This window comes from Helicoverpa zea, chromosome 3, assembly GCF_022581195.2.
Source record: "Helicoverpa zea isolate HzStark_Cry1AcR chromosome 3, ilHelZeax1.1, whole genome shotgun sequence".
NCBI classification, from domain to species: Eukaryota; Metazoa; Arthropoda; class Insecta; order Lepidoptera; family Noctuidae; genus Helicoverpa; species Helicoverpa zea.
This window is the reverse complement of record NC_061454.1, coordinates 9,557,867-9,609,216: the sequence shown is the minus strand read 5'-3', so window position 1 is coordinate 9,609,216 and position 51,350 is coordinate 9,557,867. Positions and strand designations below refer to the sequence as shown.

The 51,350-nt window shown below is 37.1% G+C and overlaps 7 protein-coding genes across 13 annotated transcripts; 3 read left to right on the top strand and 4 right to left on the bottom strand.

The window, feature by feature from the left end:
* Positions 1 to 505: 505 nt before the first annotated feature.
* LOC124646128 (tyrosine aminotransferase-like) lies at positions 506 to 9,849 on the bottom strand. The gene is made up of 5 exons (XM_047186208.1): positions 9,699 to 9,849; positions 2,187 to 2,515; positions 1,628 to 2,101; positions 1,228 to 1,410; positions 506 to 1,021 (listed from the first exon to the last, which is right to left on the bottom strand). Exons 1-5 carry the CDS (start codon positions 9,847 to 9,849, stop codon positions 827 to 829), a joined length of 1,332 nt encoding a protein of 443 aa, XP_047042164.1. The 3' UTR covers positions 506 to 826.
* A 2,997-nt stretch (positions 9,850 to 12,846) lies between these two features.
* Positions 12,847 to 14,648, top strand: LOC124646083 (NADH dehydrogenase (ubiquinone) complex I, assembly factor 6). Of its 3 annotated transcripts, none has more exons than XM_047186121.1 (5): positions 12,847 to 13,149; positions 13,274 to 13,511; positions 13,598 to 13,830; positions 13,908 to 14,070; positions 14,374 to 14,648. In XM_047186121.1, the coding sequence occupies exons 1-5, from the start codon at positions 13,022 to 13,024 to the stop codon at positions 14,551 to 14,553; spliced, it is 942 nt and encodes a 313-aa protein (XP_047042077.1). In that variant the 5' UTR covers positions 12,847 to 13,021; the 3' UTR covers positions 14,554 to 14,648. The 3 variants fall into 3 exon arrangements, with proteins under 3 accessions (XP_047042077.1, XP_047042080.1, XP_047042078.1); XM_047186124.1 differs by having other exon boundaries at positions 13,009 to 13,184; positions 13,270 to 13,511; XM_047186122.1 differs by having other exon boundaries at positions 13,010 to 13,149; positions 13,270 to 13,511.
* Positions 14,649 to 14,787: 139 nt separating this feature from the next.
* LOC124646084 (platelet-activating factor acetylhydrolase IB subunit beta homolog) lies at positions 14,788 to 17,151 on the bottom strand. The gene is made up of 4 exons (XM_047186125.1): positions 16,934 to 17,151; positions 16,346 to 16,552; positions 16,088 to 16,210; positions 14,788 to 16,007 (listed from the first exon to the last, which is right to left on the bottom strand). The coding sequence occupies exons 1-4, from the start codon at positions 16,997 to 16,999 to the stop codon at positions 15,726 to 15,728; spliced, it is 678 nt and encodes a 225-aa protein (XP_047042081.1). The 5' UTR covers positions 17,000 to 17,151; the 3' UTR covers positions 14,788 to 15,725.
* Positions 17,152 to 19,961: 2,810 nt separating this feature from the next.
* Positions 19,962 to 21,165, top strand: LOC124646246 (deubiquitinase OTUD6B). Its single transcript, XM_047186361.1, has one exon. It carries the CDS (start codon positions 20,146 to 20,148, stop codon positions 20,989 to 20,991), a length of 846 nt encoding a protein of 281 aa, XP_047042317.1. The 5' UTR covers positions 19,962 to 20,145; the 3' UTR covers positions 20,992 to 21,165.
* A 27-nt stretch (positions 21,166 to 21,192) lies between these two features.
* On the bottom strand, positions 21,193 to 24,180 carry LOC124646244 (lysine--tRNA ligase). Of its 2 annotated transcripts, none has more exons than XM_047186358.1 (8): positions 24,020 to 24,180; positions 23,461 to 23,836; positions 23,124 to 23,375; positions 22,633 to 23,025; positions 22,098 to 22,280; positions 21,806 to 21,966; positions 21,478 to 21,718; positions 21,193 to 21,399 (listed from the first exon to the last, which is right to left on the bottom strand). In XM_047186358.1, exons 1-8 carry the CDS (start codon positions 24,052 to 24,054, stop codon positions 21,298 to 21,300), a joined length of 1,743 nt encoding a protein of 580 aa, XP_047042314.1. In that variant the 5' UTR covers positions 24,055 to 24,180; the 3' UTR covers positions 21,193 to 21,297. The 2 variants fall into 2 exon arrangements, with proteins under 2 accessions (XP_047042314.1, XP_047042313.1); XM_047186357.1 differs by having other exon boundaries at positions 23,907 to 24,045.
* A 1,895-nt stretch (positions 24,181 to 26,075) lies between these two features.
* Positions 26,076 to 29,303, top strand: LOC124646245 (protein Mo25). 2 transcript variants are annotated; one of them, XM_047186359.1, is made up of 7 exons: positions 26,076 to 26,232; positions 26,455 to 26,640; positions 26,732 to 26,848; positions 26,932 to 27,074; positions 27,287 to 27,455; positions 27,883 to 28,152; positions 28,254 to 29,303. In XM_047186359.1, the coding sequence occupies exons 2-7, from the start codon at positions 26,512 to 26,514 to the stop codon at positions 28,431 to 28,433; spliced, it is 1,008 nt and encodes a 335-aa protein (XP_047042315.1). In that variant the 5' UTR covers positions 26,076 to 26,232; positions 26,455 to 26,511; the 3' UTR covers positions 28,434 to 29,303. The 2 variants fall into 2 exon arrangements, with proteins under 2 accessions (XP_047042315.1, XP_047042316.1); XM_047186360.1 differs by lacking the exon at positions 26,076 to 26,232 and adding an exon at positions 26,312 to 26,329.
* A 72-nt stretch (positions 29,304 to 29,375) lies between these two features.
* LOC124646243 (activating molecule in BECN1-regulated autophagy protein 1A-like) lies at positions 29,376 to 43,981 on the bottom strand. 3 transcript variants are annotated; one of them, XM_047186353.1, is made up of 14 exons: positions 43,795 to 43,981; positions 43,318 to 43,360; positions 42,676 to 42,879; positions 42,508 to 42,566; positions 41,906 to 42,092; positions 41,482 to 41,654; positions 40,923 to 41,250; positions 39,696 to 39,828; positions 39,209 to 39,329; positions 35,920 to 39,046; positions 35,464 to 35,635; positions 34,901 to 35,029; positions 34,009 to 34,200; positions 29,376 to 33,155 (listed from the first exon to the last, which is right to left on the bottom strand). In XM_047186353.1, exons 3-14 carry the CDS (start codon positions 42,868 to 42,870, stop codon positions 33,001 to 33,003), a joined length of 4,971 nt encoding a protein of 1,656 aa, XP_047042309.1. In that variant the 5' UTR covers positions 42,871 to 42,879; positions 43,318 to 43,360; positions 43,795 to 43,981; the 3' UTR covers positions 29,376 to 33,000. The 3 variants fall into 3 exon arrangements, with proteins under 3 accessions (XP_047042309.1, XP_047042311.1, XP_047042310.1); XM_047186355.1 differs by having other exon boundaries at positions 39,711 to 39,828; XM_047186354.1 differs by lacking the exon at positions 43,795 to 43,981 and adding an exon at positions 43,596 to 43,770.
* Between the last annotated feature and the right edge of the window lie 7,369 nt (positions 43,982 to 51,350).

Genomic DNA, 51,350 nt, shown 5'->3' with positions numbered 1-51,350 from the left:
CCACACTTACTACTTAGTTAACAGCAAAGCTTTAGGTCCCTACTTATATGACCAGATGGCGCCACCGGTAGGATCCTTTCATATAACAGAAACTCGAAATCATCAGTAGCTGGATCTGTCTATAAGTGGTATTTTCATTTTAACTGTTGAAGAATAATAGTTCTTTGTAGAAGGCTCCATTGAGGTATAGGTTCCTACATTTATCTTCGGGTGGATATAGCATAACTACTGTCAAAATATCGTGATCATGGTGTGCTTTCGCATAATATTTTCCTCTTTTATTTATTTTCCATCCACAAAGCACTATTAAGCTTTATCCAAGTATTGTGGATACACAAGCCACACTGTGGTACTCAGTCATCAATAATCTTTACTGAATCATAGGGTGTGCTACAGGGCAGAATGTTAGGTCCCAGAAAAAAAAAGAAATTTGGTGAACAATATTTGTTTATTATGGGTGATCCAATAACATAATACCTATGTATGTAAAATACGATGGTGAGGTTGCTGAGGCTATATAAGTAATACGAAAAATATAGAAACTACCTAGGTTGAAAAAGTACATCTAACTATCTATCAATCTAATATCTAACACTAAAGTTAATTACACTTTCTATAACTATTACATGTAACTTAATACTAAGTTAATAATTGATCTTGAACAGTAAGACTATTAATTCTAGGGTCGTTATATGGTTTTTGATTTAATAAAATTCCGACTTTTCATATGCAAAGTTGTTTCACAAGAAGTCATATTGACATTTGCGGCTACGATTTTGGTAGGAGCTAATATTTCTTATTTGGTAGACTTTACTTATATAACATATCAAGCAATATTTTTTTGGAAGTTTTTCTTGGATGCCGCTCGTGTTGGCTCGCCTTGAACAATAGACACAACGTCATTATCCAATTTCTTAAGCATGTGGTCTTCACAGAATTGAGTGATTCTGACACAGGCTTCCCGCAGTATCTCTTCAGGCACCGTGAGCACGATCCGCATGTAGTTGGGATAGTTGAAACACTGGAATGACGTAAAAACTTTTTTTTAATTGAGGCACCTTTTAAATGTGTTACTTAATAGTTAAAAATAAGAGAGAAGAAAAACTGGAAATAATAAAGGCTCTGTATCAACGAGAACCTTCAAAAAGTTCATTAATCTATTCGTTTTGACCACATTTTCTCGCATTCACACTTTGGAACACTTTTGAGCAGGCAATTAGTACATACCTTCCCAGGGATGCATAGGACAGACTGCTCATTGCACATTTTTGAAATAAATTGTAGCTCGTTGTCGAATTTGGGGAATAACGAAGTTTTGATTTCAATCATCATGTACATCGACCCTTGTGGCATGATCGGGCGCAGTCCGGGAGTTTTCTTTAACTCCTGGTACGCAAGCTTAGCTTGACTCTGAAACATTAAAATTTTGTGTTAACACTTAAATTCAGTCATCTTTCATAGATGAGCTATACGGATAAGGATTTTGAAATGTTTTTTACGTTTCTTGGTTGTTCCACTCTACCTAATCGATTTTCATGTCATGTTCGATTATGCTAGTTTAAGCTACCATGCTATATTCTGAACTTTTTAAGTATCTACATTCTACGTTACTGAGTTATAAACTTACCTCAATGAACCGAATCGTGTCATCATAAAAGCTTTGTGGAGTTTCTTTAAGAATTCTCGGCAGCGCCTTCTGCATTAATGTATTCGGACCCAAAATTCGAGTTGCCATGCTCATCAGTCCACTGCGGATCTCTTTATTGAAAATGTTTTGTCGGTCATGTATGATCACCCACCCCAGTCGCCATCCGGGAACCAAAAATCTTTTCGTAACTCCGCTGCACGTTAAAACCGGTACATCTTTAGAGACAGATGATATCGCAGTGAATTGGTGGTCGGAGAAAACGAAATGTTCGTAAATTTCGTCTGCAATTATCGGCACGCGATTTCTCGATGCCACATCAACGATGTCTTTGAGGTGCTCTCTGGTGTACACTGAGCCACACGGGTTTGAAGGATTGTTCACTACAATCGCGGCTGTATTCTCGTCTATTTGACTCTCGAGGCTCTCCAGATCTACCTGCCAGTTTTGGTCTGGCTGTAAGAAGAAAAAGAGATGTGATTAAATGATTTTTATCATTATCTTTTATTTATTCTTTGAGGGCAAATAACAAAAAACTCACCAATAAGTCGTAGTACTTTATAACGATTCCCAGTCCTTCTCCGAGAGTTTTGTGTATCAAGTACCCGGGTCGAGGTATCAGGACGTTTTGTCCAGCGTCGGCGATCACGCTGAGGGTGATGTCGATGGCATGTGAGCATCCGCTGCAGAGGATGACGTCATCAGCTGACACCATGCCCTGGTGCGCACTGTACTCCGCCACTGCTTGCCTCGCCTCCCGGTGACCAATCGTAGGTGCGTAGTTCCGACTGTCATTCTGTTTAGCAATGTCGCATATAGCGTCTATTATGTTTTCAGAAGGCTGTAAATTGCCGAACGCTGTGGGGTCGCCTGAAAGAAAATAAAAAAAATATTCAATAAATAACTACCAAGTTAGCTAGTTCACACTTTCAGGGTATTCAGACGTATCTCGAGGCAATTGACCCCATGAAAAAAGCAGTAATCTGATACTGGTTTCCGTAATTATTGTTCATGCAGTCATTAATACACTAATAAGTGGTTGAATTCAGCACGTTAACGGAATAGGTCTATCTAAAATAGATATTCCGTTAGTGTTACTATGTTGAGCACTATAAATAGCTGTTCAAAGTAAAAATAAAACTGCTAATGATGCTGATGTCCACTTGAAAATATTTTTTAAACATGCTGGCGACACCGTATTAAAAGAGAAAGCCTACATAAGTGATGGAAGATGATTATTTCTAGAATCGGAACCAAAACAACCTCTCTTAATAAGAATTCTATCAAACTAATAATTAATTTAAAAAGAAAATCGATCTAGGCCTTAACTTCTCTTTAGAATTCGAACGCGCGGATAAATCCAAGGCTGAAAAGTCGTACACGTGACGGGTAGGAAATCCTCTAAACTGTCGCAGTTGAATTCTTTAACGCCTCGTTTAATTTATAATGTCTATGAAGATGAGCAACTAATTTGTAAGTCTAAACGGCTGGACACCGTCATAATATTGTTTTCGTTGCTCGTTCTACGGTCACTTACCTACCCGTTCGCCTTATCATAGCAAGAATTCGTAGACATTGCTAGATTGCTATTAATCAGTGTTCATCGCTGTGCTGGGGCCCGATTCTCCTAAGTTAATAATGTTAAAATCGAATAGAAATTGAATCGCAATATGATCGCAATAGCAGTTTTAACCATATCGGGCATTCTGGTTCATTCTATACGGTAGTTTGCTGTACAATCATTTTGCAATCGTAAATCATTTGCAGACAAAATGATTCATTATTGAATGATAGAAAAGGATAAAAACGTTTATTTCAAAGAAAAAATAGCGGAATGCCACATACGCTTCAATCGTAATCGATTCGGGATTGGATCTCAGTCGAATCGAGTCGAACGTGAATCGTATGTCGCTTAAGTAAAATTAGGAGAATCGGGCCCCTGTTTAGAGGGTAAAACACTTCCTCACGCTGCACCCGCAGGGGGTCATTTGTTAATTTCCCACCTAAATAGGAGATTAAATATGTCAGTCTAAATAAGCCCCGAGTTCATTTAAAGTGTCGGTAAATGCGAGGCGTCTGAATAAGGCCTAAAATCAAAATCGCAAATAAAAATGGATAGGATACGTTAACGATGTGTTAACAAAAAGGATAATGAGACAGAAACCTGAAATTCTTGAATAAGAAAACGTCCAGTCATTGCTGAGAAAACCATCACGCCCCTTTTCATCCAGTCTTACGTACACCTAGACATTTAAAAGTCAACTTTTGCCTCAAATATGCTAGTGAAAAGGTCAACATATTATTATTAAAGCATGACGTCTCCGCTACACGTGACGAGGGTCAACCGCGAAAACACTGGAAAGCAATATTTAAATGTAGGATACCTAGGCAAAAACAAAGATGTGATAATACTATGTCACGAGGCCAAGTTTACCGATACAGGAAAAGCGGTCAAGGATCAATCAAGGATAATTTTAATGATAAAAATCATTTAATTCATTGTCAATTCCTACATTAAGTAATTGTGCTATTTTGCTCTGTAAAACCTTGTGACGTATTTCTTTAATAATATAATCTATTTTTAAGAAATAAATTATTCTGCTTACAGACCTACACCTAAGTGTACGTAATTAGTAGCTAAAATAAACTGAACTATAACTTGTAATTAGCAACATGTAGCTACATAGGATGGCATTAAGTACCTATCTTTCGCAAAATTTAATATGAGAGATAGCAACGCGCCCCAGCCCCCGTGTGTATAAAAATTTAAATAGTAATAGTAATTTAAATGTATTCAAGTATTTGATTGATAAAAACAAAAGAGATGCCTTTAATGAGTTGACATTCATATTCAACGTTCTTTATTACGTCTAGGTGGCGTGATTGCGGATAAAAAACGATTATGCATACAAACATCTACAAAACCTGATACGGTGCTGCCTAATAAATATAATTTGGTAATAAAAATAGTTCACTAGTCTCGTGCGACAGGAGTTTTGATAAACACCACGATGCTCTTTTTACGTAGAGTACCTACCTATACCTACTGTCTACCCCCTTCATACGTCGTTCTTTATACTATATCTCTTTTCTCATAAGAATCCTGAAAGCTTCAGAGGGACACTACAAGCAAAATTTTGAACCCCAGGGCTAGTGCTACTTTTTAAAGGGTTTTTGCAATTTCTTTGAGAATAATTTTCCGAATGTATGACAGATCTCGCTATCACTTCTGCGGTTCTCATTTTACAAGAAGAAATAAATAACCATCATTGCGAATTTTCTTGTCGCGTATTTTTGAAGTAACTAGGTTTTTGTTCAAAAATTCTCATTTTTCTAGCACTGCTTCATCATTTTAACAAGTCTATTTTACGCAATATTTATAATGACTCCTATTACGCTAGTAGGTGGGACTTGGGACACTAAACTTTAAGAACCCCCTTGCCCTTCCATTAAAAGGGTTTTTTTTTAACGACGTCAAAATGTATCAAATGGGTTCCCGGGTCCCGCTGTGGGTTAGCAGCGGTGAGGGAGTGTCAGACTCTTACTGACTAAAAACCGTCTTGTTCCGTCTTAGGCCTTTAATGTACCAGGGCCGCGGTAACTCTTTCGAACAATCCCGCAGCCCCGGCAGGACTTGACCCTGCTGGGCCCCGCTGGGGTTGCTGACATCTCTTTTGCAAAATACAGTCCCCTTGTCACTCTCGAAAATGCTGGTGACACTTTTTCAATGGAGGTTTTGAGTTATTTTAATGATGGAGACTACAGACAGACCATTGAGGAAATTCCAAAAAGGTAGATAAACAATCGGAAAATATAAAAACTTCTTACATAATTCAATAATCTTTTAGAACTTAATTAGTTTCTAGTATTCATTGCATTGAAGACAATTTTGAAATGGTCACGAATCGTAGCAGAATTTTATGAATGAAAAATACAAATGTATAAAAACTTTGCACTAGTAATTTATAGTGAAGGTTGCGAGGTACGTTAACCGTGTTTAAAGTTTAATCGGTTAGTAGACTTATCTATAAGTAATTCGCAACCTACTGAATAAATAACCAACGAAGGTAATATGGTGTTTCTTCAAATGAGCGCGAAACATAGGTCTTACTAATTTAAATTGTTACTTGCTTACTAAAAGTTCGAAATTTTCGGTTGTGTGCCAGGAGCGCAGAATCACAATAAAATTGTTTTTCAGTTATTTTATAATTGGCGATTACATACAAGCAGTTAATGTCAGACAAGTAGGTATCAATGCAACTTCTCTAAGATAGTACCTATGCACTTTCTAAGTAAGTATATCTTGGAAACCAATGGCTGTGTTTTTAGGGCACGATAAACTGGAGGTAAAATAGTTACGGGTGGTCAGCAGCCAGTAAGTCTGACAACCAGTTTAACCTAGGGGTAGGTATTGGGGAGGAGGCCAGATAGACAGGCAGTCGCTCCTTGTAAAACACTGGCACTGAGCTGCATTTGGTTAGACTGGAAACCGTTCCCAACATGGTTGGAAGAAAGGCAGATGAGATGATTAATTTATCGCATGTATCTAGTAGTACGTTCAATTTATGTTTATTTAGGTCCAGGGATCATTGACATTAGGTGCCTACACGTATGTAAGTATTCGTTTTAAAAACCAACAAAGTTAAAAAGACTATTAACTCTTGTTTTAAAAAGTCCGATAACAAAATAATTTAGACAATGCCTAGAATTAAGTAACATCCCTATTTAATTTAATGAAACACGTGCGAGAAGAGGCACGTTTTACTTAAAATATTTTTTCCGTCTTTAAGTAGGTATTTATTTGCGTAAACATTTATTAATAGGTACCGAAATACTAATTCGTATACATTTAGAAAAAGGAAAAAAAATAATGAAACCGTCTCGTCCGAATGAATATTGATTTGGTTATTTCGTTTAGCGGTTTTGTAATGGGAACACACCTTTTTAAACTGTAGGTATCTTAGGCCCATGTACACGACAATATAAGCATCTGTTTTCTTAAAACAACTGTCTATTATGAATTTTTACGTTCAATTTTCTAAGTACTGTTTTTTTTTTGTAAAAAGGGACGTTTATACCACCGATGAACTTAAATTGGACCTTGTTGTTAAACACTGTAGGTAACATATGGCCATCAAAGTTATTTTTTTTTACTAAGTATAAAGTTCCAAAAGTAAAGTATTTACTTACACGGAAATATCAAAATTATCCTATAAATCCAATATTAAACTTACTTAGCTTTACTTTACTTACTTATGCTATCAAACTTACTTATCTTCATTGAAACTACTAGCCGTAGGTAAGAAAAGTAGCCAATTTAAAGGAGGAAAATTCATGTTAAAAGGCGGGCGTCATTATTACAAATGTCTACTAAGATGCTGCTGCAATTTTCTAGTGTTCTCTATTAATTATATCAATCAATGATACCAAAGTAAATGCTGTAATTAGTTCATCAATTAAATATCTGTAAGTGTTGGGGCGACCCCGACCCGAAGTCCTAGGAATACTAAGTACCTAAGATGACGAATGAAAAACAAATTATTAATCCATTTAACAGACATTTTTTTGACTCTATCAATATCAATAGAAGACGTCATGCTACAAGTCTACTTACTTGAATCGATTTTCGACACGTAGTTTATCTACCTATTCTTGGCTATTTTGTTGAAAATCAAAATGTCAGAAACAAAATGCAAATATCCTTAATATCATGAATAAACATATCATCCAGTGTTGACCAACGGCACACATTGCGAATATCACAGGCGTTTGAATCCGTTTACCTCGACATCCAGACATAAATATTAGGAGACTGGCACTTATCACATTTTTCAGGATACCAAAGACAACGATAGGTAACCATTTAATTTATTTAAGAGACAAATTAACCCATTTCATAATATCAGGATAAAGTCGATCGGGTTTCTCGCAAGGGAGAATTTTAGGTATGATGTGGGTTGTTCTAAAAAGTTAATTTAGCATTTTTCAGAATGTCAAGAAAATTCTAGAAGAAAAAAATGAGAATATAGAATCCCAAAGTCTAAAAATAAATATAAATTCGGTATTTTTATAAAATTTGGCTTATTTATTTAATCAGTTAGGATATTTATTTCCCACTAGACTTTAAAATATACCTATAAATATTTATGAACTTTTATAAAGCAAAACAAGTATTTGTTTTAATATTTAAGTTTTTTTTTTAAAACCAACAGCTTTTTCACCACTCGCACTACAGACCTACTAAAAGTAGATGTACGGTTAGGGCTGCCATCTCGAATTTCGCCAAACCCGGAAAAACATTAAAAAAAGCCGGACATTTGGCGTACGAGTACGATTTTTTTTGTTTTTTTAAACAAAATAATACCTAATTTGTAATCCATTTAATATTAACATATACTTAAATTCAATGAGGTGCTTCCTTACATGAAAAGTGTCCGGGTTTTCCCCGGACACTTCTTGAAACCCCGCCCGGACGGCCCCCGGACGGCCTCCAAACGAGGACAAATCCGGGGAAACCCGGACGGATGGCAGCCCTATGTACGGTCAGTATCACAAGTTGCTGAACAAATCTAAAGTTTCAAAAATACCCAACAACGTAAAGGGTCATAATTTTTTAACAACACAAGCTCCAAAATTTACTTATCATATTAAACTTAAAAAAAATAACTGAATACTCTGGTAAACTAGCGACAACACAGTTTTTGGCAGTTTTTATTTTTTTTTGGTACCGGACTGTATCAACTTACACTACAAATGTACACAAGTGAATACAAATGTACTCAATTCGTAACTGGACTTAGTACGTTATTCGGTGAACCTATAGGTATCATTTGATGTATTCATGATGGATTCGATGTAAATATACATTGACGGATTATTATGAAGGGACAGCTACGTAAGGAGAAATAGTTTCGTCTTTTGCATTCGCAGTAAGTAAGCAGAAATGCTTCACGGGCGAAGATGCGCTTATATATTTTTAATTTATTCGTTTTTAGGGTTCCGTAGCCAAAATGGCAAAAACGGAACCCTTATAGTTTCGTCATGTCCGTCTGTCCGTCTGTCCGTCTGTCCGTCTGTCACAGCCGATTTACTCGGAAACTATAAGTACTACAGTGATGAAATTTGATGGGAATATGTGTTGTATGAACCGCTACAAAAATATGACACTAAATAGTAAAAAAAAGAATTGGGGGTGGGGCCCCCCATACATGTAACTGAGGGATGAAACTTTTTTTTTCGATGTACATACCCGTGTGGGGTATCAATGGAAAGGTCTTTTAAAATGATATAAAGTTTTCTAAAAAACATTTTTCTTAAAGTGAACGGTTTTTGAGATATCAGCTCTCAAAGTCGTAAAAAGTATGTCCCCCCCCCTCTATTTTTATAACTACGGGGTATAAAATTCTAAAAAAAATAGAGGTGATGCATGCTAATTAACTCTTTCAACGATTTTTGGTTTGATCAAAGTATCTCTTATAGTTTTTGAGATAGGTTGATTTAACTGTAATTTTGGTTAAGTTATTTTGCTTACCTTTGCTCGATATCGATTACGACAACAGGTAGATGCAGTTTTATAAAAATTTTACGGAACCCTTCGTGCGCGAGTCTGACTCGCACTTGGCCGGTTTTTTTTTATGATGGTTTACGTAAGTTTCATTTTTACAGGTATTTCATTTTGAAACATTTTGTACAGACGACTTACAGTTTGCTCTATGCTATTACCATAACTAAACTTGTGTTATTCCTAGTTATTTTAGGTGTAAGTCTTCCATGTTACATAAATAAATAAATAAAAAAATAGATAAAAATTGTTGAGGGCAGATTTTTCAATCCTTACTTAATTTTTATGACAAGAATAATATAGGTGCTTATACTAAAATTACAGAAATTTTATTAATTGGTCAAACAACTATTATTTTTTTTAGTCAGTACAAATCAGAAAAAATAAAAAAATACTATTTTATAAACGACAATTTTCTTTTTTCCTGGGGATAGGTAGATTTTTACTCGTGCTGTAACTGAAACATGTGTGTAACAAAAAAAGGGTACTTACCCACTGAAAGCGGGATGTATGATTTTTTTGGATTCGGTTTTATTTGAAGAGTTTCTATGACATCTCTGATAGGATTATACGTATTGCGGGCTAAAGTGGAAGCCCGCACGTTCCACTCCTTGTGACCCCGTAACCGACACGACATCTTCATGAAAGAGCGAAACTATAATGGCGATAATTTTTCTGTAAACCTCACTTAAGTAGGTACGGCTTTGAGAAGCGAAACTAGAAATGCAAATGAGCAGATATTATATTGATGGACCAATTTTCAATAATGAACTTGGATGCTACCTATTTAGGAAAACTTATCAAAAGTAAATATTCTTTTTGGATTTTCTCTTCAACAGTCCACAACTCCGTCCATTAGCAACCGATTTTAACAATATTAATTTGTCACCAAATCTAGTACCTACCTAATTATCTGATGAAAAGAACTCGAGTGCAACTTTTGAAAATTGTAGGCATGAATAAGTAAAACTAATATGTCTGATAGATACCCATGTTTAGAGCTGACATGATATGGACATAATACACTTCTGGACACATCTATTGGCCCACCTTAGAGTTTAGGTTTCAATGGCCCCTACCGAAATATGATTGCTAGATTGAACAAAAACTGTTGATGCAGTTTTAAATCTGATACATTTTACCTTCTTTTTCGATCGTATTGTTTTAAATTTGAATTCAGAATACCATACGACATGGAGCTACGCCTAACAAGTCGGATATGCGCCTTGTTAAAGGCAATCAATTTTTGAATAAAAAACATGTTTTATCAAATAAAGGTTTAATTTAATAACGCGTGTTGCCTCCATGGGCATCTACCACAGCTCTCATACGATTAGGCATAGAGTTTATCAACCGCTCTATGAAATTTTGAGGGATCATCTCCCATTCCTCTTCTATGGCAGTTTTCAACTCCTGCATCGTCTGGGCAACTGGCTGACGAGCCCTAACACGTCTTTTTAGCTCGTCCCACATGTGCTCAATGGGGTTCATGTCTGGGCTTCTGGCTGGCCAGTCCATAACTGTGATGTTCACATCCCGAAGATATTCCCTGACGATGCCGGCCGCATGGGCTCTTGCATTATCATGCATAAAAAGGAAATTTGGGCCCACATAGTCCACGTATGGTATCACGTGGGATTCTAAGCACTCACGAATGTACCTTTCAGCATTTAATGTTGGCAGCCGTGGTCCTGTAACAACCTCAAGTTGAGTTTTGCCGCTCGCGGATATACCGCCCCAGACAGTCCATGAGCCACCGCCATAAGCAACCCTCTCTTCAAAGCAGCATTGTGCGAAACGCTCTCCCTTACGTCGGTAGACCTTCTTCCTTCCATCATTGCCATGTAACACAATTTTAGACTCATCAGAAAAGAGTACACGGCTCCAATCTTGCTGTGTCCAATTTAAATGACTGCGTGCGAAATGCAGACGAGCTGTTCGGTGGGCTCGCGTTAGTTTGGGCCCATTAGCTCTTGTGTGGTACCATATCGCGTTATTTTAACCTTCTCCGAACAGTTCGAGCACTCACAGATACTCCGTGGAAGTCGCGAAGTTGGTTTTGTATCTCAATAGAGGTAAGGTGACGATTTCTCAAGCTGGTCGTCACGATGAATCGATCCTGTCTTTCAGTTGTGGCGAACGAACGAAACTTTTTTTTTCCCGATCGTCCACAGTGTGCACGAAAGGGTGTTACCGAGCGGGAATAACCCGTCCGCCACTGCTTTGGACTTGCATTAATTCTTCGGTTTGTCTTGAATGAGGGTTTTCGATACTTTTTCTGCCGCCAGGCGGCGCTTCGTATGCGTCAGGTCCAAACAGCTGTCAAATAGTATGGAATTGTAGGGTCGGAACTTATTGTTTATTGAAATTCTGTTATATTGGAAGTGTTATTGATTTTATTATGGACTACGGTCAGAATAAGGTTTCCGAACTAAAAATTGAGCTAAGAGAGAGGGTGCAAAAGTCACTGGTACTAAGGAAAAGCTTGTTGAAAAATTTGTTATAGATAGTTCAACTCAGATTTGCGCGCGGCCCTATGTGTGCGTCGGCTTGTAAATATACAACTTTTATTCGTGTGACAGTGACGTCGTCCGAGCATGACGTGTTCTTATCGCTTTTTGTTATGGGTACAGTCGTTTACGAAAATGTCTAGTTCTTCACGGAGAAAATGTTTAAGGAGTCAGGTAGCGTTTCAAAAAATGAAACAACATTCAAAGCTTTTTATTATTACATTTTACAGTTTTTCATTATTTTCTCATAAGTTTTTTCAAATTGACGTTGACAGTATCTAAGAAATAAATGAGGTGAAATATCTAAGATGAATTAAATACTCCTTACATATTTTCTAGATCTCGGGGTACGCGGACAATAAATAAAAGTGTGGACTAAGAATGTAAAAAGACGTATAATCTAGTATAATAATGTAAACAAAATGTGTGGGGAATTTTAAAAAATAATATTGCTTCGCATAATGTCGACCAAAATAAGACGGAAATAATGAAACTCATAAATGAACGTTTAAGTCATATTGATGAAGGGATGTTGGGTAATACTTGTCGACATGTACAAAAGAAAAAAGAAAAATACTATAGACATTTTGACATGGAGTCAAAATTTATAATTTACCTCGGTGAGAGTAGCGAATCCGAAAATTCATCATTTGATTTTTCAAGTAGCGATTCAGAATCATTATAAATAAATAAACATTAAATTACGTAATAGCTGTTTTTCTTTAAACAGCCGTAACCCCTAAATAACTGTATTTGTACCCGACTGTACCTCTTGTCACGCACACAAAGTCACTGTGTATGTACAAGGGTTACCCACACATAAGGCCGCGCGCAAGACTGAGTTGAACTTACTATAACACAATATGATTTAGTTTTTTTTATTTACTCAACCTCAATAGTAAAACAATAATGCAGGGCTTTAATTATAAAATAAAAAAAAACACTAAAATCGTTCACTATTCATAGTAAAGATAAGCACTTTGACAGTTACCTGGACCTGACGACTCGGTGCTGCCCATTGACATATAAGTGCTGCCACCTCGTGGACGCCATTTTAGAAAAAGTTTGATACGAATGGATTACATAAAATCTTTATTCAATCACGACAATCTAAGACACAGATAGGAGCCAATATGTTCTATCCATAGACAAAAAGGAATAGACTTCGTATTTTATCGAAATGTCAACCAAAACCCAAAACTGACAAGTGACAGTGCGATCAAAAATTGAAAAAGAAAAATTTCTTGTGAAATCTAAGCTCAGCTGTAGAAGTGCGGGGGTTTAACCTCAACAATATAGATTATAATGAATACACACAAGCTTTTCGTTCGAGTTCTTGATTTTTCTCACTCCATGAAAATGCAGTCTAGAACTGTTATGAAAGAAGCTACATATAGCAAAACATCGCTTAACTATTGTGCAGATATCGTAAAGTAATTATTACTGAAGCATAGATCATTAAGTTATAGTAATTATATTGTAAACATTACCATCTTAGAAAGGACATCACCCACAAATATATCGCATGTTCTGGTACTTTATATATTTTACAGATAGACAGCATGACTACGAAAATTTTCTGGCTACTCTTCTCATGACGCAGACTATCCGGTCCCCTGCACTTGTGCTGAGAGCATTTAACGTAGAAATAGCTCGCATTCAGGACATAACATCCGACTCACAAACTGCTGCATTCAGATTACAATTCTGGCAAGATGCTCTTAGAGGCATCTATAACAAAGAGCAAACACTTCAAAACGTGCCTGCCAATCCTGTAGCACAAGAATTATTTAAGGTATAATAGAAGTATTAATTTATAATATAAATATTATGAGTAATTCATAATTTAGACAGTAATCAGCTGACTTTAAAAACTTTTAGATTTGTTGCTGCTATGGACTTCAGAGGAGGCATTTGGAGAAACTAATAACATCCAGAAGTAATCTGCTAAAGTCTAAATACTTTAGAAGTTTAGAAGATGTAGAGAGATATGCTGAAGAATCTGTGTCTTCAATTTATTATTTAATATTAAAAGTAGCTGGTATAAAAGATATGCATGCTGACCATGCTGCATCTCACTTAGGGAAAGCTCAAGGAATTGCCAATATTTTAAGGTTTGTAATCCTTGAACAGTACCAAATAACATTTACTTATAAGAACATCAGCTACATTATTTACATATCTTACACAGGTCTGTACGTGTATCCAGTCAACACAAAATTGTATCCTTACCGATGGATATACTTATGAAGTATAAAATAAGTCAAGAGAATGTCCTAAGATGTATTGACAATGAAGAAATGAGGAATGCATCATTTGAAATTGCATCGAGGGCAAATAGTCACTTAGAAAAGGTATTTTTTTATTTGTTTACTAAGGCCAAAATCCACCTACAACATAAACATCAGTTTTTTTAACCGGCTTCCCAAAAAGGAGGAGGTTCTCAATTAGGCTGGTGTGTTATTTTAAAAGACATCCATTAATAATTGTTATTGGTGAACCTAATTTAAGGGAAAAGTTTCTGAGAAGACAAAAAGTACAGTAGGTATATTGTAAAACAATAGATCTCCAAAGGAAAGCTTGTTATTATAAACATGTGAATTATCATGTAGTTGGATAAATATTTTCTATTTAATGATATTGTCTTAATTTTGCAGGCCAGAAAAATAAATGTTCCTCAGCTTTCAAAGCAGATATTCCTACCAGCCGTTGCTATCCATAAGTATTTAGCAAAACTTGAAAAGAAGAACTTCAACATATTTGACAAGACACTTATGTATGCTAGTCCAACATTACCAATAGCTTTATATTACAACAGAATGCGTAATAAATATTAATTTATATAGGAAGCTTATTTAACTAAAGTGATATTTATTTAAAATGCGTTAGTAAGCTCATGTAAAAATTAGTAAAAATAAATTAGTGAACCAGATCTTCAGCTTTTATTTACTTTGTATAGTATCCCAGCGGTGAGCTTTTTTTTCATGTGTAGGTACTTGTTTAGGTAACCAGGTAATCAAACCATATTTGAAAATGCAGCTTGAAATAAGCAAGGTGTCAATAAAACAATGTTTAATTATATAGAAATAATTGCACTGTTTACTTTCAAGCTTCTTCATGCAAATAAATATTTCATAACAATTCGAGATTCAAGCAAACTTGTTTGGCAACATGAGTACCTTATCAGTTAATAGTCACTAAATACGCCTACTGTGATACTAGAGAATAATTATTACTGTGAATAATGCACATTTTGTGCAACACTAGCTATACATTTGCAACAAATGAGAAGAAATAAGTCTAAACAATTGTTTTACCTACTTACATTGATCTTAAAATTTAATTTTAAAATGTAGGTTGTTATCAAAAATAGAGTTGCATAGTATAATCATCAAATGCAATCCAACATACTGTAATAACTTTGGTTAGGTAATCTTGAAAGATCTTTGGTTGAAGATAATTCCATTACTGTGATGTGCAAATATTTATATAAACAGATAATATAAGACTAATGTACTTGCTTGTGTGAGTACTTAAAAGGATAATAATTTAAGCATCTAAAATTAAACTAACAAGACTGCTTTGCTAAATATCTCCAAAAAAGAGTTTCTAAAAGATAACAATAGTAACATAATACTTTCTCTATTGCTTTTAATGTTACATTAAATCATTTCTTGGATTTGACAAAAATAAATACTAGAAGGTAAGTACTAACCCTGTTGTGCACAAATAAAACTGCACACATCAAATGCATAACCTTAAAGCTAAACTAAGCTTGTAAACATAAGCAACCATAAATTAAAAATATTTCAAATGAAGTGATAAATAAACACAGCCGATTACAATATCATAATGCTAATTTGGAATGTAAAGGTTTATAAGTAAACAATAGTTTAAGATGTTTGACACTTAAGCTTAATATAAAAAAGCTAATGATAAGTACTACTGATTCCATCACAATAAACTTGCTGCAAAAAAAGCTGCCATATAGTACCCATTGAATAATCCGTTATTCAGATGGTGTTAAGTCTTTTTCAGGCTCCCCTTCAAACAAAATTTGTTGAAGAAGATCATAAATAGGTTCAAAGGCTTTCCTACAAGCTGCATTGGTTGGGGTGAGGTAGTCATGCATATCATGGTGACTGATGGTGCCATCGGTTTGTACAAAACCCTTGTCAATGGCAACCATCTCCACTTTATTCATGATGGTAACCTTTTCACGTAACAGTTGGTTGATCTTTGCATTTTTCTCTCTTAAAGTATTTGGATGTTGACCACGGGGAAGTAGACTCTAGAATAAGACATGTAAACAGACATGTTAATATTTTATAATATAATGAAAACACACATTAAAGAAAGTCATATACTTACAGGCAATACTATGTAAGCACTTGGGTGTTTCTCCCTGATTGTTCTAATTATTTCTAGGATACCTTCACACACTTGCTCCGGAGTATTTTCAACATTATTTGTTCCAACATGCACAACTATTACCTACAACATTACAGAACATATATTAAGAAAAGTGCTTAAGTGTGTAATAAAAATCTACTAAAACTGTAAGATATAACTTTATACTACTAATTTGTAATTTGTAAAAATACATTTCTGAGCTTAATACACACTCACTTTAGGATCAACATGATCAAGTTCTCCATTCTTGATACGCCACAAGACATTTTGAGTCTGATCCTTGTGGATACTGAAGTTCAGACAATGTAGGGGTGCAAACCATTGATTCCACACTTCAGTGTGCTCTAATGCTTGCAGGATGGAGTCACCTATGAAAATCACATCAGCATCCTTCCCTTTAGCATCAGACAAAAATCTGTTATGCTGTAATAAAAATAGTTCACAATGAAGCATCTGTTTAAGCTACCACAGAGCACTCAAATGTGGTAAAGATTAAACAATGGATTATTCTAACAAAGTGAATTTAAATGCACCTAGTTACTGTGCGGGAAAATAATAACTCTAGCACATGTACATAGAGGTAATCCTAACGGCGTACGAAAATTACTTAGCAAAATTATATCGATTTGTGCTTGATTAAGTACTCTAATCTTCAATAGTCAATTAATAGAAAATTAGGTCAACATTTGCAATTAGAATCAATTTTTCACTACGTCTATGAGTCATAAAGTGATTTCTGAATCCAACCGACTATATTAGCAAATCCTAACTGCTCACGAATTCATTTTATAATTGAAATCTTACAATGCTATTCCACCTTCCATCCCCTTCAGTGTCTAGTTGTGGAGCGGCGACTGAACAAGGATTCATTCTTCCACGGCAATATTTCAATAAGATTTATCACATCAAATAAGAATCGTAATATTTAGACTTATAAATTACCACATCAACTAAAACCACGAAGATGAAAATAACTTGGCGGTTTCTAGGTTGTGTTGGTTGCCGTCACTGTCAAATACAACGAAATGTCATTTGGCTGGGGCTGCTATGCTATGCATAAAGAGCAACTGAGACGTTCAATCACTGAATCAGCGTTAGCGCTGCACAGTGGATCCAAATTGAAAAATAGTGGACATAGGCAACAAAGTTCCAGTATCGATTCCATATTTTTTTATGTGATTCTTCATGATATTCCAGACAACTTTTACTCTTGTGAAATTTCTTCTAAAGTTGATCGTTTGTCTGAGAAAAAATAAATTAGATTTTTTTGTATGGAGCAAATCACGTTTATTTTTTTTTCATCAATTGTACGAATATGTTAGGTCTGTGGCGTGAGTATATGATACCTAGGGTCATTCTCTATCCAAGAAAAAATATATCAGCGCCGGCCATCTGCAGCCGCGCGAGTAATCATTCGGTAAAAAAATAATATTTTCTATGACATTTTTTGCCTTTTAAGATCAATTCAAAGTATATTTTCTGTCTCACTTGGCTGTTTTCACCTTATTTTTGGTTAAATATATAGTTTTAATGGCACATAGGTACTCACAACTAGTAATTCTAGCAGAGGTTTTGTTATTATTGCATGTTATCGGTGGCACCTGGATTGTGATTGATGACTCATTTGTTTGTGCGCTCGTCTAAGCGCACAACTAATTAGTCATCGAAAAATGCTCGTCTCTGATTGGCTGTAATTTTTTTTACTACCTGCTACCTGTAAAATAAATATTATTTGTCAAATATAGGTGAAATAGTTTGATTTTTTATGGGCAAGACGTTGATAATCATTATCTACACAATCAAGCGTATGTAAAGTATAGTATAAGTTATCGTACGTATGATCGAAAGAACATTGTGAAATTATTAAAGCCCTGAAAGGGGCTGTTTATCATACCAGCCCTGATGGGCTTTTGTGGGAACAGTCCAGAGCCGGATCACTTTATTTCTTATTCCAGAAGTGGGTCCGGCAAATTTTCGGACTCTGCTATGAGGCATTCTTCTTCCTCCATAATCTCGCTATCACAGGGAGGCTCGGTAGTCTGTAACAACTGATTTGCTTCTGTTTCGTTATTTTAGACCTTATGTAGGATATGTGGGGATCAGAGCTTATTACAAGTCCATGGGAGGATGTCTTCGTTTGTTGCTCTTCTGTCCGTTTTCCGAGTTTGTCTCTCTCTGACGTTTCTGAAGTCTTAAGTACTTCCATCTAGAGAGCGCAAGTGAGGTATAAAGAGCTAAGCACTTATCTTCAGAGACGGTACTTAGGCTCTGCTTTTTGAATAGTCGCTCGTGTACTTGGGATAGCGTTTCCGGATTACTGGAAAGGTATTCGACTACTTTTGCCAGATTCGTTTTACCGTTGTCTTTCAATTTTGTTAAGTACCAGTCCTACAACTCTTCCTCTGAATTTTTTTCTACTATGGAAGTAGAACGTCTTTTTTTTTTGCTTATTACATAAGTCTTCGAACGGTTTTCTGTAGAGTGTAGATGTTACCGCTTCCGTAGTACATACTGCAAGATTAGGAACATGGGAATTCACATCCACTGGCTCAGATAAGTCTACGTCCGAAAAGCCCAACTCACTTCTCAGGTCAACACTGTCAAAAACAGGCCAGTTGATATTTTTTTCCAACCAATTGCGATTATTTATACGATTCATAAAAGTTTTTTGACTTCTACTTGACTCTGTCCACTTTTTATTTAGACTTACACAAAAAAGCCGACAGAACTCCTTGATTAGGTTTTTGTCTTCTTCAGAAACTGTGGTATTCAAAACAGAAATTATACTTTCATATAGAAACATATAATTTTTCAGATCACCACCACTTCTTAATTTCACAAAAAGATCTAGGTTGGTACAAAATCCAGCCATAGTTCTAACGTAAATATTAAAATAAAAGTATTTCACCGTGTTCACAAATAAGCGACAAGAGCGAAACTAGAGGGACATAATAAATGTCTTTGTATTTATAGTCAGTGTTAATTACTCAAGTAGTGAACATATTAACATGACTAGCAGGTAGTAAAAAAATTACAGCCAATCAGAGACGAGCATTTTTCGATGACTAATTAGTTGTGCGCTTAGACGAGCGCACAAACAAATGAGTCATCAATCACAATCCAGGTGCCACCGATAACATGCAATAATAACAAAACCTCTGCTAGAATTACTAGTTGTGAGTACCTATGTGCCATTAAAACTATATATTTAACCAAAAATAAGGTGAAAACAGCCAAGTGAGACAGAAAATATACTTTGAATTGATCTTAAAAGGCAAAAAATGTCATAGAAAATATTATTTTTTTACCGAATGATTACTCGCGCGGCTGCAGATGGCCGGCGCTGATATATTTTTTCTTGGATAGAGAATGACCCTAGGTATCATATACTCACGCCACAGACCTAACATATTCGTACAATTGAAGAAAAAAAAATAAACGTGATTCGCTCCATACAAAAAAATCTAATTTATTTTTTTTCAGACAAACGATCGACTTTAGAAGAAATTTCACAAGAGTAAAAGTTGTCTGGAATATCATGTAGAATCACATAAAAAAATATCGAATCGATATTGGAACTTTGTTGCCTATGTCCACTAATTTTCAATTTGGATCCACTGTGCGCTGGTAGCTTTCTGAATTCTGAATACATTGAATACACGATGTGTTGCAATCATTAATGCATTAGAGTTTTAAAAATAATTTTACGAGTAAGCTTTTGTGAGTTATGATGGTGGAATATTATATTATTCATAGTATTTTGAATAGACTGTACGAAATAGTTGAAGGGACCCCACCTAGTCTTGCCATAGAGTAGCGTCCGCAGGCCGTCAGTAGTGTCAGTGAGTGTCACTGTCACATTTTCAACTTCGACTCCCGTGGCCTGTCCTCATCCTCAGCCGAGTTAGAAATTAGAATTTACTTATAATTCCATTGAACAAATTGTATTCTAAGAAGAAAACAATCAAGACATCAGTTAATAATTTTAATCAATCCCACTCATCAGCTTTGTAACGATGGATAGCGAAAATGACGAACTTGCAATTCTCGAAAGTAAACATCGAAAAGAAAAGAAAGAGCTCCAAGCACAAATTCAAGCACTGAAAAAAGCTGCTAAAAATGATAAAACAAAAAAAAAAGAGCTTACAGCAGAAATAGCCAGGTTAGAGGCTGAAATGGATGCTAAACATCAGCAAGAATTAGATTCTGCTAACATAGCTGTAGATGAGGTTCCCGCCGATTCAATCCCAACTATTGAAAATGAAATAGCAAAAGTAAAAATTTCAAAGGCCCAAAAACGTAGGGACAAGAAATCGCAACAGGAAAAGGAAAGGGAAGAACAAATAAAACAGCAAGAACAAGAAAATCTCCATGGCCCTCGAAATACTGAACTTCAAGGAATAAACACCAAGTTAAAAGAAAGGAAACTAAAGATTTTCTCTATTCCCTCTGATGGTGATTGCTTGTACAAAGCCATTGCTCATCAGATGGTTGTAATTAAGCAGAAAGACATATCTGTAGATGAATTAAGGGAAAGTGTAGCAAAATATATAAGACAAAATAAAGATGATTTCATTCCCTTCATGAGCAACCCGGACACATGTGAAATGTTAACTAGTGAAGAATTTGAGGAATATTGTAACAAAATAGAGAATACTAAGGTATGGGGTGGTCAGTTGGAAATTAGAGCTTTGTCAAATATTCTGAAATGTCCTGTGACTGTGATACAAGCAACGGGACCGGGCTCTATTGATCAAGGAGCAGAACATGATGGGCCACCACTAATAATAACATATCATAGACACATGTACAGACTAGGTGAACATTACAATTCAACTGTTCCTTATGAAGGTGACAACTAGTTTGAATCAACTGAATATGAATATTATATTAAGTATTAAAATAGTATCTAACAATTCCCATGACTTACCAGCCTACATTTTATTGCATTTATAAAATAAATGAAAATTGTAAATAGTCTGTGTATGTACTCACATTTCTGGTAAATTATTTTTAATAAATAATATTGTTTACAATCATTAGTGTTTATTAAAAAAACCTCATGGAAGTATATAATTTATTTATGAAAAGCAAAATCGTTGTTAGCACAATAATGTATAAGTTTAACATTTCACACAATAAAATGCTTAATTGCACTGAGTAACAGTTTAAGCCCCATTTTGAACTGGGGTCTCACTGGGGGCGTTTTCACCTTCAGCATTATGTTTGTTGGGGTCATCTGGTTTCATTGCAGGGAATAATAAGACCTCCTGTAAAATTAAAAATAATTAAATATAGACTGCAATCCTATAACTGACATTGTATTGCATTAATTAACTGAAATGTACCTTGATGTTATTGGAATTGGTGAGGAACATAGTAAGCCTATCAACTCCTAAGCCCCAACCAGCTGTAGGTGGCAATCCATATTCGAGAGCTGTGCAGAAGGCCTCATCAGTAGGAGGTGTCTCATCATCACCAGCCGCACGGTCTTTGGCTTGCTGTTCAAACCTCTCCCTTTGAGTTGCTGGATCATTCAATTCAGTGTAAGCATTGCAGATTTCTTTCTTCATTACAAACAGTTCAAACCTGGAACAAAACATTTATGAGTTTTGTTTAAATTAGGTCAGTTTAAAAGAGTAGATCATTGGTCTAATAATAGAAACTTCTTGTTACCTCTCTGTCAAACCAGGTATGTCTCTATGGTACTTGGATAGAGGGCTCATAATTTGAGGGTGATCCAAAATGAATGTAGGGTTAATACATTTTTCTTCAAGGAACTCTCCCACTAGTTTGTCTAGGAGCCTGGCTGTAGTCCTGGGCGGTGGGCATTCAACCTGAAACATTTAATCAATAAAATATGGAACAGAATCCAAGTGGGTACTGGCTAATGTGACCCATTATCATGGCAATTTAATTGATACTTTGAGATAAAGATCTCTATGAAGATTTTTTTAAATTATCTTACTTCATGTTTTTCACATAACTGACTCAGCAGCTGGTTGGCTTCTTGTGAATCTAACTGATCAGCAGGTGGCAGTTTGACATTCAATGCTTTTTCTAAGCTTGCAATCATGGGTACCCTTGCAAATGGAGGAGTAAAATCAATTTCCACCTCTTCACCATCAGGACCATCTGGTTGATATTTAACCTGAAAATAGAAAATTAATTAAAAATACAATTAAGCATGACACATTGACAAATACAAAGTTTAATAAATAGATCATTAATACATCACATGTTACTATTTCTTTGTTATCATAATATTAGAAATTAGATTACAAAATGAATTCATTCATATCTCATTAAGCTAATTATGCATTTACTATATCTATCACACATGTTGATGTTTTGTCATTGTAGTGAGAGTACATCTGATGACCCACTGACTTATAAAATCGAAACAAAGCGATTTCAATGAATCAATTGGCATGCATAATGTTTACAAACTGATAACATAAATTTCAACATTATTACATCATAATAAAACCATTGTGACTTACTTTGTATGAACCGTGGATACTCTTTACCATGCCTGAGAGCATAGCTTCCGTTATACTGATAAGATCATTGTAATCTGCATAAGCCATGTAGAACTCACAGGTAGTGAACTCCGGATTGTGAGTTAGATCAATGCCTTCATTCCTGAACTGTCTACCAATTTCATAGACCCTGTCCAAACCTCCCACTACTAGCATCTTGTGGTACAACTCAGGAGCTATCCTCATGTACAAGTCCATGTTGAGATCATTGTGATGAGTGATGAAAGGCTTTGCAGTGGCCCCACCAGGGATCATGTTCATCATTGGAGTTTCAATTTCAAGGAAACCCATGTTGTCCAAGAATTTCCTTACATAAGCAATGATTCTTGCTCTTGTGTAGAAGGTTTGTCTTACCTGTTGAAATTCCAAACATTATTTAAAATGGAAATAAGAAGGTTAGAATGATGTCACTGATTTCTAAGGTCTATCAAGGAGGCTCAATATCAACTTACTCTATCATTCAAAATTAGATCTAAGTATCTCTTCCTAAACCTGGTTTCTTTATCCTTAAGCCCAAAGTGTAAGTGAGGCAGCATATGCAGACACGGAGACAGCAGCTTAATACTTTTGGGTACAATAGACAGTTCTCCTTTCTTGGTCTTTCCAGGGTGTCCAACACAGCCAATAATATCACCTCTCCTCAACTTGTCAGTGTCTGTTATGAACTTCTCCTCAGATTCATACAGTTTTGCATTAGCCATCACCTGCAATATTGATTACATGGTAAAAACAATATAGACAAAAATCTACATTTGCATGTATGATGTATGTGAATAATATTTCATTTACCTGTATTTTAACACCTTCACCTCTCAAGTCATAGAATATCAGCTTAGCTCCAGACTCCCTAATGGAGTGCACCCTGCCAGCCACAGACAGTGTGACATCTTCAAGGACCTCACCACTGTTTACATGGTTGTATTTTTCAATGAATTCTTCCAAAGATATTGTGACATGGAACTTGTGAGGATATGGGTGGTCTGCCTTGGCGCCTTCCTTGAGCGCCGCCACAGCAGCAGTTCGCAACTTATAATACTCATTAGGACTGATTTCCTCTTCAGCCTTTTTATCTGCTTTCTTGTCAGCTGTTGCCGGGGGTTGTTGAGCAACCTTCTCCGCCTTTTCCTTTAACTTTTGTTCAGCTTTCAGTCGCCTTTTCAATTCACTAAAATAAAATTTAAGAATAACATGTCAGTACTACTAATAATATTAAATATAGATGAAGTTTCACTAACCGTTTGCTAACAGCAGATGAGAAATTTCCAAATCGATTGATGAAATGGTTAGTTCTAAGAGGCAGGACACACAGGTTCCTGAGGGCATTCATTTTGGTTCACACGATACTTACTTCTTAGACAACTTTTCGTTACCAGTTTCAGCCATGACGTTATATATAAATAGCAGATACCTTGCTATGCTGATATTCTGGAGACACTTTTTAAGTTTCTAACCTAAAAATTGGCTATTTGACACGTTATCTCCTGTCATAAAGTAAACCATAAACACAACCATAAATAAAGATGATTATCCTTTTTTTTTCAATAGAGAATACGAGAATGTTTTTCCTTTTATGAAATTATGGAATCCATGCTTCACATACTACAGGTAATTTTCTATGTCTAAGTTTAACTGATGGTTTTTTCGTTTCTCTAAATATTATTATTTTTCGCATAAAAATAGTGTTAAAATGAAAATAGTGTCATGTAGATTATGACCTAAACATTATGATTAATAATTATGATTATGAGATGGGACCCTGGGAGGCAACAGAGATACCGTACTTAATGATTTCATTTTCCTAAGAGACAAACTCCATAACATTGGCCTTGACCTAAACATTTCCAAATGCGAACTATTTATATCTGACACAACCGACAGACAGACGACACTCCAAAATTTTAACGCAGTAGCCGATGGCATAAAAATAATAGACAAAAGTTCTCTTTGCCTCCTGGGGTCACCAGTACTAGAAGAGTCATTTTCGGATTTTATTGAGAACAAAATTCAAAATTTCAATGATATTTCGGAAAGGTTATTCAAAATTAATATACATTCAGCCATCACCATCCTACGATACTGCTGCTTTGGCCCCAAATTAACCTACATCTTGCGTGCTTCTCATTTATGGAAGCACATCAACCTTTTGGATCAAATTGATAAAATAATTCGACACACACTTTCATCAATTTTAAATGTGGCCTTGGACGACAAAGCTTGGTCTCAAGCTACACTTCCCATCCGTATGGGAGGGCTTGGCGTCCGCAAAATTTCCAGTATTAGTTTACCGGCATTTATTTCCTCCGTCCATGGCACTGACAAATTGATCAGGAAAATCCTACCTATTACACTGATCAATTTTGAGGTGCCATGCCTGGCGGAGGCTATTAATGCCTGGAAAGTCACATGCCCGAATACCGATCTACCCGCCAACCCATCCTCCCAGAGACAGTGGGATGAGCCGCTCTGCAGAGTAATACGGAAAAATCTCATTGATACGTCAATTACTTCTGCGGAGCGAGCACGCCTACTGGCTGTGGGTGAATGGGAGTCAGGTCTTTGGCTTCACGCATTTCCGTCGGCAAACATAGGCACCATGTTTGACGACACCACTTTCAGACTCGCTGTCTGCCTGCGTCTGGGTGCTTCATGCTGCACTCCTCACCGCTGCCACTGCGGGGAAGCTGTCAACAGCCTCGGTCACCACGGCCTGTCGTGCAGCCGGAGTGCGGGCCGCATACCACGACATGCGAATATCAACGACGTGATCCGTCGGGCTCTTGTTGCCGTCGGCGTGCCAGCCGTACTTGAACCAAATGGTTTGGCACGCGACGATGGCAAGAGACCAGACGGCATGTCGCTATTTCCGTGGAAGATGGGTAGGACTTTAGTGTGGGACGCGACCTGCGTCGACACTCTTGCGCCATCCCATCTTCCTAGAACTGCGTGTTGTGTCGGCTCCGCCGCTTCACAAGCAGAAGACCTCAAACGGCGCAAATATAGTAGCCTTATCGGGAATTACATGTTTGAGCCGTTTGGGGTTGAAACTCTCGGGCCGTGGGGTCCGAGTGCTCACGCGCTTGCAAAGGAAATTTCTAAGCGCCTTGTTGACACTTCTCGTGACCCAAGGGCTGGCTTTTATTTCGCACAGAGGTTGAGCATTGCCATCCAACGTGGCAATGCTGCCAGCCTTCTGGGTACATTACCCGGTGACAGCGATGAGGAGCAATTTTTTGATGCTATGTATTAGTTTTAAGTTGTATATATAAGTTTATTTTTAATTTTTAAAATTAATGTAAATATTATGTAAATAAATGTAGATTATAAAAAGATATCAAAAAATATTTTCATCATTCTCCTGCCTTATGGCCCTTCCACACGTAGTACAAGTATATTGGGCGTATTGTACATATACAAATAGCATCGTTAGTGCGACTGAGAATACAAGGTTTAAGTGAATAATATTTTTTTACACTGGCTATTTATCATATTTCTATTGACATCACAGCTGTTCGTTTCGTGTGGTCTGTCTTGCTAGGGAAAATTGTAATAATTATTCTGAAAGTGAGTTATATTTAATACTATTTATGGATTTATTACCCATCTTAGTAAAATTTTATTTCATCTAACATTGTTCTAAAGTTCAGTGCCTTCTCGTCAGGTCGGAAAACTCTTTATAAAATTGACAAATTTCGTTTCTTCTGCATTCTCGTGAAATATCAAGAACAATCGCATTAAACATTTGATTTTGTGTTGGAATAATACGCATTGGTTCGTTGATTCCAGGTACAATCTTATGTAGACAGTATTGCTTAGATCATCTGTCTAATTTATCGCAATACTATGCCTCTTTTTGGTAAGTCTCAAAAGAGCCCAGCGGAGCTTGTGAGATCATTGAAAGATGCAGTTACTGCTTTAGAAAGGGGTGATAAGAAAGCTGAAAAAGCTCAAGAAGATGTAAGCAAAAATTTGGTAAGTAGTTTGTTGACAAGACAATCTTTGGAGGTCAATGATTTATTGGTGGCTAAGTGGACAATTTAAAGTGTTGATTTTGTGTCAATAGGTTTTGATAAAGAACATGCTATATGGCACATCCGAAGCAGAACCACAAACGGATATCATAGTAGCTCAGTTAGCTCAGGAACTGTACAACACTAACTTGCTTCTACTTCTCATCCAGGTATCTATACATAACATCATAATATCAATAAAATTTCTATTGTTGTACTATCGTGTTTGATGAGTCATAACACCTGCTTATAGAATCTAAACCGCATCGACTTTGAAGGCAAGAAGGATGTTGCCCAAGTATTCAACAATGTGCTTAGACGTCAGATTGGCACCAGATCCCCAACAGTCGAGTACATCTGTACCAAGCCTGAGATACTGTTCACTTTGATGTCTGGGTGGGTAAAATGATTTACTATTACATTAGTGTTTTATGATAGAGTAAATATTTGCAATTTAAAACATTAACTTAAACGCTGGATTTTAGACCACTTATGAATTTGTATTATTGAATGAATCTTACAAACTTCTGTCTATTTGTTTCTTGATTAGTTATCATGTCAATATGATATGAAGAACAGTTAATGTATTGAATACTAAATATTTGCAGATATGAACATCAGGAGATAGCATCCAACTGTGGAACCATGCTGCGGGAGTGTGCCCGGTACGAGGCACTGGCTAAGATAATGTTGTATTCAGATGATTTTTACAATTTCTTCCGTTATGTAGAAGTTTCCACTTTTGATATTGCCTCAGATGCCTTTTCTACTTTTAAGGTAAGTTTTATTTGAATTTATTAGCATTATGATTCATACTTGTTTTATTGTAAACAGTTTATGAAACTGTTTTTGTTAGATTATTTGCAGTACATTAATTTTTTTGCCAATCAATCTCTGAATGTTATTCACTATCATTTGGAGCAATAAAACAAGGAAATTTTTATACCTAGAACATGTTGCTTTCTACAAGAAAGGACAAAAAAGTCACTTAAAATTTCTTGCTGTTTTGCCTCTAGTCCTAGATTACAAAAATTCCTATATGCATATTAAACTTTATTCAAATTGAGTAATACATCCATAGCCGGGAATTGATGTGGATGATGTTAGTTGATGAATGTTTCATGAGGTGGACATAAGAATACATATGAAATGCCAAGTGCACCTGTTCTCATAAGGTATTAATTATATTCACTTATTTTTCCAGGAATTGCTAACGCGACATAAAATGTTGTGTGCTGAGTTTCTAGAAACAAACTATGATAAAGTGTTCAGTCATTACCAGCGACTGCTCAACTCGGAGAATTATGTGACTCGACGGCAGAGCCTGAAGCTATTGGGAGAATTGTTACTGGACCGTCACAACTTCTCCATAATGACACGTTACATCACAAACCCTGATAATCTTAAGCTTATGATGAATATGCTTAAAGAGAAGTCACGTAACATTCAGTTTGAGGCTTTCCATGTTTTTAAGGTACTTATTGGCATCTGCTGAAATATTTACTACAGTATATATAACACTATATGCTTTATAAAACATTATATGGAGAATTACTTTACTTTGTCTTGTTTCAGGTATTTGTAGCCAACCCTAATAAACCTAAACCAATATTGGATATCTTGCTAAGGAATCAAGATAAATTGGTTGACTTCCTCACCAAATTCCACACAGATCGTTCTGAGGATGAGCAGTTCAATGATGAAAAGGCTTACCTTATAAAGCAAATTAAAGAACTCAAGCCTTCGGAACACTAACACTTATTGCATTTCATTAAATCGCCACTTCCTCCTCAGAAAGAAGTTAGTTATAGATGCTATTATATTTAAATGCTTCTAAGTCACCAGAGGGTGTTGTGCGGCGCCGCTAAGACACAAGGTTCAGTAATAAACATTGGAAATCTAAATAGATTTTACATTTGGTCTGTGATGAGTCAGGGAAAGTATATTTGTGCTACGAGCAAATTAACATTTTTAATAAACAATTGTAGGAATTAGTGTTACTTATGGTTTGACTTATATCTTTTGTAAGTTGTTAAAACCATTTTTAGTTTTTATGACGTGTTTAGTGACAGCTTCGGAGTCACAATCGAAATATTTATCATTATATTTTGTCACATAGTCTGCAAGTTCCCTAAGTTTTATATTTAATTTCTTTGGATATGACTAAATAAATAAAAACAGGTACCATAATCTTTGAAAGAGATTTGTATATATGACATTTTAAATTGGAGTGTTTTGTAATGTTTATTTTTTTGTATTTAAATCAATATCAGAAGTATAAATTGTTGAACATGAAGGAAAATATATTTTATATTGTATATGTATATCATTCTTATCAGTATTGGTTTTAATTACATCAAGAAATATCATTATTTACTTTGAACACAAACAGTACTTTAATGTTAACTCATTTTGTTGCATGCTTAGTATTAATTCGGTTGATTTAACACGTATTTGCAAAATTTACACAGGTAATTTTTATTAAATTAAATTTATAGGTAGATAACTATAAGTTTTCAAAATTGCTGTATCATATTTTTAATGTATAATGATTATTTTGTCAGCATCATTAATGCAATTACATTCTATAGAAACGGAATAAATACAATATTTATATCATTTTAATTTATTTTTTCTATAAACTAATCAATCCTTATTCATTAGTGTGTGTGTGTGTGTGTTGATGAAATGAAACACTTTTCCCATCTATTAGGATTTATTAGACACAAGAAGGGATCTGTACACAGAATCTTATTTATAAAACTGTACAGTTATTTTTAATCTATTCTTACAATTATCACAAAATATTTGAAGAACAAATTATTTACAGAAAACAGGTTAGATAGTTTATCCGCCGAATAGCATTACATACTCTGTTCAGAGATGAAAAATTTCAATGTTGATAGTGGCGACCGATGCATAAACCAGAGGATTTGAGATATGGGATCTTGAACTAGTCCTTAGTAAGAGCGAATATTTATGACTCCTAACATCATGTCACTGAATGGCGGAGAAAGGTAACAGAACAATAACTGTTATTTCTTCGTAACAATGCTCAACGGTAGCCTATTTGTGGACCATTGTTTTTAGCAAAAAAGGGATGAGCTGACCACTTCTGCGGAAGTTTTCCTCATTACCTATCTCTTATTTAAAAACAATAGTAGAAATACTGACAGTTCTCAGGAGACCCTTTGTATAGTTAGTAGGCATACCATAGCCATATCGTAATTTCAGTTCACTTCATAAAATCCTCGATAGTTGAATGAATTGGTCGAATTTACTGATGCCTGCAATTTAGTTTAATCAGATCATTATACCGTTAATGTTCCACGATTTTGTCATCCACATTTGTCTGGACCGATTTAATGAAAATCCATAATATGAAGTCGACGGAGCCCAGCTAAGCGGGGCTCTTTTTTCTGGGTGGTTTAATTACTATTTTCTTTTTTTTTAATTGCCATCTTTTTAGGTACGAGTAACCATGATCGATAGTGGTTAGTTTTTATTTTAACGTTTGTATTTATTTGTAAGGTAATCATTGGCAGGTGTAAACATAAGCAACACGCGGCTCATGAAAGACTAGTTTCAAGATCATAAGTGTTATATTCTGCGGATAACAATCTTTAACTGAAAATTGAAATAAAATGAAATCTTAGTTTCTATATAAAAATTATGAAAGATACAGTAACAAAGTACGCAAAGATTTCACTTTTTTGAAGTAGCATTAATAGTAATGTGTTTACCAGACATAAACCCTTAATTTTAAAGTGAATTTTAGTACAACAATGAACTCCAGTTTTTATTCTCTTACAATTATGGATTACAGCAAGATAAATCATTACGTGTATTTTTATAGAACAATTTTTTCAGTGATATGCATCATCTATTATCTCGCATATCAAATACTTGATATGCGTATGTTTTCTACGAACAGTATGTTGTGGGTCCAACGCGCGAGTTTCTGGCCATTGAAGTAATCCCAGCAAACAATAGAATATGCAAAGTAATGGCTAGGTCAGGATATTGCGAGCAAGAAGAATAGTCAATTCTATCAAACCAACGGGTTTTCAATATAAAGCTATATCACCGAGAAGGAAAAGTATGTTTTTATAGACCCTCTGTCGTTACTCTTGCTTTATAATTGTTATGCTGTCATACAATAATTCTACGAGCCAGTGTGAAATCGACTGTGGTCTGGCCACAATGGAAAGAATCCTAAGAAGCAATCCTTGAGTGGAGACCATAGCTAGGCTAGCTAGGTAGGGCGACATGTACTTAGTTACTACCATACATTGGAAAGGCACACCGCTAAAGAATAGCTTTCCTTTGTTTTTGTAATGTCTATACATATAATAAAATGATAGGAAAGTCTAAAACTGTACATTGAATATTTTTTTTTAAGAATGCTTGGTGGGTGATTTATAATCGATTCTGAACCCAAATATGCAGTTTTTAGAATTGTTGTCTGTTTGTCTGTAGGTATGTCCGGAGTAAACTCAAAAAAGGACTGCACGGATTTACTTCAAATTTTGCATGATTATTGCTAGGAGGTCGGGTCAGGACATAGGCTACATATCATCACGCTATCACCTACGGGGGTGAGAAATGAACCATTATTTCCGCTAACGTTTCTGTAAAAGCGTGTGCAATAATAACACATATTTTGAATGTTGTACTTCTATTAATTGGGCTACAATAATCAATCTTTACACAGAAAATCATGAGTTGCACATTTATTATGCTGTCATGTGAAATAATACATACACCTACGGGATGATTAGTACTTTAGCAATTCTATATTGCCCACGCAGACGAAGTCGCGCGCAACAGCTAGTTCTTTATAATAATGGAGTCATTCAAATAAAAGAGATCATATTATCAAAAGTCTGAAGTACTGATATTTAATTCGTAGGGTTTTCGCAGTAAACACATTAAACATTAATGCAATCGAATTTAAAATTTTATGATAAATCATTTTGTTATATATTATCCCTCTTCAAGTTTACCATTACTCGTCGAATACCTATCCACCTTACCCTGGTTGAATCGATCATCAGTCTATAAACGCGGAAAGTATCAGTCTTAGGCTGGGTCACACGAAATAATAGCCGACCCCGGGATTTACTCTTGCAAAAAAATACCACCGCAGTGGAACAATAAGTCTGCAATAACTAGAAATACGTTGTCTTACCCACGTATTAGGGGGCTAGTTAAATTATAACTTGCCATAAACTTATTGCCTCAAGTTTTTGGTAAGTAGTCAATATTGGCAACTTTAGCTGAACTATGTTGTCGCCAAGCGGAATAAACCAAGTAATTTAATGACCCAGCCTAAAATGAGAGATGGTCTCAAGAAATTATTTAAATAAAAATAAATACAAGAGAAAATAGCAAGAAGTAATGGTGGATTATATTGTTAGTATCAAAAAGGTTTTAGTTAACTTAAAGAATGGCGCCACGCCATTAATTTTATAAATAATAGTATGGAAGAACCGATATCTCACTACCTTCGTAAAAATATGAAATAATATCAGACAAATAAAACTTAAAATAATTTTAAACATTATCTGTGCATTAAACGAAACATGATTGCGTAAATATAATGAGACTGAAGTTTTATGATACAACAAAACAAATGATCTTAGTTCTAACTTACGAAGGCAGTGTATAACAATAACACAAACAATATATACCTTTATAAAAGAGAAAAAATAAAACAACTTAAAAAATATATAATTGATAGGTACTATGAATTTTCAGAATTTCAGATTATCACTAAGAATAAATATCTAAAGATTTGATAAATCTATACTTTTAAGCATGTATTAAATAACCCATTTGACATTTTAGTATGTGTTGAAAATTGATTAATGCAATGAGTAACAAATACAAGCATAAAAGTTTCAACTCCGTTTGGAACAATTTACCATTACATTTTTCAGTAATTACACCACAGACATTTCAAAATCAGTTCCAATCCAATTATTCACGAGATCAATTACATTTTAAAAAAACATTGGCATTGAACATTACAAACTATGTATGTAGGTATATTAAAATCGGATTGACTTGCAAGCAAACAGTCTGTGATTAGTACACCCTAATATAATATTGTATTATGATATTTTGAAAATACAATTTGACATTTTATTTTATCAAATATAAAGAGCAAATCAAGCTTCCAATAGTTTTATACATGAAGAAGTTGCCACAAATGCGTAAATATATTTTTACTGAATGACACAAAACGGCAGTCAGCGTGGCAGTGACATACAGCATCCTGGGCATTGTGTGTTGAGTCAGCTTTGTCATGATATTCCACTTAGCTCATAATAATGAGTTGGCCAGTGTTGTTTGCATACACAAGTCCTTGCCCGGGCTGGGGCGCCCAGCGGAGGCAGTTGAGGCTAGTGAAGCCATGCTCCCAATTCTGTTCCAATTCTTTTATGGGAGACAGACCAGTGCGACTGGAACTCTCTGGAAAATAAAATAATTTTTCAAATAAGACGACGCCTAACTAAAAACTTATCGATATATTTCGGCGACCTTTGGATTGTAAGTATCGATAAAAATAAGACACGTTGTTAATCTTACTACAATAACGTATGTGACCTGGAACAACTATTAAGATTGACGAGTTCACTGTTAAAAATATATTAATATTATCTTGTGTCATTCATCGAATGTGCATTCTAGACCTTTATTTATTTATAGTTTCGTTACGACCCTGAAGGAATTTGCAAGAATATCTAATTATGCTTCGCAAGTTTTAAAGTTCGTTACTGTGTGCTGAGAAAATTATTTAAAACAGAAAAGATCCTATATCAATGAAACGTCTTTAATGCCCCTATATCCTTAAATGGAGTGTCGATAAATAATAACAGTGGCGTACTAGCCGATACGGCAGCTGTTCTTACATAAGCATTAGAGTGAACAACCATTTGAGCAGACAAAGGTGCACTTCCTATTCCTTCACTCTCATACACCGAATCCGACACAAACGGAGAGACTTTGGACACAGGAGCGACACATGCTTTCCGATGCATAGGTGTTTCAATCACCAACTTCCAGGCTCCAGACTACTTTGTGAATTGTTATAATAAAGCGATAAATATTAGAAGGGGTGGGGCCCCTTGTAATATGAAGTATAATTATAGTTTGCCCAATTTCAAAGTTATATGTTTTTACTTGAACTTTCTCAGTCAGTTTCAATCAAAAATAATGTTGAGCCTATCTTTAATTTAAGAGCATGCACTGTTGTTTCTCATGTTTTTAAGATTGTCTGTATGCATCTTAGTTGGTAAGCCTTAATAAATAAATAAAAATTCACCTAGCGGGTCAAGGCGGTACAGCAGCGCGATGACGTTGTTCCTGGCATGCGGCGCGGTGGTGAAGCGTCGCGAGCCCAGCCCCACGGCCAGGTGCCGCGCGGTCGGCGACAGCGCCACCGACACGGCGCTCTGTTCCAGCACCGCGGTGTGCAGGCACTGGCCTAGTCGCGCCCACTCCAGTGAGTACACGCCTGGGGATAAAACAAATTCATTCAAATTTTTACCTATTCAAAAAAGGAGGTCCCCAGTTTGACCTGTTTGTATGTTTGTGCGCGGTTACCTCGCGTTTGGCGTATCATACGGTTTTCACCATCGTATTTGTGAGGCTTAGATTTATCTTATACTAGCTTTCCGCCCGCGGCTTCGCCCGCGGCTTCGCCCGCGTGGAATTCGGTTATATTGGACACACAGCGCCATCTACAATCCATCCATCAAGCAAACAATATTTTTGTTTTCCCTCGGGAATATCTATTTTTTTCGGGATAAAAAGTACCCTATTATTTAATCCGGACTTCTAACTTTACGTCTGCAAAATTTCAAAGCAATCGGTTCAGTAGTTACGGCGTGAAAGCGGAACAAACAAACAAACAAACAAACAAACTCACTTTCCCATTTATAATATTAGTAAGGATTATTGATGTCGGTTTTATTTCTTTGTAAGAAGTTTATTTACTTGGAGAAGCTCGGAAAGGGTTATTGATCTTCTATTGCAATTCTTTTGAAATCCCAGCCTTTTGGAAGACTCTATATATTTCTCGTGTCGTGTAATCGTTCTACATAAACAAGCACTAATTGACAAACATAATTACATAAAACAGCAAATTGCAGAAGACTTCCAAACATTCAATTATTATTAAATATATATATATTAAGCATTATGTGTTAACTTACCTAACCAATGATTCGTGTTTCGTAACCTGGGTACAGGGAGTAGTGCTACTAGAAGCCTGCCGTCCTTCGATATGTCGATACTGGCGTCATTGTGAATCCGACATCGTTGTACTACCACATTCTTAGTACCTAGTAATATACAAAAAGAAGTTAGCTTAGTAAAAATAAGTATATTGATCAAGAAAATAGAACACAAAAGGTTTCAAGTATGAATGAAATAAATATAGATGAGTTTTCGATAACTTTGAGGTTCATATTCAACCAAAAATGGATGCGTGAATATACACGGCTACTTGTTTATCATTTTAATCTCCAAGACCTCGCAATAGGTATCACAAGTAAAGCCCCTTTAGCAAGTTAAATCAACAAAATAAGTGAAAAAAATCTGCTATTTCATGCATTATTGCCCATATCAAAAAATCAGCTGTGGCATACAAAAATAGTTATTCTTCGCTTATTTAGTTGATTTATTAAATGAGCTTTATTCATAATACCTATTATGACGTTTTCTGGATTCAAACGATAAAAAAGTAACAGAGTGTTTATTTTTTAAATCATCATACTGTCAGAGATGTCAGGTGTATCGCCCGTGGTGAAGTCCCAGGCCTGCACGCGGTGCGAGGGCGCGGGCAGCGCCTCGGAGATGATGCCGGCGTCCAGCAGCCCCGCCATGCCGGCCACGCGCCGCCCGCCGCCCTCGCCCGCCGCGCCGTCCTCCTCTACCACCATCGCGTTCTGGATAAAAGCTAGACTTATAGTGAATGAGATAACTTTGTTTTTCGGATGTTAGCTATTTGACGCCTAGCACATACATTTTGATTATCTTGGAGTTAAAATCTAATATATGTATGTATGCAAAAAAGTTTTGTAAATCATTGCATTTTTTACTAAAAAGCGATTATAGCAAAGATATCAAAGATGCTATCGTCACTACTAAAGAACGACGTGAATGTTGGGTGCCTTGGAAGGAAACGAGACCCATAGTAATCGAATGAGTTATAGCATCATATAGTATTTACCTGAGCCAAGATGATGGGTTGCAGGTACTCGTGTATCCTGGGCAGGCGATGCGAGTGTCCGGGCTCGTTGTTGGCGGGCAGGTCGGACATCTGCATGAGCGGCATGGCTACGTTGTTGAGCACGGTGTGGAACTGGTGCGTGAGGTCCTCGCGCGCGGGCGGCTCGGCGCGCGCCGACAGGATGTGCGGCCGGAACATCGCCAGCGGGTGCCGCGCCTCCGCGCCCGCGCCTCGCGCCTCCGCGCCCGCGCCGCGCGCCTCCGCGCCCTCCGCGCCCGCGCCCGACAGCGAGAACATCTCCCGCACCGACGACGGCGTGTACAGCCGGATCGTCTGCAGCCGCCTGAACCTATTCCGCGCCGCATTCCGAAGCCTCACTGCTTGCATGTGAGCTATTCGTATAAAATTAACTCTGTGCTCGAATTCATTCATTAGCTCACTTCCAGGAGATTCCTGAAGATTGGGATTTTCACCAGGAGGAGCATGCGACGGTCCAGCGACCGGTTCATTATTTTGAGGATCTACTCTTGGACTTCTAAACCGCGTCGTACCGGGTCTCACAGGTAAGGAGCGCAGTGCTGGTATTCTATAGTTGGATACCGGCGGTAAGGCCCTCTTTTTGATGAGCGGATGTGCAGTAGGATTTGTTCTATGTAAAGCTTTTAACCTCCTACTTTCCATATACAGATCCCTCCTGTTTCTTGCTGTTGCTGAATAATTTCTGTTGGCTGCGGCTATTTGGACGGCGAGACGATTGCTCCATCTTTGTGAAACTCTATTGTGTGAAGTTGAAGGTTTTTCTTCTTGTGATCTCTTATTACTATTTTCAGTGGTTTCAGCCTGCGACGTTGACGGCTTTTCAACGTTTTCCTTTTTGTTATCATCATCGTTACTATTTTGCTGCGTTCGGTTTGCATCTGCACTAGCCGCACGCTGGGGATTGTTCGCAGGCGCCGCCTGTTCGTCAGGTCCGTCAACATTCACATCGACATTATGCTCAACGTTTTGTATACGTACAACATCTAGAGATTCTACACGCTGTGGTGTAGGGGCTTGGGTCGTTGCCGTTCGCCCATTATTCCTATTTGACATCACAATTAGGCAAGTTAAAGCTAAAGCCCTCTTAAGCGTCCGCAACATATTAATGATGAGTTGACTGAGGCCGCGTTCTTCGAGACACATCATCATCATATTAAACATAACTGACAAAACTTGCATGGCTCTCATGCGTATCTCATGTCGGGTGGCACTAATTTCTATAGCACGCATAAAATCTCTCCGAGATCGGTTCGTATAGCGCGGAGCTAAACGATTAGCTGTAGGATTACGAGATCGCCTCCTAAGCTCATCTTCTGGACGCCAGCGATAGTTGGACTGAAGCCGCCTTCTCAAAGACGGAGAAGATCGGACGTTAGGTGACGATCTAGTGTGAGAAGTCCTTGCTCCTTGCGTTTGTCTACTCGTGCTCGCGGCCTCATTGGACGTACTTGCTTCACCTTGATTTAAATTACTATTTGCATTGTTGGCGTTGTCAGTCCCATTACGATTTGCAGCCGAACGTCTTTCATTATCTTCATTTCTTGCATTGTTTCTTAAATTCCTAGCTGTGCGCGTGAGGTTATCCGTCATGTCCGTTAGCATCATGCAACGATCCAGTAACGGTCTAGTATAATAACTGGGAACGTCTTGTCTACCAGTTTCCCTATGTAACATAAGTATACGTCTACGTAAATTTTCCCACATCCCACGCAACTCTCTCATAGTAGTGCGATTCCCTCGGAGCCACAGATTCGTCAACTGCACAGTGTGCTTTTGTAATGCGTTTACACCGCTCCTTACTTTTCTGTAGGCTTCTTCGGGAGGCACAATGCCGCCTCTATTCCAAAAGTCGTCCCGGCTTGTTGACGGTCTATCGGGATTGAAGTCGGGTGTACTTTGTGTACGTTGGCCTGATGTTTCGGGTTCATTAGCTGGCCGCGATCCTTCAGCCACTGCAGGGCCGTCACCGGCAGAAGGAGTAGCCACGCCCGCAGCTTGTGAGGGTGATTCCTCAGTAGCAGAGGGTGTAGCGGTAGCACCGGCAGCCGAAGACATAGAACCCACGTCAGTGCTCATAGAATCACTTTGTGTTCGAACACGAAATCTATTATTTGATAACGACACGTTAATTCTTCCGGGTTCTCGCGAAGGTCCAGGCTCCCTGGAAGGGCTACCATTGCGGGACACCTCATTCAGTTCAAACACTAATCTATCAGTAAGGTGCGACAGTCTCTCGGTAGACGAAGCGGACGTCGTGGGTCGGTCGGTCAGTCTTGACTCGTCTTCTCGGAAAGTAGTATTTCTTGTTCTGAAAATATTAACTTCGGAGGACTGGTCGCTGTCGGAGTCGGAGCTGGAGGAGAGGAAGTCGCGGCGCCAGGTGGAGCTGAAGAGGCGGACGCGGGGTCGGGCGCCGCGCGGACGGGCGCCCTCGCTGTCGTCGGAGTGCGCGCGCGAGGCCGCGCGGCGCGGCATGCCGCGCTCTACGCTCGCCAGCGTCGACAGCGACATGTTCGTGATCAGGTTCAGCAGCCGCGTGCCCGAGTCCCGCAGGATGTCTCGAATCAAATCCAGACTTTCGTTAATAGTTTGTGCATCGACCGGTGCCGTCACGGGGCTCATCTGTGTAGACGAGTTCGTCATCGCCGGTCTGTGCGATGACGTGCCTGAAGTCGACGGCTGACTTTCAGTCGACGTGCTCCGTGCGTCGCTGAATGACCGGCGTGTGAAAGTCAATGGAGCAGTATTTGTTGCTGGCGAACCAGGATCGTTACGTGGAGTATCGTTGTTGTTTTGTAACGGAGAGAAGTTTCGACGACGAAGTGAGAAATCTCGACCTAAAGATGAACCTCTAGACGAGGTAAAAATGCTGGTCCGCGACGTATTGGTCGAGCTAGAGGGAGTAATTTCTGTGTAAGTAATCCTGGCTGGTCTAGGTGTTCCGATAGCGGACGAAAACGGATTGGGCAACAGCCTGGTACTCTCATACTCTATAGTTCTATATGATCTATCAGTGCCATTTAATGGCTGGAAAGCGGACGATCGGGATCCAAACGCCATTGAACGCTCCTGATTCGATGTTGGATTTCTGCAAAAAGCAAGTAAGGTGTTAGGGACTTACTTATACTCTTAACTTTGGCGGCACTTCCCAATTTTCTTTTTCTTTACTACTTCACACAATACTATACAATATCCCAAGCATTAAAAAAAAAACTATAAACTGCTACATAATTAATTAATGAATTCATACCTGGAAGTATTGCCATCAATAGACAGCACATCCAAGTTGAGTAGTCGACTGCTGCTCTCTCCGTCGCCGTTGTCTACCGGGTCTTGAGTACGAGATGTACTGGGCGTCGGATTTTCTGTTGCTGTTGTAAATATAAGAATCCATTAGAATGAATTTGTAAATATATCATTATTAAAAAACCAGTGTTCTCTAAAAGCATGTTGTTGATGTTTTTATTTGTACTGTCCATGTTACAAAGTCATTAAAATTTATTATTTAAAAATGATCAGAGATATTTTTTTTTTGTTTGCAAGAAGAGAAAGGGATGTAAATAAATGAGTTATATAATTAAATACTTTAAATATTTTATTTCGCACTTTAAACAAATGTTAACTATGATTTTTCAAGTACAACATTCACGGTAACCTTATTTTAATAAGATAACCGGAAATTTATGTTGTCAGTGAACTTGAAAATTGTACTGATTTGAATATTTGTTTAAACCTACTTGTTCTTATATTACCGTCATCTGGGGTAGCAGACGTGGAAGCAGTGGCACGGGGGGTCTCTCGGAGTCTCGTAAACCCCGGAGGGAATGACGTTAATATGTCAGTCTCCATTGGATCTGTGCCGCGGTCAGTCTGGAAATATTATGAACAATATGCATTTTCACTATTATTTTGTACTATAAACGAATTATACAGGAGTGAATTTTAAGCAGTGCAAAAAAATACTGGTGGTCCAGAATCAATAACAGAAAATATCTGCATCATCAGTAAAAAAAAAAAAAAAAAACATTTTTTTATCCGCCTAAAATCAGCAAAATATAGATACTATAGTTCGGCCATTCAGAGAATGCGTTCCTGACACGTCGCGATTGAACTGACGACGTAACTTTGCAATGGCGTTGCAGTTACGATAAAAATATTTTTGCTGGTTGTTTACCGTTTTAACAATTGAGGAGCATTAAAACAACATTATTATATCAATAATCAATGAATGTTATTACGTCGTCAGTTCAATCGCGACGTGTCAGGAACGCATTCTCTGAATGGCCGAACTATAACTATTCTTACGCGCTCAGAGCAGCGCTCGCGTCAGTAAACCGGTTTCGCGTTACTGCCGTGCCTACTATGACGACTGTGACAGTACAATCGGTTACAAAATAAACATCTTTCGCTATCAATAACTATTCTTTTTTGTACTAAAGCACAACAAAATAAAAATATACGTATCTATAAAACTTATTTTACTATAAGTTGACAAAGTTTCCGCACTGAATAAAATTCATTCCTGTATAAAACTAGCTGCTACGACGAAGCTAGGGTCTCCTCATTTAGTAGTACAGAGTATAAACTAGTATAAGGAGGGATTGTTTTTAACACGCTTATATTAGCTTCACTGTAACTATGTATGTAAGAAGATCTATGGAATCTTAATTTGACCCATTTTCGAAAAGTGCTGATTTATCAGCTTAATTTGAATAAAAGTTTTTGTCACTCTGAGTTTCAATGAACATGACTACATAAGAAACTTCATTACAAATCCAATTTATCAAAAAATTTTAGTGCATGATAAAAGCGTGTTTTTTTTAAACTATCAATTTTTTTATTAAATATAATTAAAACGTAAAAGTCATGAATTCTGTTTACATTTGATGTGCGTCATCTAAAAAATCAATTTTGAAGATAAATAATTTTATTTACTTTTAAATATAAGAATACTTTTATATTACCGTATTCGGCGGCGGCGGAGTGTTCGTCAGCCGGTGTCGTACCATGAAGAGTCTTTGATAATTCCTCACTAAACTGTCGTATCTTTGTACCAGATTTTGGTACGAATTTACAATCATGTCTTGGGCGGAGCCGGGACTCTCTTGAGGTCGGCTACCACCCGGACTGTCGTCAGGATCATCTCTCCTTGGGTTATTATTATTCGGGTTGTTAGGAGGTCCTGCAGGGGGATTCTGCTGCTGCGAAGAATTGTTCGCAGGGCCGCCCGAACACGCCCACAGTGATATCCCTGTGATAAGCTTGTAGCCAAGAGCATCGAAAGCCACATATCTGAAAGACACAAGCTAAGAAGAGTGCACAATATTTAATATTGGATTTTAAAACTAACTAACTTTACGATTGTTATTCAAGATGAAGTTTAGTTACACTTTTCTACCAAGACCCAATTATGATTATCACACTAGAGACCATATCCATATAATATCAAAACACTCAAGTCCATCTATTTTTTTTTCAATGTATGTACTACATCAACTTTACTGTAATTCCTCAGTTCCATACCTGACTTTCTCGTTAACATTATTGGTTGAGACTCTGGTAAACGGCGCAGGTTGGCTCCAGTCCCAGAAGTACAGTTCATTGTACGTAGCTATGACAAGCAGTTGTTCGCGCGGGTGGAACGCGATCGAAGCTATCACGGTCTCGTTGCGAACATTCCAGACTTCGCTTCCTCCCTGTTTCAAAACATTTATGCTTTAAATCATGTGTTGTAAATGAGCTGTTAATTAATATGGCATAACGAAAATCCAAGTGTTACAAAGACACCTGTGTGATAATTTAATAAAAAGTATGTATATCATGTGTCTCAAAATGTTTTCAGCGTAGAAAAGAAGGAACACCTAAACATTCTTTAGAGTGTGAAGATATTTATGAAGAAATAAATAAATGAGAATATATTGTAGAAATAACTAAGTATAAAACTCACACTAGCAATATCCCAGACCCTGACTTGTCCACCCAGGCAGCCGGAACCAATCAGCAGTGGGTGAGACGGATGGAAGGCAATGCACCATGGAGTGCGAGGATGACCTCTCAGTATCCGCACATGTCTGCCACTGGCCAGCTCAGATACATACACATTGTGGTTCCCATGTGTTGATGCTACTTTTGTTCTAAAATTAAACATTACATTTTCTTACTACAGTTTAATATTTGTACAACTTGTTGAGTCAATAGATGAGATAAAAACAATTGCAATGGTTGCATTTATAAAGTTTTAGTAAAATAGTACAGTATAAAATTGTGTAGTTTTAAAACCATATTTGGAGATAAATAACACTTTATATTGTTTGGTATTTGGCCCAATTCACTGCCAAAGTTTTTATTTTTACTAGTGAATTGAAGAACAATAGATGTAAACACTAGCTACAGCAAAAAGTTAAAGATTCAAATGTTTCATTGTGTCTATTGATTGAAATTAATTTCCCTGTTGTATAAGAGGAAGGGTGTGGCACTGTATTGATTAATGACATCAATGGACATTAATTTGCCTCTGTATAGGAAGTAAAGGAATTAAGGTAAACTTACCCATCAGGACTAAAAACCATTAAGAATGTAGACCTTGGATACCCAGGTAAGTCACAACTCTGTAAAATAAAAATTTCTTGCTTAGTTCCTGCTAAAGCTGCGTAGAATGGTCAATTCAAATCAAATTCTTTTCTATATTATTCTATAGGGACATAAAGATGGTCTTACCCTTATTTGTAGTGGTTTCTGAACAAGTATATCTTCAGCCATGTTTTCAAGCACAGTTTTGTTATTAGGGTAGTTGGGTGGGTTGATCCCCCGTTCCCTCCACTGCCAGCTTCGAGAAATGTTGCCGACATTCTGCATTTCGTCAACCGGTTCATTCTTACACCCAAGCCATTCACTGTCTATTACTGGGTCCATTGCCCTGAGCTATAATTAAATACATGAAATAATAAGAAAAAGAAACACACATATTTAAGTAATTTACTATCTGTTTTGAGTGTGAAAACAATAAATTGAAATCGTATTCTATTGACTACATGATTGTAGTGAGTCATTTTATATGAATTTGTTTTTATTAGATTTACTATTACAATATTTTGATTTTTAATTAATTTGTTGTATTATCTGAAAAATCTTAGTCCTGGATATTATTGATTTTGTCATCAACCTTTGTTGTAGAGGTAAAGAGTTACTCAAATTGCACCTTACTAAGCGTTTTACTGAAGTTCAAGTTCTGTGAGATAAGTACATCAATCAATATTGAGCCACTTGTTTATCACAAACAGTAGGTATGTAGTTTTGTTTGTAAGTCACAGATTTTTTTATAAATACTGGTGTATGGGGTAGGTTATTTTTAAAGCTCACCTTTTTTCTACGTGATCATCGAACAAAATTGAATGAAGTACGTCTGAAAATAAAACAAACAATATTCGGATGAATGTTGCTTTGTAATGTAACAACACACATGTAAACACGTATTTGGTTGGCACTTACGCCTTTTCGCCTAACAATAAAAATGTCTTATGTAATGACTCGGACTCAGAAAACACCAAAATATAGTTTGTTATTAAATTGTATCTAAACTTGATTAGTGTCGTGTGTCACGTACATATCGTATCGCGATTTTACATAAAAGTACCTACCATACAAAATGACCGGAGTGAGCCATGTTGAAAATTGACATGCTATTTCAGCAAACTATTTCCTCAAGATACGATCCCTAAGTTATTTAGAAGCCTAGACACCTTTATATTTGTTTCATATTTCGTTTGGATTGTATAAATTGTTGTATACAATACGCATTTTCTGCGCATAGATTGAGAATAAAAACAACGTATTTACCTTATACATTATGCCAAGTGGAATAAATATACAACAAACTATTAAAAATGTAATAAATTTTGATTATCCTACTTGTTTATCGCCACAATTTAAGTATTATCTACGCTTTTAGGTCTCAAAAATCCATAACAGAAACAATCCAACAGCACCAGCTGCGAACTGTCAAATTGAGGAAACGAATACAGATAAAAAATTATCAACCAGTTGCAAATTAAAAAAAGTCGGAGAGTTGATACGCTCGTCAGTCTTATCGACTGTTTTTATTGAGTTTATTTGTATGACGCGATGGCACTAATCTCAAATTAAATTAATCGGAGTCTCTAATGTAAGAATCTTATCTCTACTAAGCTTAGATGTTTTTTGATTTTTGATCATATTTCTAAGATCACACACTAGCGGATTTTGTCGCGCGTAGGGAGGTCCGCTCAGTTTTTCAGCGCGCGACGTGTAGGTATTCCGTGTGGCAAAAATTCTGTCGGCCGGTTCCAAGCGCCACGGTTTTAGCTAGTAGTTGATTGATGTTTAATTGTTTTACGCCTGCGATGAACTTAAAATCAGCTACTCGACAAGACAAGTTTTTTGATTTTTTGGCGCCTGTCTGACTTGGTGGGTAAGTTGATAGGTACATATGTTTAAAAAGACCATTTAACAGCTTATTAAAATATCCGTATAAACTTAACTAGGTAGGTACTATTGTTGATGTTGATTTACTGATTGATGAAATAAGTATCATCAGGTTCGGCCAATTGGCAGTAGGTAGGCGTTAGCCTAGTTCATCGAGTGAGATGAAACAGGTCACGCTAATTAATTCAATTGCAACAAGGATTACATTGCACAGCAGCTGGATACCTGTCGCTAACGTGCTCAGTCTGGGGTTAATGTTCCTAACGGTCGACTGAAAGGACGACGTTAATCTTGTCTTCCATGAATAACAAAACAATACGTCCGCAGCTTTAGTCTGGAGATTAGGACTACTAGTTACGATGTTTAATAAACAGTGGTCATGATGGTTAATGTTATCATGTCGTTACCTACACCCAGAATTACTAATAGGTACCTAAAACACATTTGATAGGTACTGTTGACGCTTACCTACCTCAAAGTGCTGCACAAAACTCTGGTCTGGAACTACCTACCACCTCGCAAGATTTTGGATTTTGTTATAGGCAGATTAGGTGCCAATTATCTAGTTTTGCTTAACTAAGCAAATAATTACTCAAAGTAGGATTAAAAAATGTCCCTAATAAAGGTCTAAGTAGGTAGGGATGTCACTCAAGGCAGATTCTCGTAGACTATGCAACTCCCTTGTCTCACCTTCACCTTTGATTATATCTAAAATAGTTGACGTAAACTATTATAGGTAAAGTAGGTACCTACTCGGTAATATACATAAGTTACTCAGTCGACGTCTGCTGGGGGAGTGACTGTCGCTAATGCAAGCCGCTGTCGTCGCTCGTGCCGTGACGCTCGCCTCAGCGAAACGATTTGAATTAATTTTGGCACGTACTCGTCTTCAGTGCATATTATAGAAAATTTTAGTTGATGCTGCATTATACAATTTGAATTTATAAAAGCATATACTTAACCATTTACTAATGTCCAGTGCCGTAACTAGCCTTTTATGCGCCCGGTGTGAGCTTTCAAAACTGCGCCCTTGAAAAATGCTCTAACCAGGCTCTGACAATAAAGTGGACAAATGTGCATAAAAATAAATCTATCTATTTTTTGTTTACGAAGGTATAGGTACTTAGTAGATTTCTTTAAGATAAAAATTGTTTATTCAAAATCTATCTCTCGCACGCTATATAGTGCGTCAGTAACGCCGCACGCGTAGTTAATGAATAAAATCAAAGATAAAGGGAGGACCAATGAATGTGGCTGACAGCAATGATAGCGTAACGTGAACTATATGTACATCTCCTCAGCTAGATTGACAGATTTGCTTAGAACTTCTAAGTTAGAAGTGGCGCCCTCCAAATGAATATAGACAGAAATTGTCTCATAGTTACTGTATAGGTACTTTTGTTTGTGTATGTAATATTGCGAGCAAGACAAGGTGGATTTATATTTGTCTGATGTGTCGTGACGTGACGCGTCAGAACTGTATCGGTTCCATACATAAGCCATCACAACACAACACGTTACGCACTAGTGTGAACGTTACCATCCTACTAATATTATAAACGCGAAAGTTTGTATACATGGATGGATGGATGTTTGTTCCTCTTTCACGCAAAAACTACTGAATGGATTTTAATGAAACTTTATTTATTTATTTATTTATTTATTTATTTATTTATACTTCATGCACATTTCGTACAATGGCGGACTTAACGCCTTAGGCGTTTTCTCCCAGTCTACCTTTAGGTGGTGGAGAAATAGCAGTGGTAGGTGCAAGGTTTTTGTTTGGATAGTTAGTTTAAAAGTATACAATATATATATATAGATAATAATACATAATATACATACATACATATAATTGCCAGGAGAGATAAAGAAATAGATAAAAAAAAAAACAATCTACGGTAGCGATTCTGCCAATTTCCTATGGATGTGGTCGCGTAATTTCTTTTTGAATGTATAACGACTGTTAACCATCCTGACTTCCAGAGGTAGCTCATTCCAGAGAAGAATAGATTTAACAAAGAAGGAAGAGTGAATGATATCTGACCGGTGAGCAGGGCAGTGAAGAAGACGATTATTAGAGGAGCGGAGATTTTTGCTATGTTGAGAACATATATATTGGAAGTGAGGAGTTAAATAAGAAGGCGTACAGGAAGAGTGTAGAATAGAGAAAAGAGTAGTTAATGCCCTCATCACACGACGTTGTCTTATCGGTAGCCATTTAAGTTGCGCTCGATAGGCTGACACATGATCGTACTTGCGGAGATTAAAAACGAATCGAATGCAATTGTTGAGAAGCCGGTCAAGTTTATTGAGCAGATCTGCATTCAGGTCATAGTAGCAAACATCACCATAGTCGATTATGGGAAAGATTAAAGTTTGCATAAGCGTCGCCTTCACGTTAACTGGGAGAAAATTTTTCAAGCGATAGAGGAACCGCAGCGTGCTGGTCACTTTCTGACTAACAGCTGCAACCTGTGATTGCCAATTCAGCGTGGAGTCAAGGTGTAGGCCAAGATTTTTCACAGTGCAGCTGTAAGGAATGTTAACCCCGTTAAACACTAACGTTGGTAAACCAAGACCATCAACTTTGCTCATAGCTCTCGAACCCCCAATAATGATGGCTTGACACTTGGTAGGGTTAACCACCACCCCAAACCTATCAGACCAAGTCTTCACCACTTCTAAATCAGCATTAATTTTGTCAATAGTATCAGTCAAGTCAATGGCCTTGGTGTGACGGTAAAGCTGCAAGTCGTCGGCATAGAGATGATACGAACACTGAAGCTCGAGAGTGAGTAGATTTATAAATATCGAGAATAGAAGAGGTGAGAGTATGCCGCCTTGTGGAACGCCAACATTCAATGTACACCAACTTGATGAGCCTTCATCCACCCGAACAGACTGCTGGCGATCCCGAAGATAAGAAGAAAACCAATCTAGAGCTTCAGAAGAGACCATCGAATAGGATAGGATGGATAGTAAGATATCGTGACTGACGGTATTGAACGCATTCGAAAAGTCGACTAGAACCAGCACTGTTAGGTTAGCATCTTCCGTAGCCCGCCTAATATCGCCAGTCACTTTAAGGAGGGCAGAGGAAGTGCTGTGGCCTGGCCTAAACCCAGATTGTAGCGGGCTAATGAGTTTATTTGCATAAATAAAACGCGCAAATTGTTTATGAGCACAAGCCTCAAGCACTTTGGACAGGAAGGGAAGAATGGAGATTGGACGGAAATGACTGGGGAGAGTGGGGCTGGAAATTTTGGGAAGAGGACGTACGAACGCTTTACGCCAAAGCAACGGGAAAGTTCCAGAGTAGAGGGAATAGTTGACGATATGGGTGATAACAGGAAGGATCGGGACAAGGATGGAAATAATCATTTGGCGACTGATGTTATCACATCCCATCGCTTTAGACTTAATGGATAGGATAATTCTTCTGATCTCTCCCTCATCGACTGGCTGAAACTTAAAAGGATTAATATTAGGACGCGTTAGACTTGATATAAAGTTGAGAGTGTCCTGTTTGGTTAAATAATCCAAATGGGAAGATGTGCTGAATTGATTGTTTAAAGCATCTAAAGTTATAGAACTAGGTAGGTCTAAATGTCGCGATTTGCCAATACCCAGAGTCCTTAGGAACTTCCAGATATCAGCAGAAGTCGATGATGAGACATTGCTAAGTATATGGCGGCGTTTAGCGTTGCGTATCATCAGATTACACCGATTCCTAGCAGCCTTATACAGAACCCAGTTTTCATCCGTGCGTTCCCTCTTGAACTTGCGAAACGCCCGGTCCCTCTTACGCATGGCAATCTTGATAAGACTGGTCATCCACGGAGCTGGTGGCCGTTTTATCCTTACCTTTTTAATTGGTGCATGGACATCGTACAGCTTGTTCACTGAGTTGTTAAAAATAGTGACTTTGTCATCTATGGAATCAGCTGTCATCAAAGGTGTCCAATCAATATTAAAGGCGTCCTCAAGCAACCGATCTACATCCATGCGTGCGAAACTCCGCCTATGCAAAACCTTAGTCTTGGGCTTAGGGGGTTTAAGGACATAGGAAAGGAAAATGAGGTCGTGATGAGAAAAGCCAGGAGCAACAAGTTGACCGTGAGAGGAAATGAGGGATGGGTTGGAAATGATCATTAAATCCAGCCAAGAATCATCACCGATTGTGGATCGATGAGTAGCCTGAAGAGGCAGTATAATTAAGCTGGATGACTGTAGAAGGTGCAGGAGTACAATAATATAGCTTATACATTAGAATAACACATAGGCTACAAGCTACAATTTATAAACATATGGTTCGAAATACTAATCCTGCGCAGACGAAGTCGCGGGCACCAGCTAGTACTAAATGTATGAAACCGATACCGTTCTGACGCGTCACGTCACGACACATCAGACAAATATAAAACCACCTTTACAAGTGTTGTTGTTTCAAGATCGCTTGAAAAATGCCATATAGATATAGATAGTACAGAGGGCGCGTCTACACCACATTCGCAATAAAACAAAATGTACCTACTAACTACCATGCATGAAACAAAACTAGATACTGGTCTGGTCATTTCTGCGCCCCTCCAGGGTCTGCGCCCTGTGCCTGGGCACCGCTGGCACTGCCCTAGTTACGGCACTGCTAATGTCAGAGACAAATCATAAGTTCGCTGATATGACATCTAAACATCGTGTTGATGTAAGGTCTCGGTTGTGATTGCGAACATAACCATCTCAGAAACCCACGCTTTGTAAAATTACACATCACATTTACATAAATAGTAATGAGATTACATTCGGTTACGCGAGGCAGGGTAGAAAATTACTCTTTCATTCCCACATCATATGCGAATAAATCTCTATCTCTACGGGTATGTACATAATGTAGCAAAACGACGAGGTAACGAGATTTTTCTCAAAATTTGATTCCCCGCAATTTTCCTCGCGACATAGATTATTTTTTTCGGAGAAGTTGCGACGCGTTTCAGTGATTTAATAGCAATCCTATTTCAATAATTAACTTATTAAGCTAACGTTGTTTCATAAATTATCTTTACTATGTGTCAGCCACGTGCCGGGAGATCCCCTTATCGAAACCGGGTAAAAAGCAGCCTTTGTCGTTTCTCATGCTTTAGCTTTTTTACTCTCTAGAGTACCTACCTGATTTCATTTAAATCGTTCCAGTAATTTTGGCGGGAAAGAAAGTCCGACAGACAGAGTTACAGGACAACCGATTACAGGCATCAGACGATCTATTTTATTTATTGCTAAGTGGGAAAATACATATTTTGATGTCAGGTACCTACTTAAAAATCTGAATTCGTTCAAAATTGACCTCTTTCAAAGTACCTATTAGTAAAAAAACTCACAAAAACATTACTTTTCTTTTTCAACCGCACCAGGTTTTGATATGGGTATGATTGAGGGCGATCGAGCGAGAAATGGCATCTCCGATCCACTCACAAAATATACTTAGGTATAAATAGGATAGGTACGATTAGAGAAGTAGGTACTAATAGATATACCTAGGTACTTAAGGATCTGTAATACTGATCAAACAGACTGAGCAGCTGCGAAGAAGTTTTGAGTGATTACTTTTTCATTATGGTGGAAAAAACATGTTTGTAAAGTGTGGAATTGTGGACGAACGATATGAAACATTTTGATATGGAGAAATTGGATATACAATAAAAAGGAACTAAGTATATATTTTACAGCAAATTTCACCAACGGTCATTTGTTATTGTTATAGTAAGTACTGAACTGAATGGTGGTTTTCCTTAATCAGACGTATATCTTGTTGCTGAAAATAGGCCTCACAGTTTTACAGACAAACAGCTGTTTGACCACTACATAGTAGGATAGAAACTCACAAAATTGTACCAACTTGTAGTAGAGGAAAATACAAAAATAGTTTTAGTTTGAACGAAGTTAAACATCGCTGCTGTCCAATTAGGAAGTAGATGCAGTTTCCGATTTGCTGGATTTAGATTCAGCCTCCTTGTTTCTCAGCCTCCATTTCCAGCTTGTTCCTAAATCAAATATTCATCCAATACAGAAATAGCACTTTGTATAACCTAAGGTAGAAAATATCCTTTTGAAAGCTGCAGCACTCAAATCTTTTGTTATTAATCAGTTGGTTTAGAACTCTTCGTAGGATTGTGAATTTCGGGACCTTTAGATAGGTAAGAGTTACTTTGTAAATTAGGTCCTTCTGAAATTGCTAATTTATCCAAGCACTTTTTCCTCAGTCTCCTTAATTATAATCAAATGCCATGATTTTTGTATTGTTCCAAACCTGAAATAAATGGACTTGAATCTAAATGTTAATTAGCAAATATTTTTAAATTCTCTTCGTCTTGAAATTGATGGCCAAGCGGTCTGAGACGCTGATTAACATTCGTAGCCAACAATAGACATTGTTTAAGATCAAACGACTTTGTTCTTTGTGTTTATATTGAAGTTAAAGGGGATGGGGACTTTAATTTTTGTTCTTATTGTTCTTTATACTTAGTTTAACTTTTATGTTATTACATACTACCTACCTAATAGAAAATAAGTTTTATAGGCATTTTTTCATGCAATTAGGTACCTACTGACCTATAGGTAGGTAGGTAAACACTGACTCAACATTCAAGCACATGTCCCTACTCTGTCTTTTACCTACTTCGGCCTAGGTTAGGAGTGGGCCAGCGCCTTCAAAGGTAGATCAAGCGTGTACAACAATAGGTACACGAAAATAACAATGTCTGATGTTGGTGCTGTGTTACATTGCAGCGCTTAGCTTTCAGTACCAAAGCAAAACTATCAACAAAACAGTTTTTGTCATCCTTGCATTAAAATTGCAGCTTTTGTAACTGGCGTACGTCTTGGGAGTATGTCGAGAGTGATTCCGTCGCGTTTAGTTTCAACTCGGTGAAAGTTGG

What these genes read in the sequence shown, in the direction of transcription:
- LOC124646084 (XM_047186125.1), bottom strand. Translation starts at nt 16,999, where the DNA reads ATGAATCCTTGTTCAGTCGCCGCTCCACAACTAGACACTGAAGGGGAT. An exon ending in TTGATCATGTTGATCCTAAA is followed by an intron (nt 16,211 to 16,345) that starts GTGAGTGTGTAT and finishes GTAATGTTGTAG; the next exon opens with GTAATAGTTGTGCATGTTGG. An exon ending in GTGCTTACATAGTATTGCCT is followed by an intron (nt 16,008 to 16,087) that starts GTAAGTATATGA and finishes GTCTTATTCTAG; the next exon opens with AGTCTACTTCCCCGTGGTCA.
- LOC124646245 (XM_047186359.1), top strand. Translation starts at nt 26,512, where the DNA reads ATGCCTCTTTTTGGTAAGTCTCAAAAGAGCCCAGCGGAGCTTGTGAGA. An exon ending in ATGCCTTTTCTACTTTTAAG is followed by an intron (nt 27,456 to 27,882) that starts GTAAGTTTTATT and finishes TTATTTTTCCAG; the next exon opens with GAATTGCTAACGCGACATAA. An exon ending in AGGCTTTCCATGTTTTTAAG is followed by an intron (nt 28,153 to 28,253) that starts GTACTTATTGGC and finishes GTCTTGTTTCAG; the next exon opens with GTATTTGTAGCCAACCCTAA.
- LOC124646243 (XM_047186353.1), bottom strand. Translation starts at nt 42,870, where the DNA reads ATGGACCCAGTAATAGACAGTGAATGGCTTGGGTGTAAGAATGAACCG. An exon ending in ATGGTTTTTAGTCCTGATGG is followed by an intron (nt 42,093 to 42,507) that starts GTAAGTTTACCT and finishes GTTTAATTTTAG; the next exon opens with AACAAAAGTAGCATCAACAC. An exon ending in TACACCTGACATCTCTGACA is followed by an intron (nt 35,030 to 35,463) that starts GTATGATGATTT and finishes GTATATTACTAG; the next exon opens with GTACTAAGAATGTGGTAGTA.
- LOC124646083 (XM_047186121.1), top strand. Translation starts at nt 13,022, where the DNA reads ATGAATACACACAAGCTTTTCGTTCGAGTTCTTGATTTTTCTCACTCC. An exon ending in TATTGTGCAGATATCGTAAA is followed by an intron (nt 13,150 to 13,273) that starts GTAATTATTACT and finishes TTTTACAGATAG; the next exon opens with ACAGCATGACTACGAAAATT. An exon ending in CAAATAGTCACTTAGAAAAG is followed by an intron (nt 14,071 to 14,373) that starts GTATTTTTTTAT and finishes TTAATTTTGCAG; the next exon opens with GCCAGAAAAATAAATGTTCC.
- LOC124646128 (XM_047186208.1), bottom strand. Translation starts at nt 9,849, where the DNA reads ATGAAGATGTCGTGTCGGTTACGGGGTCACAAGGAGTGGAACGTGCGG. An exon ending in TAAAGTACTACGACTTATTG is followed by an intron (nt 2,102 to 2,186) that starts GTGAGTTTTTTG and finishes TTCTTCTTACAG; the next exon opens with CCAGACCAAAACTGGCAGGT. An exon ending in TCCTATGCATCCCTGGGAAG is followed by an intron (nt 1,022 to 1,227) that starts GTATGTACTAAT and finishes ACGTCATTCCAG; the next exon opens with TGTTTCAACTATCCCAACTA.
- LOC124646244 (XM_047186357.1), bottom strand. Translation starts at nt 23,998, where the DNA reads ATGAATGCCCTCAGGAACCTGTGTGTCCTGCCTCTTAGAACTAACCAT. An exon ending in ATACCTGGTTTGACAGAGAG is followed by an intron (nt 21,719 to 21,805) that starts GTAACAAGAAGT and finishes GTTTTGTTCCAG; the next exon opens with GTTTGAACTGTTTGTAATGA. An exon ending in CCAATTCCAATAACATCAAG is followed by an intron (nt 21,400 to 21,477) that starts GTACATTTCAGT and finishes TTAATTTTACAG; the next exon opens with GAGGTCTTATTATTCCCTGC.
- LOC124646246 (XM_047186361.1), top strand. Translation starts at nt 20,146, where the DNA reads ATGGATAGCGAAAATGACGAACTTGCAATTCTCGAAAGTAAACATCGA.